This window comes from Mytilus californianus, unplaced genomic scaffold (genome assembly GCF_021869535.1).
Source record: "Mytilus californianus isolate M0D057914Y unplaced genomic scaffold, xbMytCali1.0.p SCAF_8, whole genome shotgun sequence".
Taxonomy (NCBI): Eukaryota; Metazoa; Mollusca; class Bivalvia; order Mytilida; family Mytilidae; genus Mytilus; species Mytilus californianus.
In genome coordinates this window covers 55537179-55609267 of record NW_026262734.1, presented here as the reverse complement: position 1 = coordinate 55609267, position 72089 = coordinate 55537179, and the positions used below count along the sequence as shown (strand labels likewise).

The window sequence follows — 72089 nt, the reverse complement described above, 5'->3', positions numbered from 1 at the left end:
ATTACGTTTGCCTTGGTTTTTGGTTAACTGCCTACAGCGCTTACAGTGCTTTGATTGATTGTTAGCTAGTAACTTCTACATATCTAGTTATGTTTTTGGTTTAAATTTAAAAATTCAATGCTGTATTTGTTGCATGAATTGGGCTGATTTTGAAATGATTTTTTTTGTATGTAGTTTAAATGTTATTTTTTAATGATTGTCAAAAAAAAATACGAGGTTTAATGCAAAAAAAAAAAATGAAATCTTTGACAATTTAAAGAAAGAAAAAAGAAAAAAAATCTTTACCTGCTGCTACATTTGGGTTGTCTTTGGGGACAACGCGGAAAGAAGCTGAAGCAGATTTCTCTGTACGTTGCGGGCCAACTATTGCATATCGACGTCTTCTGCCTGTACTTTGTTGCGATGCAGTCACACAGAGCTGTGACAGAATTGATAAACTTTTGAATACTGAATGTTTTACTTAATCACAATTGTTTTTATTACTAAACGACAAAGGACTTGTTCTTTAAGGCAACAAATCAGTGCACATTGTACATTTAAGCATGTTATCAAATTTGTTTACCAAAGCATAAACGTATACGTAGCTGCTTTGCTTATTTGCATAGTCATCATATTGAATTGTCAGTCCCATTAAATTTTTAGATGGGAAGAAGATCAAAATTACATAATATTTTCATGTTTGAAGATATTAAAACAATATCAGCTGTGCAAGAAAACGTAGATGGTTAGATAAAGGTATAAAATGTCATAAAAATTCAGATACAATAACTTACATGATGTACCTAGTAAACGATTGTTAAATCGAATATTCAACTAGTTGTTTGTTGTGACCTAGATTTACGCATGACATCTTTTAAAATTATGTTGAATTATACATAATGTGAACACAAAAGACAACAACCTTAAAGGTTGCAAATGAACAATTAAATCTTTTGAAAATTGTGTCTCAATATGAACATTACAAAGCTTTAGCATTCTAATAATAACAGACTACCATATGAATAACCCCCTAATGTAGATTTGGAGGATAAATTCATTTTTTTAAAAACGCTTTTACACATTTCAGTCACAAAAAAGGAAGAATATTCCATGGTCACATGACATATAACTCCCGAATAAATTCTTCAATGTTTTTTCTGTTTTGACCTAATGCTAAAATGATAAAGCCACAAAAAGGACTGAGACACGGTCACACGACAAACAACTCACGAAAAAAGTACCAATTTATTTGTTTAATATTACAATTATTGCGTAACTCTCGATGTCCTATTCCCCTTTTCATATTTCTTTTTTTTAAATGATGTAATCTCGTTGATTTTTTCGAGTTCAACTTCTATTGCAAGTGTATATATTGTTTAATAAAAAAATATTTTTAACTGAATTGTTTCATTGAGATGTATATCTTTTTTATTTTTATCTTACCTGAGTACAGTTAGAACTCGGGTCAGAAGAAGGGCATACAAAAGCTCTACATGTTATTGTTACTTCATCAGATGAGTCAAAACGAAAGGCATACATCCCGATTGAAAGCTTGTCAGTTTTATTCATCCACTTCTGGTCGATTAAGTTGCTGTCAAAATCATTACATGACGAACTCCTAAAAATATACATTTCATAGAATATATCATGCTTCCCAACTGACCTAATTTGAAGTATACATTTCGAACATTTCCATCAGAATGAACGGAAAAGACTATCATGGGGAACATGATTTGCCAATAATCATGACAATGAATTATTGACAGTTTTAAGTATCAAACCAAACATAACATTTGCAGTGACGTGGAAATTTCGTACTGAATTAAAATAATGAAATAGTATCTAGTACCATAATATGACTGTTTTGTTTCTATTCCCCTTATTGTCGTCACTTTATCTTTTCTGTATAGATATAGCTCTGATCTATACCTTTGTATCATTCATCTGATAGAACCGTATTTTGTCACTCCAGAAATAATTATAAAATAGAACATTATGCGCCTTTTTGAATTGTCTATCACTCCGTCTGTTTGTTCGTCCGCTCCTTTTTCTGTCCACACATTGTATCTGTAACACACATTCTCATGTCTTAAACTAGTAATGATAGTTTAATGGTGCCTTAAAAATATGTTGAAATTTACAACATGTTAAATTTTCAATTCCTAGACTTGGTTTTTTGGAATTAATTTTTGGTTTCCATGGACTTCTACTTTGACTTGGTTGACCTTCAAACTATTTTGATTCGAAAGCCACTGATGTTTATTTTGTAAACAAAACAAGCATGTGGAGTAATATATTATAAGCATGTTATCTAGTGTGAGTTTTTATCAGATTAATATTTTGGAGTTTTAATTAATGAAACAACATACACAAACATTTCCATTCTCAATTTTTAGTCCTTTATATATACCAATTGGAGTTTCGTGACTCTGCTAACAGTTTTGAAAGGTTGTATGTAATATATGTCCTTAAATTTTTCTATTCTGATTTTTGCGATTATTGGAAATCTTTTGGTTAGTGTCAATCTGGTTGAATCCTACTTATGGATACGTCACCTTGTTCAGTTTAAACACTTACCTTGTCCACAATTTCACTTCCTTTGCGTTTTGTATCATTGAAGGTTTTGCAGTACATTCTTGAGGACTTATGACGTATCCAGCTTAAAGGATATAAAACAAATTATGTCAACAACAAAAACAACAACAACAAAAACCCAGCAAGCAACAATGAATAATTATAATTATTGCAATTCATATAACATGCAAATGAGTATTTATCAGGACCTTTTCTGAATCTTACAACGAAAGCAAGTTGCGCCTTAGTAAATTACGTTAATAAACGTCAGATTCTTCTTCGTTTCTTTTCTCTAAATTTTGTTTGGTGATTCTGCCTGTCAGAATGCTGCTACAAAAAATGTAATGCTGCGTTCACACGTAATTCGAATTCGATTCGCATTAACTAATTCGAATTAGTTTAATTCGCATACGAAACGTTTTACGTCCGAACGTAAATTCTAATTCGAATTGCAATGCGCGTCAAAATCGCTTTAATACTGTCCGAACGACGTTAACTTTTAATTCGTATTAACAAAAACGTATTTGTAATGCGAATTGGCTAATGCGAATTAGCCAATTCGAATCAATTCGAATTAAAAAAGAAGAGTGTGTGAACGCGATTAGCGAATTCGATTCGCATTCGATTCGAATTCAATTCGAATTAAACGATCGTGTGAACGAGGCATTAAACTCACATTGGAAAAAAGTCATTTTCTCTTTTGTCGTTATTGTTTTACTCACCCAACCCTCATTCTCAGAAAACTATTGAAAAGAATAAGACTTTTTTACAAAGTATGATTTATCGATCCCGAAACAAGGTCTTTGTATCTACACTGACCATTCCTACTCATTATATACAATTTGACAAGATATTTTGAAATGCCTTTATGTATACATTGTAAAATAATGAATGCATGCGTTTAGAATATGTTAATTTAATATCCTTTACAATACTTATCTCTTGATATAGAAATTACCGCTGATATCAATGCAGAAATAAAATTTTCTAAATATTTTTTGTGCATTTCATACCTCGATTTTTTTGGGGAAAAATTGCCATTTCGATATATTTTGAATAAAGAATATGGTATTGCTTTTTTTAAATATCGCACCCATATTAACCCGGGATCCCGATATAAACCAGAGAGAGCTCTGCTGTGAGATTGAAAAAGTCGTATAACATTACACGCTTTATCATACATGTATATTCTAAAACTGATGTTTTTCTGCTTGGGTATGATTATGCCTTTACAACCGTGACTCATATCGATATCATATCACGGATGGCTGATACGGAACGATTACCATTGAATATATGACATATACAATTTACTTGTATCAACTGCTATGTATATGATAAAAACTTTAATTTATAAAACGTTTTACCTGGACCTTTCAGGATAAGATATAAGGACTGTCCACTTTTTACATTGAATATCTGTTCTAAGGCATCAGATTTTCCCGATATTGCGAGAGTAAGACTTCCTTTCAGTGTAATATTTTTAATCTGCTCCTTATAAGTATCGTTGTATTTCCTGTAAAACAAATGAGAAGCTTAGAAGATATGACCACATCACCAGAAAAACTGTTATCTTTGATCACGATGCACATACACTATTCATACATGGTATAGTTAAAAAAGAAAGAAGGAAATAGAAGGAACAATATTCTAGTGATCAAAGTCGATGTATTGAATTTTATTATATATAGAGTAGTATTTAAGATAAAAGGTAAAAAAAGAACATTTAAATGATAGAATAACGAAATAAAATTCTTCACCAAATTGAACTGGATTTTAATATCAAATATAACATGCATAACTTTTTAGAAAGAAAGTATACGGTACTATTTCTGTATTTGTTTTGAAAAAAAGATTCATCGTTTTATGAAAATCGAGAATATTATTGATGCATCGACTGATCACATAATAAATCCCCCCCCCCCCCCCCCCCCCCCCCCCAAAAAAAAAAAAAAAAAACATCCGGAAAATCAGTACCAATTCTTTAAAGAAAAAAGCTATGACGCAGATCGTCTGATTTTAAAAATACGATGTTTATGTTAAATATTTGTTGTCTTGCGGTGGTTAGAGTTCGTTTGTATTATGTAAAGAATGTTACCAACATTGCTTTCAAAAGACACGATTAAACTATTAACGAATAATCATAAATCAGGCCGTATGTATCCTCTTTATAACTGTTTCACATTTTATTATGCCATTTATGGATTACTATACGATTTGGTTTTGCACATTGTTGAAAGTCTTACCACAGTCGCTCACTTAGGGAATGCCCACATGTCGAGAAAAGAGTGGCATCATATAACCCCTTTTTATAGTACGTATTTTACTTTTTAAAGAGTATTCCTTTTTATTACTTATTTGATGTGTTTTTGCTTTTACCCATACGATATGACAAAAAAAACAGTAGTTTATATATGATGCTCCTCTTTTCTTTTTTCGACATGTGGGCAGTACAGTGAATTATTGGATAGTTGTTTCATTGGCAATCTTTTGGCATTTATCAAACTGCATTGATTTATTGCATGCGGGTTTGATTCTGTATGATAGCATATCTATGGAAGTGCATTTTACCCTCTTCAATACTGATTTCGTTGAAATAAAATCTGCGTAGTTAGTTATTTTAAGTTTCTCCTGTTTTATTCAATTGTAAATTAATATAATTTCACCTGTCATGTTCAGCAACGTAAAATCATCTCTTTTGTAAAAAATAGTATATAACCGGTTTTATTTAATTGAATTTTCTTGCATTTTGTCAACCATATATTTCAGGAACAATATTTGAACGAAGGCACATGTGCTTGTCCAAAGTCAGAAATCTCATCCGTACCTGTCGAATGTCGTATCTATAAATGTTATTCGCTTTTTGGAGAATTGGGTGCTAATGGCAGATCATTGATTGGTTCTGTTATTTTTTCACAACTTGAAAAAAAAATAGTTTAGGGGTTGACAGATAGTAGCATCTTCAAAAAAGTTGAAGTAAGCAATTATAGGCAACCGTACGGCCTTCTACAAAAAGAAAAACCCATATTGTATAGTCGGCTATAAAAAGCCCCGACATAAAATATGAAACAATTCAATTGAGAAAACTAACGGCCTAATTTATAACAAAACAATTTACGAAAAACAAATATGACAGACATGAACCAACGACAACCACTGAACTACATGCTCCTGACTTGGGACAGGCACATAAAGAATGTGGCGGGATTACACAAATTTTAAAAAGCAGTTGAAAAAGGCTTAAGTAATCAGATCGATACAAAGCAGAAAAAACATCAAACATAAATACAGATCGGAATTGGCAGGGTATCTATCCATCCATCACCCCTAACAACAAAAAGGACACTAAGTTCAAATCTGAGAGTACTAAGTATCTAAGACTTAAATATCAATCAGTACAATCCAACATCCAATGGATTTAGTGTAAAGACGTCATTAACAGTTAGAGAAAAAAATGACCTTGTGCAATGCCAATTTGAAAATAAAAGTGTCGACAGATTGTAGTACCGTTAAAGTGCATATGTGTAAAACAAAACTATTTAGTATGATTTTAATTTACTGATAAAAAAATCAATACTTATACCAATAAAACAATATTCAAAATTTAAAAACTGTTTGCTGCTCTCTAAAAGTCATTTTTATTATTTTTGTTGTTGGATTGATGTTTCATTGACATTTATCCTATAACTCCTTTTATTTATAGGAAGTAGTTGGAGCTTACATTTTGCGATTCTTTGAGATTCAACAAAAATTGTGCTAAATTTTAAATTATCTTCTAAACCCCCTTTTATTTTTACCGTTATTTTTATTTTCAATTAAAAATGAAAGAGAAAAACCGCACACAGAAAGCATGAACAAGCAAGACGTATTACCCTGAACTCATCAAAACAGTAATGTATAGAATTGCAAGACTCATAAAATCAATTACATGAGTCTAAGCATAAAACATCAAGTTTCTCATTGATTATTTGGAGTATAAAAATGTATACTATGAAAATTTGCAACATATCGTAAACTATATCATACGAAGAGTGTATGTGCATTTTCTATTGACGGCGACCATTTATCACTCGACCAAACGTGACTGCGTATTCTTATCAAATAACCAAACGGACGACCGCCAAAAAGATGTTGTAAGGCTACTTCAACGTGTTTTTAACATATGAATAATCTATGTTTCTTGAAACAATATACAAATACCTTTGTGATGTAAAATGTATCTACTTACATGTGGCTGAAAGAAGCTGATGCACTGAGTAATACAGCTTTTTTCGTACATTTTAGAAGAAAATGATAAACTTGTTTTCCACCAATTATATGTGGTTTTGTTTCATCTTCGTATATAACTTTCAGTTCTTGACGTTGTTCCTGAAACAACATTTATAACTCAATTACATGGCATATAATAACTTTATTGACACTATGCTTGTCTGTTGTTGTTTTGTGTTGTGTTTTTCTTAAAATGATCTTTTTTAAATTTTAGTATTTCACGGGATTCAAATCAATCGATGTCTACGCATGTATTCGTATAAGGACAAAATATTGATAATAGATACTCAGATTACTATAAGACATCGATATATATAAGGAAGGTTATTTTAAGAATGTCATTTCGTAAAAGAAAAACATAAGATTAACAATTTACAATGCTTTAATAATGTTAGAATGAACAATTATACACTTCCAGAAACAACCGAAAAACAAAATTAATTGATGTACTCGAGACAAATTTGCAGGCTTTAATAAGGAACAATCTTTTACATGTATCAATGATACATTAGCTGTTATTTTGGTCCGGCCTCTTCACAGCTAATGATAAACAGAATTACACCGATTTCAACTAGTTACACGTGCTTCATTTGTAGACGAAACGCGCGTCTGGCGTACAAAATTTCAATCTTGGTATCTATGATGAGTTTATTCATCAATAAACCTCATCGATACGTCCAAAAACAGAATTTGACAAAGCCATTTAAACAAATTGACAAGTAAATCGTGTCCAATGTCCTTTAGCTGTTCAAATACTAAGAAGGTCAACTTTGCCCTCGGGAGTTTTAACAATTGCATCATTAATGTAATAGTTAATCGTGTAAATACCAAAATACTAAGAAAATGCACTCTTTTTATGATAGAGTCGAGAAAATCAATAATAAAACAATGCCGGTGACGATACTGAAAAAAAGTTATTTCTATGTAACAATTGTCCATTTTTAAGAATTTGTTTTAGTTAAACTGTGTAATTAGAAATATACATGCAAATAAACGATGTTTTATGTTCAGTATTTATCGAGATAATTGCATTAGAAGCTTGTGAAACACCAATTTTTATAGTGTTCCACAAAGTCCTTAGCATGTTACAATTTGCCAAAATATACTTATTTTTCACATTTAAGGCTTCGAGTACACCGGTCTGCTCTTGTACATTCAATATAGAAATATTGTCTTTTCGTGAATATAAAAATTTAAAAGTCTGCGTCTGTGCAAGTAAAAAAAATAAAGACAAATATCTTCATAAAGTAGGTCTTTTTACTATTTTTTATACAATTTTAAGAAAAGGTCGTCTCAATTTGTGTACATTTATTTGCGGTCTTATCAATCTATTCACATCTAATGTTTACATCGGGATAACATGGATAAGGTCCGTTTAAATTTGCTTAGTAACTTAGTTTAAAAAGTGTTAATTTTTGTGGTATATCAATCTATTCCTTTGGATTCCCCCCTGACTTTCTCTTACCAAGCTGCATATATATACACGGATACTAGTAATTAGCATGTTCCAGAGAGTTATACAGCCAGTAGAAAAATAAATTGAAGTTGGTACTCCAGGAAATTATTCGCATAGCAACATTTTAAACCAAATCAAGCTCCTATAGCCTGCTGTACTCTTCTTTTGCTATTTAAGGAAGGAAATGATAACATTAAATGGATTTTTTTTTTAATTTCAATTAATTTCTATTTATACTATTTACCAGAACGTTTTCAATTGAATTTATAATTGATAGCGTCCTTGCTAAAACGGGACAAACGTTGAAAAGATCTAGTTTTCAGTGTTTACAGGGAGGTAATATTTTGTCACTAGATTTCCCACTGAGCTTACAACCCAACAGAACCTAAATAGGCAGTGGTATACCAGTGAACAAAATGCGTTTCGTTTCATACACCTCAATTGAAACGCTCATAAAGTAAAGTCACTTACACTTTTATGAACGTAAACTTTATGTGTACATATAGTCATAAATATCACTTATGATAATGGTAAAAGATTACTGTGTATCAAATCATGACTGAAACTAAATCCTAATCTTACCAGTGGGAAATCTAGTGACAAAATATTATCTCCCCTGTGAACACTAAAAGCTAGATCTTTTCAATGTTTGTCCCATTCGAGCAAGGACGCTATCAATTATACATTCATGGGGAAACGTTCTAGTAAATGATAAAAATGGAAATAAGTTGAAATAAATACAAAACTTCCATTTGATGTTATCATATCCCTCCTTCAATAGAAAACGACGAGTACAGCAGACTAACGAAGCTTGGTGTAAAATTGCTTTAAAATGTTGCTATGCGAATAAATTCCTGGAGTACCAACTTCAATTTATATTTTTACTGGCTGTATACCTCTTTGGAACATGCTAATTACCCGTATATATATGCAGCTAGATCAGAGAAAGTCAGAAAAAAATTCCAAAGGAATCGATTGATATGCAGCAAAGATTGGCACTTTTGAAATTAAGTTACTAAGCAAATTCAAACGGACCTTATTCCAATGTAAACATTGAATGTGAATAGATCGAGAAGACCGCAAATACATGTACAAATATCGAGACGACCTTTTTCTTAAAATTGTATGAAAAATAGTAAAAAGATGCCTACTTTATGAAGATATTTACCTTTATTTTTTTAACCTCCACAGATAGACTTTCATATTGTTATATTCATGAAAAGACAATCTTTCTATATTGAATATTCATGTGACAAGAGCAGACCGGTGTACTCGAAAACCTAGAATGTGAGAAATAAGTATATTTTGGGAAATTATAACATGCTAAGGACTTTGTGGAACATTCCAAAAATTGGAGACCCGAAAGATCTTTAGATTTGGTATGTACATGATTTTTTTCCATTATTTTTTTATCAATATGCAGCAAAGATTGGCATTTTTTAAGATTTCAGTTTCACCAGCTTCTAATGCAATTATTGCGATAAATACTGAACATAAAACATCGTGTATTTGCATGATTATTTCTAATTACACAGTTTAACAAGTAATTTCTTTAAAATGTACAATTGTTATTTAGAAATAACTTTTGATGAGCGTCGTCACCGGCATTGTTTTATTATTGATTTTGTCGACTCTATCATAAGAAGAGGTAATTTTCTTTTGTTCTTTTTCACTAGATTTCCTACTGTTACTAAACAAAATAAATCGAAAGCAAAAGAACAGAGCTCAAAAGCAACAGCTCATATCTCACCACCAATACGGCCCCAAGAAACGGTTGAAGCGAATTATTTGTTATCGATCTTTTTACACAAGTGTATTGCACCATACACAGATGCAGGCAGTGGAAATTTTAATAAAATACAGAATAAGAAATCAAATGAATACTTCATCATGTTCATGCCCTACAATCTGTGTAAGATACTCATGATAAAGCAACTTACTTAAAATTTAGACCAAGGCTATATCACGATATTTATTACATAAATTTGCAAACAATAATGTACGAATAGGACACAGATTTCGGATAGACAGCATTAATACTTACAATAAATACAATAAGAAAAGGTAAAACATTACAAATTAGAGAAGTTACCGCATGAATAAACATGCCATACCTATCAAAATATGAGCGAATATACCTTTAGTACAGGGAAATTTGTTACGGGCCGGCATTTCCACTGCCCAATAAAAAAAACCTGTCTAATTGCCACAAAGAAAAAGAGGTGTACTCCATTAATTGATAACAAACCCCTACACACAATTAACAAAATCATAAGGACATGTTAGCTCATTACTGAAGTTATGACCATTTTTCTGTCATAGCAATTTTCTTCGAGCTGTTTGTGTTAATTTTAATGTTAGAATATTTGCAGTAACTGTTATATTATAAAAAACAATGACATGCAATTGAATTAACGATAAATGAAAACTTACATATATTTAAGACTTGATATGCATTTTTTGTTTAGACCTCTTTACCCCTAAACTTGTTTGGGGTAATTTTATCATGCATGAATAGATAAACTGTCATACAGACTATTACCTTTCCTGGCACATTCGTCTTCGTTGTATTGAAACAGTTCGTCAGATTCGTGTTGGTTGGCTTACAATAAACATATGTTGTTTCATTCAAAAGAATGTAAACCTTTCCCAGCTGATCTGTGTCAATAGACTTAATTCCATTATCGTCACATGCTTTAAAAAGGAATAAAAAATATTATCAGCATGTATAAACACATTTACAAAAAGTTGCAAGTCGTTTAGAAGCTTCAAGGTGTTTTTTCTGGGACTCATTTTAGAACCATTTTGTCATTGAGAGTTTTAAATATATTGTATGCCTTCATATTTTTTTTCTATCACTAAACAGAAAATAAAATGGATCAATGTAATATTTCATTGTAAGCAAAGCTTGGAAACTGTATTGTGTTTTGGTATACTATGCATTTTTAAACTGCAACTTACATCTATTTTGAAAAAGGTTAAAATGATAAACTATGTTCATTTGTTCAAACATCGTTAAAACATCGTATACTCACTAAAGTCATTACAGTCGAGCCAACAATAGTTTTACGATGTCCACATCTCATATAACCATTAACAAGATACAAAACAAGGTTAAAAAAAGCAACATAAAACGAAGGAATCGCATGGATTCATAGAGGGTTGCTGCTCACATAATGCTTTAGCTATTAAATCAAGAGTTCCAAGAAGTGAAGTTGACATCATCCCTTCAAAAAGTTTAGGGACGCCATCACGAGTTGGTTGATCGTTATGGAATATATGTTTCACAGATGACGACGGATATTTTTCAATCGTCGTAACCACAATCCCGTCCTTTCCCCCGAATGGGACCTACCGAATTAGAATTAGACTTATAAGCAGGTTTGTACTTACACGAGCAACACAAAGGATGCCACATGTGGAGCAAGATCTTCTTACCCTTCCGGAGTACCTGAGATCATCCCCTGTTTTTGGTGGGTATCATGTTGCTAAATCTTTAGTTTTCTATGTTGTGTTTTGTACACTGTTGTTTGTTTTTTTTTGTTTTTTTGGTCTTTTTCTATTTTGCCATAGCGTTGTCAGTTTATTTTCGACTTACGAGTTTAAATGTCACTCTATTATTTTCGTCTCTCTTTGCGTCTGGCGCAAATACAAAATTTCAATCATGGTATCTATAATGAGTTTATTTAAGGCAGCAGAACCAGTGTATCGACAGGGTAAGCGCCATCTGCTATGTATGCATCAACCGCCATGCTAAACAACACTCAAATGTCACAATAAGAAAACTAGTCGTCTGATATCTGAAGATTAAAGATCAAGAAACATATCGCACGTGAGCTAAAGTACATTAACATCGTATCGGTCAAACATAGTAAAATAACAAAAATACCGAAATCCGAGGGAAATTCAAAACGAAAAGTCCCTACTCAAATGGCAAAATCAAAAGCTCAAAAACATCAAATGAATGTATAACAACTGTCATATTCCTGACTTGGTACAAATTCTTGATTGTGACGGAGAATATACGAAATGTCAATTTCAGTTGTTCTTCTCGTAACATATGTGTCGTTCTTTCTTTGTAGGATTTCCGTAATTTTATTAGGTATCAAGTAAAAAAGACGGGAGATTTTCACCGTCCTTTTTTATGTTAAAAGAAGAGGAGATTGATGATTTTCCAAAATCTCCCTTTTTATGAATAATGTATGGTATATGTGAGTTTCACAGAGTTGATGTAAATTCCAAACCCTTTACTTCAACCCTTAGATAGTCTATTCTGTTATGTAAAATTAAAATGAGACAAGTATTTGTTTCGATTAAAGAAGTGTCGTTTTCTATTTGATAAAGCTTGTTACCTAAATCGATGTTTAAAGAAAAATAAATTGTTGTAATGAATATTGCTAAATTTTTCCTAGATTACTTACTGAATTTTAAAACCGGTTCTATAGCTTTCGTGTTTTTGAAGTGAAGAATCTGAAAACACAGTAGGAAGTACATAACAGACATAAAAGCAAAAACAGTTCCTGACACATCGTCAATAAATTTAATTTTTTTTTATAATTAAAATTATCAATTAAATATATAAAAAAGAAAAAAAAAAGAAGAAAGGAAAAAATAACAATACAAATACAAGAAGTATAATTTTTCAATAGTAACACTAGCTTTCCCAAGCTATTTTTATGCTTTGAAATAATCAAATGAATTTCCAATATCATTGCGAGGTAGTAAAATCGAACACTTGCACGTAGATAGTGAAAACAGATTCGCCTTTACATATACCAAGAATGCCGTAACTTATTCTAATTTTTGCAACTATCAAGATAATATGTTGCACGATATATGTGAGTATGTGTCAGACACATAGCATAAAAGGAAGTCTTCACTGTCCTTATAAATTGACTGTTTGTACGCTTTTGTCTTCTTGCCTTTTTTTTCTTAAAATGGTTTTTAATAACATCTTGTTTACCTACATCTTTTAAACAGTAGAGCACATGTTGCAGACTATGGTTGGTGTAATAGTAATTCCGTATTTGGGGATCTCAATATCACATAGAAAAATCAATCCTTTATCATTCCCAAAAGTCCTATCAATACCTTTGAATCCATTCCACCCTCTCTATTAATTATGTGAATAAGGTGAGAAGTTAAAGCCAAAAGTTTAACAATCAATGAATTCCATTTTGATAGTTTTGTACGTTCCCAGTAACACGAGATACTGGAATTCCTCAATAATTTCGAATTTAAAAAGTTAGAAGATACCAAGGCAACAATGAAGATTACATATTAAGAAAGACAGAAAATAAAACGAAAGAATTAAAAACAAATAAGAAAGCAAAATAAAAAGTAAAATGTGCCTCACAAAAGAAAATATACAACTGTGAAGTCATGCTGCATATGAAAAGTACAAATCGAATGATTAGTTAAACAATGCACATACAAGGTAGGGTATTATGTTTTTGTGGGATATATGCAATGTAATATATAAATCGTCTTTTTGACAGTGATATATCGTAATGGTCTATTAATTAATTGAAGACGTCTTAAAATATGTAGCGATTGTTGATATCAGATTTATAATTAAGAAGTCTTGGTAAAGTCGTTATTTGCAATCATCTATCTATTCAGGATGTCGTGATAGGAAATGTAAGATCTGTAATCTCGAATCAGAAAAAAACACTACACATACTATCTTTGTTTATATTGCTGACATGTTTGTAAAATACAGAGAAAACTAAGCGAGGTATTGCCTTTAAATTAAGTTCTTAACAGTGAGGCGAAAGATACAAAAGGGACATTCAAACTCATAATTAGAAAAAAAAACTGACACCTTACTGTCATTTTTAGGTGTGATCCAGCTATATGTGGTGTATCCAGTAATTCAGCTTTAACTAGTAAAAACGATTATTATAATACAGAAAAGGGGTCAGAAGATGCATGTTCTAAGGGGACAATATAACTCACAAGTACATTGAAAACACCATTGCACAAACAAAAGACGACGAAAAGACAAACAAATGCACAAAGCAGTACAAAGAAAGCTAAATACTGACCAACACTAAACCCATTAAATACCGGGCGTAAGCGCAGATGCTCCATAAGGATAAGAAGTCCCAGATTCACATACGGCACCCGTCGGGTTGTCGTCTATTACATTGGTTTGATGAACTGATTTTTTTCACACAAATATACCTGTCTACGATACACACTATGACCAACATCGGGTAATCGACAATGTTTCAATAAAGGGAACAACAAGATTTTTGCGGTTTTGTGGTCGCCACTTAGTAAACTTTGGGTGTCACAGAAGATCAATTTTTCGTCAGTTTTCGTAGTCATTCAGTTCTCCTTTCATCCTTCATGTCTAATAGTCAGAATGTGTAAATGACAGCATCAACTTGAAAGGCACATGTACCATTTCCGTGATCTTAAGTTGACTCAGTGTGTTTTAGGGTTCTTTTACTATGCTAAAAATTCTTTAGTTGTTTGTTTTTATTTGATATTTTGCATCGTCTGATTTGCTTTGATTGAATTAGAGGTCCAAAAAATTTGTTCATATTCGAGCATGCATTATGATAACACAATTAACATTTACCGACTGGTTATTAGTTTAGAAATATCGAAGATTAAGACAAAACGAATTTACAAAAGCGCTGATAATGTGATGTATTAGTGGATTCAATATAAAAAGGCCGTCGTGCGAAATTGGAAATATGTATTTTGTGACATTATTTACTGTAAATCTTGTTTAGGTATATATATATAGATTCTTGAAAATAATATATATATACCAGCAAACAATATACCATACAACCAACACCAATGTTGCTACTGCTCAGCATAATGATGAATCAACCTATAATAGAATTAAACCAAAATATCAATAATTGCCATTGTTAACGATATTTCATCAATACAAATAACATATATCTGATTATAAATGCTGAAAAAAGAACAGTTAATCAGATGAAAATAAAATAATAAAAGTATAAAAAACCTGATCATTCTCATCTTAATTTCATATTGTTTATTAATATTTAAACTTCTATCAAATATTTTTTTTGTTTAATTCTGAACATAAAATTATCGTGTGTGGGCTTGATGTCGAAACGGATCTAATTATTTAGATGATGGCTGTGACATTTTTACATTTTTATTTCAGTCATGTAGTTAGTTTTGCGCTATTCAAGGTTGTAATTAGAGGTTAACGTAAACCAAATCAAGTCAAATGGCCAAAATGACAAACGGCTGTCCTCAAAACATTACTTAGAAAACAAAAATTCGTTCAAGAGGAACCCCAAACAAAAACAAGGTGTGAACTTCGGTGCTCCTGAAGGGGAATCATCTCCTTCTCCATTAGTGATTGTCGTTTAAAAAGTCTTACGGTACAGCACGAAAAACTAAAGGAAGCTAAATTGCAAAAGCTTTGGGTAAATCAGAATAATGTTTGTCTCTCTGTAACTTAATGTTTGATTGCTCTATGAAAGCTCACGTTTTAAAGTTTTCTATTGTCGCTTTTGTGTAATTTTAGGGTATAATTAAGACTTGCTTTGTTCTCAATTTGTCAACTGTTTTTTTTCTTATAAAGAAACCCTTTGTAATTTTACTTCTTAACTAAATTCTAAGAAAAAATATTCAATAATATTTCTTCAGACCTCCCTCAGTGCTATAATTAACACCAACAGTTTACATCTAAATCAAGTCTTATGGAAAGAAGAAGAATAAAAACCCAGAAATTTATCTTCAAACTTCCGTCATAGTAATGTGACAAATTGTATTTTAATTCGTGTTCCTTAACAGCATATGCTTTGTAAAGTACAAAATATACATTCTGCCAGAATATTTCTAATCCCTCCTCGCTTTTTGCAGTAGATTTTATTGTTAAATTTTGAATTATTATTTTATCATTGTGGAATGGGATATGCATTTTTTTTAAGTCGCATGTACTATTAACTATATACAGCGCGTGACAACACACAGGCTGAGGTGTAGGTGACGTCATGACTGTAAAATAACTGACTGTACACATATATAATTCAATGCCTTATGGTCTTCCGTTAAAGAAACTTTATATCAATTTCGACTTAATGCCTTAAATTTTTTCTAATGCACCATATTTAACGCTTAGAATTTTTATATCACTCAAAAACTCTTTAAAAATAGGGTGACCCACTGTTTATAAATTGGTTGATCAACACCTCCATAGTATACATTTTCGAATGGTAATTACACGCAGTTTTATCCACGGACAAAGATTTTTCTATCTCGCTGTATTAATAACAAACAATGTGGGCATGGACATAATATTACATTTGTTATACTATGATTGAACTGATTAAACTAAAATTTTTATAAGAGTCAAGTTTTATAAATTTTAATCACATTAATTTTGCCTCTAATATATATAAAAACAAACAGATGAAAACAAAATGTATAACGTTTGATTTTGTCAGTTTTTATTGACCTTCCCTTTTTGAATCTACCTTGTAGTTAGGTATTTTTGTGATACCTTTTTTCAGCACATATATTCATCTCCGATATATACTATGACCATCATTGGGTTTAAAGGAATCTTTCTTTTTAAATGTAGAATGAAAGGCATTTTCTGTGAAATCTTCTTGTCAATTTAAGAAACGGTAAAATTATCGTCAATATCCAGATGTTCAGTGACATACAATAATGCATGTATTTATAAACGAAAATAAAGTATACGGAATAAGATTTTTCCACAACAACATGTGGGTTTTTACTGGTATTTAATTTTTATTTTGTTTGCTGTTTATTGTCCTTTTTCCATTTATAATAGTAATATATTCATAAGCATATTACACAAATTCAATGTTAGTATGTCCTCAATGTAAATAAATAAATAAAATTTTAAGGTTGTACATTTTCTTTGATATCTTGCTTTTGTACGAAGATTTAAATCAACAATTGATTTGATCTTAAGTGTTGTAACATTTTATGTAACTTACCAAGTTAAGTCTGAATTGTTTTTCCAAGTGACACATTCACAGTCAGAAATAGAATATCGTGCTACCGAATCAACAATATCTATTTAAGGTAGCAGATAAGACTTAAGTCATCTGACCAATTTTTATAAAACAATATTGATGCTGTAATCTATCAAAATATTTCAGTTGCTAATTAAATGTGAAAAAAACATCCTTAGTTTTTTCAAATAATGGGTTATGGAATAATCACATTGAATATATAGTTAAACGAGCATACAATAGAATAAATATCCTCAGGAAGATGCGTTTAACTCCAATAGGTTCACTTTCGAAAAAATGTATTGTTCATATATTCGACCAATATTAGAGGAAGGAGATGTCATTTGGGGTAACCAAACACAATATTTGATCAATAAAGTGGAAAATGTTCAAATTGAAGCTATGAGAATTGTAACGGGTGGGAATAAATTGACTTCGATACAGATGCTTTATGAGGAAACAGGTTGGGAAACACTTTCAGAAAGAAGGGAAAAACACAATCTCACTATGTTTTATAAAATGGTGAATAAGGAAACTCCAGATTAATTACAAAACTTGGTACCAAATCAAATAGTAAATTTACATAATTATTTCACTCGTCAGACTCATAATACTTCGGAAATACGTACAAGAACTAACCTCTACTCCGATTATTTCCTTCCTTCGTCTATTGAATTTTGGAATAACTTACCAGATCAGAAGAGAAATTCTACGTCTTTAAGTATTTTTAAAAGTCGTATAAAAAACCCAAATTATAAATGCCCAAATTTTTACTACACTGGTACAAGAATGGGTCAAATATTACATGCCAGCTTAAGGATGAATAGTAGTTCTTTAAATGAATATTTGTTCAGACGAAATCTAGTAGATTCTTCAAACTGCTCGTGTGGTCTAATCGAGTCTACAGCTCATTTTCTGTTGCATTGTAAAAAATTTGACGCATTGCGTAATGACATTATTTTCTCAATTAATGATCCAGTCATACTGAACACAAACCTACTTTTATTTGGATCACAAGCTCTAACTTTAGACAAAAACAAGGATATTTTTGAAAAAGTACAAAAATTCTTACTAAAGTGCAAGAGCTTTACAAGTTAAACTGTTATTCACTATTTTGACAAAGTTGCATTTCATCTGGACATGTGTGTAGTATTTAAGTGTATTTAATTTTTTCTTATTTCTTTTATACTTGTTTTATTTTATTTTTTCTTCTTTTGTTGTACTTTCATTAATTATTTTCAAATTATTTTTCCCCCTTCTTTCTTTGTTATGTAGTTACTCATTTATTCTTGTTTCATATTATTGTAACATTGCATGCTTTATTTATGTAATCGTTTATTCGAGTTGGTATTTCAAGGAAACGGACTAATATAAGTGATATACAGCTTGTTTCCGAATCCTGTTATTATTATGTATTTTTGTATGATGATATATTTGTAATGATGACGAATAAATATGTTTAAACTAAAAGTCGAAAACATATGTCATAAGCATTCGTTAATTTACTCGAAAGTTATGAGATCCCTCAATATAGGATGCTGCTTGGTAACACTTTCTCATTTTTTGAGAAATGGTAATCAAGTAATCAAAACTTCAATTTTTCTTTTAAATATTTTGTGGTATTCCTCAGAAATTTTAAATGTTTAATAGTTTAACCAATTCTGGTGAATAAAATACCATTCTAAAAGTAATACTTTTGGATATGATTAGTTAATATTACTGCTAGTTGCTTTATGCAATTTGCATGTATTCTTATTTTAAAAGAAGCAGTCCATTTTTTTTTGTTAAAATGTTTTTTGGACTGTTGTTTGTCTTTCGTCATTTGTCTTTTACAATGTTTTAGTCATTGTATTGTCTCATTTCTTCGTTTTCTGATGATTGAATGCCCCTTTGTATCTTTTCCCCGATTGCGTCTTTTATTGAAGTCGACCAATTAGTGCAAAAAATCAAAGCATGCTCCTTAAAAAGTAAAATAACAAAAATATCAAACTCCAAGGAAAATTCAAATCGGAAAGTCCCTTATCAAATGGCAAAATCAAAAGCTCAAACACATCAAACGAATGGAAAACAACTGTCATATATCTGACTTGGAACAGGCATTTCATTATTTAGAAAATGGTGGATTAAACCTTGTTTTATAGCTAACTAAACCTCTCACTTGTATGACAGTCACATAAAATTCCATTATATTGACAACAATGTGTGAACAAAACAAACAGACAAAATAGGTAAAAATGTCAAAAATAGGGATACAGCAGTCAACATTGTGTATAATCTTAATCACTATAAAAACAAACAAATATGTCAACAAAGAAAAACACAATGGCATATAGACAAAGCACATCAGCAAAAAAAAGGACAAGAATACAAAACATTACCTTAAGTAAGCGAGGAAAATGCTTCATTCCCCGATGAAATTTTGTATTGAACATTTCTGTAACGTTTGTTGGAAAAATAATGTCTTCCTGTGTCTGTATAGGGCATGCCACTAATTTCCACAATTCATGTTTTGCTTCTTTTTGTTCTTGTGAAAAAGTGGATTAATATTCTTATTTACAGTTGAAGCCTAAGAAGATGTGAGTTACCAGCCCTATTCCAACTAGGATTCATAAATTCATTCTAAGACTTGTGAAAAGATTCGCAACAATCTATTCATCGCGTGTTAATGAAGATTTTTTTTTCTAAATTTCTGATTTTACCAAAAAACAACCTATTGTTATTGTTATTAAAACAGTCTTTTTCAAAGTTTGGTAGCAACTGAATATTTACGGTATGCAGAATTTTTTCAACAAATCTTTTTAAAAGTTACAAGCCTTATATTTTCTGTGCGTTAAACTTCAGTTCTATATTCTGTTTTATACCTCTTTTAATTTTTTGACGCCAATTCAATTTTAGTTTCCACGAATAAATGTTTGCCGTCCGATATGTTACTAAGTTATCATCACACATCGAGAATATATACAAACACACTATCTTAAATGGAAAATATCATTAATTTCCTGTACCAGATTATGGAGAAAAACAATATATCGAGTAAATATGAAACATATTTCATCGGATGAGAATCAATCAAAGTAGAAATGAAGAATAAGTTGTAATATATATACAATCTATTTGAAGAAATGTATCAAGTCATATAATTGATATCGCCAAATACTAATATTCAGGCGACAACTATAACATATAAAAACTGTAAAATGCATTTATTGCGTAATCATTTAAATGGCACTCAGGCAAGTGATTTAAAAAAGTAAAATGTTTACATAAAGAATAGAGAAACATTATGATTGAATGATGCTAGATCTGAAGCGAGTTTAATCATTAGATTTTAACACAAGAAACCGTGGGTATCATTTAAAGTATGCACATGGATGTCGATGTCCAAATTGTCTTCACTTATTAAAACCGACAAAGACATTATAAAGTCTTTATGATACCTCTCCTTTACCTAAATGAAAATCCACAATAACATATTAACAGTCATCTACATTATAACACAGTTACTGTTGTACTCTGCATACCCGGTATTGTAAAACACTGATTTTAGTTGTCTGTGTTTTTGTCTAGTAATACATATTTATACAATGTATAATGGAGATGCAATCTTTTTATTTGAATCATGTAATTTTTATTGTGAATATGTCAGTGTATCTTTCATTTCAAAATATTTCAAAATAAATTCAAGGATAAAAATAATACAGAAACCATTTAATGTTGGTATCATTCCAGTTGACTTGAATCAAAACATATTTTAGAGATTCAGTGTATGAGTTTTGTCAAATAATTCAAAGTCCACAAAATGTCTATTTTGGAGAACCTGTGTTTTTGTGTATACTGTACATCTGTGAATACTTGGATTCAAGTCACACTTGTAAATTTATTGAGTCATACCAACGTTCAAGTACAAGAAATGTGAAACGGAATGTAGCGTCATACCCAAGTCCAAGTACAAGAAACGTGAAACGAAATGTAGTGTCATACCCACGTTCAAGTACAAAAAATGAGAAACTAAATGTAGCGTCTACCCACGTTCAAGTACAAGAAATGTGAAACGGAATGTAGCATGATCAATAAATATTCAATATTTCCTGCTCCTTCAATGACAAATAGTTTGCTTTACAACATGAAGTATTTCCCACCATTTAATGCTTCATGTTTTTATAAAGCTGAACCAGACCGCTCTATACAAATCATTGCAGGTAAATTGATTCATAATTTGTCTTTCGTGGTTGTCATTGGGTATTTTTTCGGTGGCATTTTTCGGTGTTTATTTGTTATATTATCTATACATATTCAAATATCCGAACGTCCTACATACCGAAGGAAGTTTCAGTGGGAAATCTAGTGACAAAATATTACCGCCCCTGAAAACACAGAAATCTTAATCTTTTCAATGTTTGTCTCGTTTTAGTAAGGACGTTATTAATTATAAATTCACATGGAAACGTTCTAGTAAATAGTAACAATAAAATTAGATTGTTATAAAAACAAAATGTTTTCTATAATGTTATCATTTTCCTTCCAAATTAGCAAAACGACGAGTACAGCAGACTTTAGGAGCTTTGTGTAAAATGGGTTTAAAATGTTGCTATGCGAATAAATTCTTGGAGTACCAACTTCAATTTATTTTGTTACTGGCTGTTTACCTCTCTGGAACACTTATCCTTATATTATGCAGCTAGATCAGAGACGTTTAGAGGAAAAAATCAAACAGAATCGATTGATATACAGCAAAGATTAAAACTTTTGAAATTAATTTACTAAACAAATTCAAACGGACCATTCTCAATTTTACTTATCCCTATGTAAACATTGAATGTGAATAGATCGAGAAGACTGCAAAAACTTGTATAGAAATTGAGACGACCTTTTCTTAAAATTGTACAAAAAAATAGTAAAAATCTTTTTACAGAGAACCTACTTTATACAAATATTTATCTTTGATTTTTTAACCCGCACAGACATGACGTTTCAATTGTTATATTCCCGACATGCCCATAAATCCATATTTCAAGGAACCACCTGCATTTTTGCTTTCCATGGGGGCAATACAATCTGTTTCCTGTCTCGCTCTTTGCATTCCTGTTTATTGTTTAATTCTAAATCTTCATTTCGAAGATAGAAGTGAATAGGCTCCTCAAAGATATGTCGACTAATTCAGACCATTATCTTCCAAGAAATCATTATTTGAAAGATGGTAGCGTTACTGGGACCCAGGGAGATCAAACGAAGTTTATTATGTGAACGATTCTATGGTTGAGTTCTAATTTAAGCACTAGGCAAACATCTTTTTAAGCGGCACCTGCATATGGAGTATGTATCTATTAATTGATACCATATTCAAAAGTTCGCAATTCATATAAAAATTTCTCAGATAGAGGATTGTTCCTTTCGATGATGCTGCTTCATCGAGAGTTTTTTTTTATGGTAAATAAACGTCATTTTTTTTCATTTATGACGTCGCCAAATTCGACTTATCATCAAATTCTGACTTTCAATAATGTATTGAATGTTATTTTTTTGAAAAATGTACATGAAAGCAGAGGAGAGGTGGACGATACCAAAGTAAGTATCTTTCACAGTTTGCAAGAAGCTCAGAAACGTTTCTTGTTAAAATGCGATGACATTTATTTTGTATACATTTTCAAAAACAAAGCATTCAATTCATATATTTACAGATTTTCGGAATAAAAAATATATGTTACGATATTTTTTTTAATTTTATAGTAAAACTTTAAAATCAAAACTTCAGCAGAAATTTTCAAGGACGATGAAAGTATTATCATTCCATGTGCAATCCATTATACGTCCGACGGATGAAATTGGTACAATGAAGATGTTTAAATATATAGCTCGTAAAATATTTCGTATAAAATTTTGAAATGATCATTATCATACATGTTTTCATATGTTTATAATTTATTGTTATGTATTGATATCAATTCTCCATATTTACAAGATATATTTATCAAAAGCATAATCGTTTCCACGAACTACACGAAAAATGCGAAAAAATAGTGTTGATTAATAAATTGGGGGGAGCTAATAATTCTATAATCTTTGATTGCTTTCATGTAACATACGGCATGTGTTCTTTTCATATAAAATGAAATCATATGACGGAATGAAATAATTTGTGTAGATCAACCTTTGTAGGAATTGAACACCTACTGTAAATATTGAGCAATACGAATGTTACACTATTTAAAAATAACTTATTTCTTTTCAGGAATAGCAGAGTTCCCGAACACTTTTTACAATTTCGGTTCGTTTTTTTTAATAACGTAACTGTAGAAGGTAACCATTACTTTGGACCGAATTTGTAATTTCGTAATGTATTTGCATCCAAGCATTCAATTTTGCTCATATAAATATTTATATATCTGTTTAAATTAACGAACAACATCATCTTTAATATTAAGAAAAAGGAATGCCCATAAATCCACATTTCGTGGATCCACCTGCATTTTTGCTTTCCATGGGCGCAATACCATCTGTTTCCTGTCGCACTCTTTGCATTCCTGTTTATCGTTTAATTCTAAATCTTCATTTCGAAGATAGAAGTGAATAGGCTCCTCAAAGATATGTCGACTAATTCAGACCATTATCTTCCAAGAAGTCATTATTTGAAAGATAGTAGCGTTGCTGGGACCCAGGGAGATCAAACGAAGTTTATTATGTGAACGATTCTATGGTTGAGTTCTAATTTAAGCACTAGGCTAACATCTTTTTAAAACGGCACCTGCATATGGAGTATGTATCTATTAATTGATACCATATTCAAAAGTTTGCAATTCATATAAAAATTTCTCAGATAGAGGATAGTTCCTTTCGATGATGCTGCTTCATCGAGAGTTTTTTTATGGTAAATAAACGTCATCTTTAAAATTCAGAAAAAGGAAGTATCTGTTTAATCTTTTTGTCTATTTAGGAATCCAGGTGTTCGATGAAATACGATAGTAATGCATATCATTTATAAACGAAAGTTACTTAAAAAAACTTATAAGCCGAAGTTTTCCCCATTTGTTAAAAGATAGAAATGCCGCAAAATTGCTGTTTATTTTGAAAATTTTAGTATTTGCTGGTATTGAATTGTCATTTTATTTCGTGTATATTGTCCTCCCCTCCCCCCCCCCAAAAAAAAAAAACGTAAAAAATTATTCACAAGCGTTTTATCAATATGTATTAAACTATTGTTTTTACATACCGTATATTTAACTTAAAGTTCTTGTTGTTTTTCCACCGCCAAATATATTAGGAAACAATTAATAAAATCCGATTTCAAGGTTGCATATTTTAACCGTTACAAATGTTTTTATGTCAATATTTTAATATTTTAGCTAATATACCTATTTTGGTCTGAATTGTTCTTCCAAGTTACTCCTTCACAAGCACATACAGAATATTGCGATACATAAAATAATTTAATTTATTTATAGTGGTAGATAAGACAAAAGTCTTCTGACCAAATTTGATAAAACATTATTTTTGTCTTTATCTATCAAAATACCTCGGTTGCTGATTTAATGGGAAAAATATCGCATGCATCGAATTAAAAAAAAAATAAACAAATATGTCTCAAGCATTAGTTGATATACCTGACAGTTACAAGATGTCTCTGGATAGATTCTACTTTGTAACACTTTATTTGGTTCAGCGATCGTTGTCGTCATGAAGTCTTCGGCGTGGGATTTTCACGCCGTGTTGAAGACCCATTGGTGGCCTTTGCCTGTTTTCTGCTCTTTGGTCGGGTTGTTGTCTCTTTGACACATTATTCGTTTCCATTCTTATTTTATTCTATAGTTCTGTATTTTTTTGTTTTTTCCAAAACCTTGCTTCGGAAGTTGGTATTGAAATATACCCATTTGTGAAAAAAAACCAAAGCATACTACTTAAGAAGGAGAAAAAAAGGGATCATTTTCCGAAGCAATTTTGTATTTGAACATTATATTTTGTTCAGTTGGTTTGAAAAATATTGTCTTCCAGCGTCACTGTAGGGAATGTCACAAATTTACTCAAATAATGATATTCTTCATGTTGTTCTTCTCCAAAAAGTGGATCATATTGAAAAATATATAATGACGCGACAACAATATTACCACGCCCGTTCCTTTTAAATCAGTTGCACACTTAAATATCGTGTATATAACGTGTACAATTATACATTGAAAGCATGGATATAGCTAAACGGACTAAAAAAACGAAAGATGAAACAGCCTACCATGCATTTTATGCATAACACTGAATCGGTAATAAAAATAATAAATCGTATCAACTGGAATAACCTTTACTTATTAAAGAATTTCAAACGGAACATTCAGGACAAAACTACGCTTTGTGCGAGCGAACACGAAATAAAAACTAACGAGTATGGTTAATGTTCTTATTTACAGTGGAAGACAATGTATATATGAGTTACCAAACCGATTCCAACTAGGATCCAAATATTTATTCTAAGATTTCTGTAAAGATTCGCAACAATCTATTCACTGCGTGTTTGAGAATTTTGTTTTTCTAAATTTCTGATTTTACCCAAAAACTATTGTTATTAAAACAGTCAAATCTTCAAAGTTTGGTAGCAACTGAATGCAATATGTAGCGTCTTTGGTTGAGTTTTTAACAAATCTTTTTACAAATTATAAGCCTCATATTTCATGTACTTTCAACTTCAGTTCTATATTTTGTTTTAATACGTTATTTGCTTTTGACCATTATTCAATTTTTAAAGTTCACGAATAAATGTTTTTCCTTCAGATGTGTTACTAAGTTATCATCACAAATCTAGAATAGTTATAAATACGCTATCTTAAATGGAAAACATTATTAATTTCCTGTTCCAGATTATGGAGAAAAAACATTATACCGAGTAAATATGAAACATAAAGTATATTATCGGATGAGATTACTATCAATCAAAGTAGAAATGAAGTTTAAGTTGTTATATATATACAATCTATTTGAAGAAATGTATCAAGCCCTTTAATTGATATCGCCACATACCAATTTTCGGTAGACAATTAACATAAAAACTCTAAAATGCATTAATTACCTAATCATTTAAAACACTGATTTTAGTTGTCTGTGTTTTGGTCTAGTAATAAATATTTATACAATGTATAATGGAGATGCAATCTTTTTATCTATTTGATTCGTGTAATTTTCATTGTGAATATGTCAATGTATCTTTCATTTCAAAATATTTAAAAAAAAAAGAATGTGTCCATAGTACACGGATGCCCCACTCGCACTATCATTTTCTATTTTCAGTGGACCGTGAAATTGGGGGTCAAAACTCTAATTTGGCATTAACATTAGAAAGATCATATCATAGGGAACATGTGTACTAAGTTTCAAGTTGATTGGACTTCAATTCATCAAAAACTACTTTGACCAAAAACTTTACCCAAAAACTTTAACCCGAAGCGGGGCAGACGGACAGACGAACGAACGGACGCACAGACCGAAAAACATAATGCCACTAGGTGGGGCATAAAAATTCAAGGATAGAAATAATGTTCATGCGATTGTCTTTTCGTGTTTATACTTTTATACAGAAACTATTTAATCGTTGTATCATTCCAGTTGAATTGAATCAAAACATATTTTTGAGATTGTCAAATAACTCAAGGTTAGAGAACCTGTGTTATTTGCGTGTACTTGAACTTGGGTACGACTCAATATATTTACAAGAGTGACTAGAATCCCAGTATGTACATCTGGTTTATGTGAATACCGAGATTCAAATCACTCTTGTAAATATATTGAGTCGTACCCATGTTCAAGTACTAGATATGTGAAACGGAATGTAGTGTCATACCCACGTTCAAGTACAAAAAATGAGATAAGAAATGTAGCGTCTACGAAAGTTCAAATACAAGAAATGAAAAACGAAATGTAGCATCGACCGAAGTTCAAGTACAAGAATGAGAAACGGATTGTAGCATCTACCCAAGTTCAAGTACAAGAAATGAGAAACCAAATGTAGCATGATCAATAAAAACAATAGCATATCAACTACCCCGTCGATGATAAATAGTTTTACAACATGAAATATATTTCCCACCAGTAATTGCTCCATGTTTTTATAATGCTGAACTAAAGTGCTGTATACAAATCCTTGCAGGTATGTTGACGCATCATTTGTCTTTCCTGGTTGTGTATAAGGTTTTGTTTTCGGTGGTATTTTTTCGGTGAATATTTGTTATGTTATCTATACAATTTAAACGTTTAACTTCCTACATACCGAAGGAAGTTTAATGAAGTGAACCATAAAAGAAGTCATTGAATAAACAAACAGATGTTTAAAAGGAAGAAAATCAAATTCCAAATTTATTATGTCCTGCATCTGATTAGATAGCTACCTAAATGGGAAATACCTTAACCTTTTAGAATTAGTTAAATGACAGATTTGAAATAGTCGGTCAAGTAAAATTGTATCTTAATGTCCTTTCAGAATTTACATTTCATACTAACTGCCTCAGGCAAAGCTGACTTTACAAGAATTTGGCTATTTTTAGGTACCATTTGGTAATAAAGCCCTTACCGTTTCCACGTATCTATACATCCCTAGCTTTTAACTTTTGGGTTTGAGTGTTCCTAATGAAGGTCAATCCACAAAAAAGCTCTTCGGACAAACGACATGTATGAAGTATTGTTTCATTTTACTAGCATTTAATCGATATTACTGCAGGTGGACTTTTAGTCACCGAGGTTATCATCAGCTCAGTAGTTCGTGCTACGGTATTGGAATGTTTCATAGCACAATGTAACATATTTTTCTTAATTTCCTTGTTGATGAAACAATTAAGATACTAAGGTTCCATCTACTTCAGAAAAAAAAAATTGACCATAGATGAATTTATCTATTCTTTTTATGTCCCTTTTGTCATATAGATTCTTATGTTTCTACGTATTTATACATTTATGGTTTCTATAATATCTTTTTTTTTTTGCTTTTAACGGTTTGAATTAGACTCAAGGGAAGTAACCTTAATTTTAAATAAATAACTAAAAATTGAAAGACCGGTAAAGAATAATCAAAACATTAATTATTTCCTTTTGAAACCCATTTTTCGAAAAGAAGCTGCTGACTTGTTTCAGTGCCGATAACTGTCTTCGGTTGTACTGTTTAAAAAAGAGAGACAAAAGATAAGTTGAATGACAGACTTAAAATAGTCAGTCAAGTAAAACTGTATCTTAATGTCCTTTCAGAATTTACATTTCATACTAAATAACTGCCTCAAGCAAAGCTGACTTTACAAGAATTTTGCTATTTTCATGTCCCTCTCGGTAATATAGCCCTTAACGTTTCCACGTATCTATACATCCCTAGCTTTTAACTATGGGGTTTGAGTGTTCCTAATGAAGGTCAATCCACAAAAAAAAACTCTTCGGACAAACGACATTGATGAAGTATTGTTTCATTTTACTAGCATTTAATCGATATTACTGGAGGTTGACTGTTAGTCACCGAGGGTATCATCCGCTCAGAAGTCTGTGCTACGGTATTGAAATGATGCATAGCACAATGTAAAATACTTTTTTTTTAAATTTCCTTGTAAATGAATTAAGAAATAATTAAGATACTAAGGTTCCATGTACATCAGTAAAAAATTTGACCTTATATGAATTAAGCTATCATTTTCATGTCCCTTTTGATCATATAGATTATAATGTTTCTACGTATTTATACGTTCATGGTTTTCTATATTTTTTGCGTTTAACCGTTTGTGAAGAAGGAAAATCCAAAAAGAAATTCTTTGAATTGCGTTCAAGGGATGTAACCTTAACGTTTAAATAAAGGACTAAAAATTGAAGGACCGATAAAGCATAATCCATACATTATTCCATTTTGAAACCCATTTTTCAAAAAGAAGCTGCTTACTTACTTATTTGATGGTGATAACTGTTTTGGATTGTACTGTTTAATTGATTGGTTGCTTCTTAAGATGTCGTCATTTTAAATTTAGGATTAATATGAACATTAACAATATTCAACAGAACCGTCAATAAATCCTGTTATTCAAGCAAAAGCTATATCTGGTCGTTATATTTCTTTCGTTGTGGTTGTCATATTTTGGATGCAGGTAGGCACAAACAATCAAAAACAATCATTTTATCAACATGAGTAAATCAAACTTTCTTAATACACTAAATTAATTCCTCGACCACGGTCTAGGTCGATAGAATGATAAATTGGCATAATATTTACAAATACATATTAAGGTAACGAAATACACTTTGTTTTTTTCATATCATCCATCTTGAAATTGAGATTAATGAAAATTCACACACGAGGAACAATGACAGCATTATTAATGTATTGTTTACAGTTTTATTAGAAAAATGTTGCTGAATGTTATTTCTGTAGGTTTAATGTCAAACTATGTTCCGTGTTGGCGCCTTCATGTATCTTGGCCATATTTCTATGTACTAGGAGCATTTGCCATTTCGGGGCCTGTTATAACTGACTATGCGGTATGGGCTTTGCTCATTATTGAAGGTCGTACGGTGACCGATAGTTGTTAATTTCTGTGTCATTTGGTCTCTTTTGGAGAGTTGTCTCATTAGCAATCAAACCACATTTTATTATTTTTATATTAAGGTAAAATTTTTAGAACTCTGAGAAAGTTGCTAAACTTGATAGAATAGATATGGATTTTGAATTGGTGGTCTGACACCTACAGAACGGCGATTCATACCCGTAGAAAGAAGGAATGTGTATCCCACATTTTCCTACAAAATACTGGATCCAAAATTAAATGTAGACATGATATATAAATATATGCTTTACATGTCGTTCATACATTCAATAAAAACAAAAATTAATATAAAACAAAATTATTTCATTTGCTGATAAAATATACATTTTGTTCCTTGAAGAGGTGAATATTTCCTATGAACCCATGATCGTTTCTTTTTTTCAGTCTCTTGTATTTTCGCAAAAATCCCGGTGAAGTCTCTCCCTTCTGGTATCGAATGTCTCGAAACTTTACGTAAAATGTAAGGAGGGGGCATCGTATTATTTCCCGCAAATTTGTTGTATCTGATTACCAAAACTTGGCAAAAGAATATACTCGTAAAACATTGAAAATAAATTTTGTATCATTCTAAATGTTATTAAACATACATTTTTATAGCAAACACAATGTGTTCTTTATTATTTCTCTTAAATTGTAAGCTCACCTGGCCCACAGGACCAAGTGAGCTTTTCTCACCACTTGGCGACCGTCGTCCGTCGTCGTCTGTTAACTTTTACAAAAATCTTCTCCTCTGGAATTACTGGGACAAATTTAATCAAATTTGGCCACAATCATCATTGGGGTATCTTGTTTAAAAATATGTCTGATGACCCCGCCTGCCAACCTAGATGGCTGACATGGCTAAAAATAGAACATAAGGGTAAAATGCAAGTTTTTTCTACTATTATTATTATAAATAGAGAAAATCTGACAGGGGCAAAAATGTTCAAAATGTTGAGCTCTACCAATTGTCTTTAAACGACAAAACTGTCAGACGACTTCTAATAGGAGTTATTGCCCTTAAATGACAAATTTTACCAATTTCTTTCAGTTTGCCTATTATGATGAAAATTATAATAGATAGAGAGAAACTTTAAATTGCAATAATGATCAATAAATTGCAAATAAATCTGAATGATCAAAATCGTCAGTCGACTCCTTATTGGAGTTATGGTCCTTTGATGACGGTTTTTACTATTTTTTGTGTTTTTACCTTATATCTTAAAAATCAAAATAGATAGATAGAAACTTAAATAAGCAAAAATGATCAGCAAGATATGGTCTACAATTAGGACTTCATCAAGTAAATCGTCCGACGGCTCCGTATTGGAGTTATTGCTCTTTAATGACAATTTTTACCACATTTGTTTGCGTTTTGTCTTATAGGATAAGAAATATAATAGATACATAGACACTTTAAATCACAAAAATTATCGGCAAGGCAAGATCAACTAACAAGTCAAATTTTGCTGATATAGTTAGCAGACTGTCACTCTTTATAGGAGTGATTGCTTAAATGAGGATTTTCTTGCCCTCTTTTGTGTTTCGAGCAGAAACTAAAAAAAAGATATAGAGAAACTAAACAGACTAAATGATCAGCAAAGCAAGATCAACGAAACAGCAGAGATTTTTGTCATGAACTCTATTCTCGTCTACAATGTCATAGACCAAGGTGAGCGACACATGTACTTTAGAGCCTCTAGTTTTTATTTACGTCTTTTATAGATATAGATTACTTCATGTTTAGTGCTTCTTTAATTGAATATGAATAAAAACGCCATCCGAAGATAGCGTTTCTTTGTATAACTAAAATCCCTAACAACAGGACCAACACCGTAAAACTTTTCCGATTTTCCGTTATTTTTTCAACGGAAATTAAGAACATGCTTGGAATTCAGAGAAATATTTGAAACGGAATTCGTCCTCTCTCACAGATAACACCGAATCATATCATTAAATGAACAATTTTTTGTCATTTTGAAAAAAAAGATAGGTGGTTGGTTCGTGATGTTGTCTTGTACTGTAAATGTTTTTTTGTTATCCCTATTGTGTTTATATATACGTAATGACGCAATGGTCATTTCTAATATTTTCAGATTAAAGAAGGGTCTTGAATTCGTAAATAGCATATAGATCTATCTTGCTGTCAAAACATGTTTCTTGCATGTAATTGAACACCATTTCGAATTTGTCTAGCGGATAAGACTGGTCATACATGTTTGGATTCATAATTACCAGTCAAAGCAAAACAAAATGTAGAGCTATGTCATCTGAATAGTTGGTGAATGTTTTTGTTTATATTGATCGACATTAAAATCTTAAAAACAAAACCACAAGTTTATCTAATGAACCATATGCAATTTGCTCCATATTATAAATTGGAATATTGGTTACTTCATCCATTTATGTTTTCGTTATTGGTCTAGGAAATTACATTTCCGTTTTAGAACCACGGCAATAAAAAAGTATAAAAAATGAAAAAAAAAAAAATTAAAGAAAATAAAATAATATAACACGTTGACATTTTGTTGAATGAAGTAACAGTTAAAATGTGAAATTGTCAAACATGTTTTAGTTTAACATGTTTAATGTATACAGTTTCTAATTGACAATGTTTCGGTGGATACTGATTTAAAACTATGTTCAAATGATGAACGACTTCTGCTTATCCTCACATTATGGTACTGTATTAGGCAATGCATCTTACTTGACAAAACGAAGGAAAAAAACATCAAGGAAATATATATACAGAATGTCAAATTGGAAATCTTCAAAAGTTGTGAATGATTTAACAGTTATCATCCACACAGCATATTTCAATACACGCAATAAAATCAGTTCCGGATACACAGAGAAATTTCACTCATATGAATTTCACGTGAATTCAGATTCACTTGAATCTCACGTGAATTTCACTTCAAACGGGATTATACGTGAAACTCACGTAAACTTACTTCATTTCTCTTGAAAACTTATATGACTCTTATGTGAAACTCACGTGAAAATCAAATGATTTTTTTTTACAAAATATTCAAATAACATCTAAATTATAAAATTTAGTTCAAATCGTGCAAAAAATACTATTTTTTTTGTGAAGTTCAAGTAAAATTCAAGTGAAAATTTTCTCATGAGATTCAAGTGCAATTCATAAAAATCTCAATTCACGTGAAATGCACGTGACAATTTTCTTGTGAGCAATTTTCCCTGTGTTTATCAATTACCTTGCCCTTATTTGTATTTCTTTCTGTGTCGTTGAGTTGATTGGCTCCAGATATAAATCAATTTCCAAGGTGAACATATATGAAAAAAATATTATTTTATAAAATGATTTCCCGATTGGATATTTTAATTACCTGCACAAAAGTCTAAACAATAAAATTAAAATATTTCCACAGATTATCTCCCAATCTCATTTTCCTTTCAATAAAGCAGCCTTGAAAAACACATTATTAAGCTATCTCACGAGATACCTGGGTAGAAAATAGTTCGTAAAATTAACAAGTTTATCAACCTCAGAGAAATGATAACCAGTACAATTTTATACTTTTAAAATGACATTGACAAAGAAGAAAGTCTTCTAGGGAATATAAAAGGTGCATTATAAAAAGTTTATAATATCAACGTACAGAACATTTTAACAACAAATATTCTTTTCTAAATAAATCAACAACAAAGTCAATTAGGGAATATAAAAGGTGCATTGACAAATTTTCAACGTACAGAACGTTTTACCAACACATATTCCTTGTTAAACAAAACAGCTTATTGGAGTGGGCAAGAATTTTGATTTATTTGTCTTAATGTATTCGGTTAAAACTAGTTCAAAGGCAAGTACACATGTTAAACAAGCCGTTGAAACAACCAAGGGTCTTCAATCAGTACAAACTAAATATAAACAGACATTAAGATTGTAGTGTCATTAGTGCAATATTGCTCATATTTGTAATCCATGTTAAATATGAAAAGTAAATGAAATCTAACGGGAGAATTGAATGAACACCTACATAGCGAGATCGGGTTTGTTTACTCTGTAAGCGTCTGCTGATATGCATGGGTCACCTACCATGCGAGTCTAGATTATAGGGTTCTGTATATTGTAAGAAGCTATACGTACAAATGACCGATAATTGCTTTTAATTATTGATTTAATATGTAATTTGGTTTTTGATGCATAGTTTTTACAGCATTGTTTGAGAATTATCTCATCATTTGTACTTACATGACACACAGGACTAGTGCCACATGTATGTAGAACAGCATCTGGCCACCCTTCCGGAACTTATATGATATTGTTTTATGGTGGCGTTCGAGTTGCTCAGTCCGTAGCGTTCTTTGCAGTTGGAGTTGTCATTTGAATGTCAATTTGGTGTCCTTCGCCTCTTTTCCTCTGATAAATAACAATTCCATCAATGTCCCTCGCTGGTTTTCAAATGCCTTTAGGAAAAACATTTAATCATAATTTGAGTTTTAATATGTTTGATGAGAGAATAAGGCAAAGCTGTGTATTGATCTTTGTGAACATGAATATGTATATTTAAGTACATTTAAATTTCCAGTCGAGTCATTTTGTTTTTCTCATTTCAAATATATGGTCAAATCAATCATTTACAAAATTCGTTAGATTTGAGCACCATCTTTGTATAATAATAAATAAGTTTAGAAGAACGAGGAAAGGGGTTTAATGGCAAACGAAATACGCATTATTTTTTTACTGTTGACAATCAGCAATGGGTTTTGTCAAACTACAAATGATGCCAAGAATCTGTTTACAGAATTATTCATCAATAAAAGTTACAATAAACAAATGAGACCTATAAACGACCAAGATGATGCCATTCTAGTGACTGTCGATTTCGAGATGTCCAGCATTCATGAACTTGATGAGGTGGCAGAAAAAATAGCTGTTGCAGGTTTCTTGGATCTTATATGGTGGGATGAACAGCTAGTTTGGGATAGAGCGGCTAACAATGATATTTACTACATGTTAGTTCTTCAGGTTTGTGACAATAAATTTACTGTTTTATCAACCACAGGTTTTAGTTTTTTTTCCAAAACGTTATTCTGTTGAACTGAAGAATTTATCGCATGTGATTTCTTCTTTGAACTTGATTAAATAATTTATAAAAGACATTCCACATCTTTTTGCAACTAACTATCATATGTTCAGAAAGGAACTATTTCGTTTAATTAAAAGTGTTTTGCATCTTAATTTTAATTTTTATTAACAATTAATGTATTATAAACTATGGAATATTGCTGTTGCGTCCAAACAAAGTTAAATAACAGGCGCGAATCTTATAAAGGAGTACATCGTGTCTTTTTGAAATATTAGAGGTTCAATTAATAGACATAGTAGAGTTAGTTTTAGAGATACAAAGTTCAAAATAAGTAACCTTTTCCAAAACAAAATTTTGTATTTGGTATCTAATTTCGAAAGACGAGACTGCGTTCACCAACCGTAACATTTAATCTGGTCTCGTTTATAGCCAGGAAGATCTCAGCAACTTCAAAGATAACACATATATTTTCAGTACACCAAAGACGTATTTCGTCAACTTAAGACGCACAAGTGGTCAATATTTGAAGAGATCATTCATCATGTTCATGCTATGAACATTTTAAAAAAACATTTTATGCAATTATTGTACAATAGGAAAAAAATATCCGCATAGGATTGATCTAAACTGTAATCAGGCAAAAATCACTAAAACTGTAAAAAAGTTTAAAGTAGATTAAATTTAACTGGTATGAACTCTTAAAGTTAAATATGTGTTTGACATGTTTTATACGATACGATATTATTTCTTAAGTTCGACGGACTAAGGTCCTAAGATGACCATTTGCAATGTTATTGTCAAAAAATGTAACATGAACATTAATAAATTAAAAAAATCCCAAAAGAACAACAATGAAAGATAAAGGAGGATTATGCTAAATAAAGGGGTTATAAAAGTTGATTTAGATGGGTAAACACATACTGTTCATCAATGTTAAAAACTTGTTGTCTTGAATATTATGCTCTTTTTAGGCTGAACATTGGATAATAAATTATTTTGGTTGTCAATAAAAAAGCGAGCATATTTAATTCAATTTCCACTGAATAGCCATTACGTGTCAATCAGTAATGATGGTTGTAATATTCTTATATGCTTAATGTATTTCAGGATACGATTTGGAAACCGGACATTGTATTAAAAAATGGTTTTCACAAGTTTGAAGAACTAGGCGGAAGTTTTTATTATGTCCGTGTTAAACACGACGGTCGAATATCTTGGTATCCGTATCACGTCTTTGAAAGTAAATGTTACATAGATGTTACTTTTTATCCATTTGATGAGCAGACCTGCCATATTATATTTACAATTTGGACGTATCGGTATTATGAAGTTGAAATTCATCCTGATTCCAAATTTGAACTTGACGAATATATAGAGAATAGTTTATGGGGAATTACTTCAACTTCGGTGCAGATAAACAGGATATTAGGTAGCAGTGAGATAATTTTCACAATTAATCTACGCCGGAAACCTACGTATTACATAGTCAATATTATAATACCTTTAATATTCCTAGGCATTCTTAATTCCATAGTATTTATTATCCCTGCCGATGCTGGTGAGAAAATGTCATATTCAGTTACTGTGTTTTTATCGTTCGCGGTATTTTTAACAATGATAACAGCCCAACTACCTGTCAATTCAGAAAGCACACCCATCCTTAGTATTTACATCGTAGTTCAACTGAGTTACTGTATTTTAGTTCGTGTCGTTAATTCGTTCCAGTTAAGAATACATCACAGACATGAAGGCAATGAAAAATCTAAAATATTTGTAATTGCTGTTAAACTTCAAAGAAGAATGTGTTGCTGGAGAAATAAGATACAATCTGATACACACGAAAAAGGACCCATCAAAGTTGAAGATGGAATTGCGATTGAAAATGCATCCCCTCAAAGGAATCACACCGAAGACGCAATGAAATGGCGTGATGTATCGTCTGCTATTGATTTCTTTGCTTTTTGGATTTTGATGGGAACAGACTTGATTACAACATTGTTAATTTTCCTACATATAGGTGTAAATAAATCAATCATATGATTTAAATGAAATGTACCGACGCTATACATGGCTCTACGATGTATCGGTTCAAAGCATTTTTTTATGAATTGATTTCTGCGGGTCTGTAATACCTGCAATGTTTCATTATGATAAGTCAAATGCCCTGTTTTCCAACAGCTACTTATAATCATAATACCATTAAAAAATTCAAATAATAAAAAAATATATGAAACCATATTTTAAACTCTGATTGTCTAACAACATTAACAATATGTCTACATCAATATGTTTATATTGCACAAAGTCATGCTTTGCTTAGACGCTAATTGGCGTTTTCCTACTTATTCTGTCAAATGTCTAATGGTTGATGTTTTAGTCTGAGTACAGATGTTTTATATATCATTTGATTGGCATTGAACTACAAGTATCTGTCAGTTACTGCAAGAAGTCTTAAAATGGAACATCACGTCTTTTGTTATTGTTTTCGAGCAAAATTGAGCATTCAAACCCTATACAACTGATTATTAAAGTAGTACTTGGATTCCGAACGGTAGTTCTTCGTTCCAGGACTTTAAAAATGGGTTGAAATTTAGAAAGTAGAAATGTGATACATGTATGATTAAGGATTTCAATGAAGTTGTTTCGTCCTTTATTCCAAAATGGGTAGTTTAATTGATAGAGCTGTTACTAGATTGCTTGTCCCCGATAGTGTCACCAACGTGTGAAATACTTTTACCTTTTATCATTGTTTAAATGAAAGATTGAAAGACAGGCTTTGTCGCAGTCACAATTAGCCACAGGCTTACCAGCCCAGGCTTGAAATATCACTATTATGTTAATGTTTTTGTAATTGTTATAAAATACATCAAATAACATAATTACAAATAATCTCGATTTATATTCAATTTTTAGAAATTTGCCTACGACGTCACTTTTTGTGGCGTTGATACATTCGTGTGACAGACACACAGTTCTTAATTCTATTATGCTGTTTTTGTGTACTGTACTAAATTAATTTTATTTATTCTTGTTATTCTGTGGTTAACATGTCGAAATGTACTATTATATTATTTATTTAATATGTATTTCTCTGTCCAGAGTGTTCTTGCATTTATTTGTACTATATTTCCGTCATGTAATGTTGTCATTTTAGCGGTATATTTAACATTGCCATAAAGTGCAAGGTTGGCTAACCACAAAACCAGGTTCAACCCACCATTTTTTGTTAAAATGTCCTGTACCAAGTCAGGAATATGGCAGTTGTTATTTAATAGTTCATTTCTATGTTTGTTGCATTGTCGTTTGTTTTTTGTTGCACTTCAGTGGTCTGTTGTTTCGTTGTTTTCCTCTTATAGTTGATGTGTTTTCCTCGGTTTTAGTTTGTAACCCGGATTTGTTTTCTCTCAATCGACTTTTGAACAGTGGTATACTACTGCTTCTTTTATTTGGGCCTGAAAAAATTTCTACCATCAGCCAACAAATTTACTTGTCCATGAGTTTGCATTAAAAATTGATGAGTAATGTGCTCCATAGTATACAAATTTAAGATTTACAGAAAACCAGGGGTTATTTTTAGTAGTACTTGGCTTCCGAACGGTAGTTCTTCGTTACAAGACTTTAAACATTGGTTGAAAATTGGAATGTAGAAAAGCGATACATTATGGTTCAGGACTTGCCTGGTTTCAGTGAAGTTAAACTTAAGGTAAAATATTTAGAAAGCTGAAAATTGCAACACCTGGTTAAATAGATAGGGATATTGAATTGGCGGTCTGACACCTTTAACGCGAAAAGCAGTGAAACCAAAAAATCAGAAAACAATGGATGTTTTTTTTAAGGATGTACTTACTAGGTAAAATTAAAAAAATCTAGATTTTTAAATTGATACTTTAAGTCAGAAGAGCATTAGTAATAGTAAAAGTTCAATGATAAGTTAATATTGACATTAAAAGACCTTCGAACAAAAGAGGATGTTGAGGAATTTGAACAGTTCTTTTTGTGAGAAGATCTTTTAATGTCAATATTAACTTAATCATTGAACTTTTTCTTACTTACAAACCAACAATAACATATGAAAAGTTACATAAAAACACTTGTGGAAGCCCAATTCCCCTACATTGGACGAGTTTGAATATATTCAACTTTAATAATAGTTAAACAGTACTCAGACTAATACAAACCAAATTGCGTTGGAAACGGACCGAATCAATAGCTGAACATCATTTAGTTTATTTAATATAAAACACCAATAGATTACCGATATCAAGGCACATACTCACGTGTGTTTGTTTACACGAACAGAAACACGCGTATGCGCAACTTAATATTCTAATTCGTTACCTCCGTTACCTCAAACGAATATAAAGTATTTATAAAAAAAATTAGGAATAGCTCGCCAGCTGTGCAGCAATTTTGACAAAGAAAGGCGCAAACGTGTGTTTTTTAAATTCCTAAATTTTTAGTTACTGTCAGACGTTCAGTGATACTCTTTTTGATATATCCATCCTTACAAAAAGATAAAGGACGAAAAATTCAATCATTACTATCCGACTTGATATTTGCTAAATTTAAATATCTCATAAACATTTCAACAGGACATGTAATTTGTCAGTTTTCGAAATGAGAACAACTCTACCCCCACGGTAAATATCATTTTTACTAGTATCTAGCAGTAAAACAATGTACGAATCATTAAAACAATATGGTTTCTTTTGATCTGCTAATTCGGAATACCTTAAGAATCCAGCAAAACTTATAAGGCACATACATGCTATTTTTCGTTAACATATATAGAATAACCATTTAATGCAAAATTTCTGGTGTAATGGGTTCTTTCTGAACAGTGTGTCCAGCAGACCTCAAAGTTCCTTCTTTCACAGAAATAACCAAATCCGATTTACACGGATTCTCAACTCTAGCTCATCTAGGAGCCTGACTTGTAGCATAAAAAGCTTCATTTATAATGCTAGTAGATTTACCAATATTTGTCAAATAAACTGAATATGATGCAACAGAAATATCTGAAGCAGGTAATGTGCTTGAAATAATAATAGATAAACACCACCTACAGAAAGCGTTGGGAACATATATTGTCGTTGAGTTTTGTCCGTTCTAGATGACAAACAGAAGGATGGTATCTGGTCCACGAGGATCTGCATGGATGGGGATTGTGTCTGACGAAAAGTACCAATATCAATCCATCTACTGGTTTTGAAGACATCTGAAAAATGTGCTACCCAATAGAGAAAAATAAAAACAAGTATTCATATAATAACATGCATATGCCATAAAAAGAACAATCGACCGTGTCTACTACAATATCATACTTCAACAAATGATACTAGGGCCATGTCGCTAAAAAAACCTTTATCTTCTACATTCCCAACTGAGTAACATGTACAATCAAAAAACTCATTTACCGTGTCTCTTCAATACCAAAATTGATATCAGGACCATGTGAAAGATCACAGACTAGCGTCTGGTCTAACTGCTAAAACGGTCGATAAATAAAATTCAGAATGGAAATGGGGAATATGTCAAAGAGAAAACAACCCGACCAAACAGCAGAAAACAACCGAAGGCCACCAACGGGTCTTCAACGCAGCGAGAAAATCCCGCACCCAGAGATACACTTTGGACTACTTCCTTTTGAACAGATTCTATTCGTTTCTTTTAAATTATAGCGCATCCTTCACAAATGCTTTATTAGGCCAACTTTTTTTTATAAAAAATATCTGACCAAAAGGGCGCAGACATCCATCGTGGGACAATCAAAAACCCTTTTGCTTTACAGTAAATCAGATGTTTAATTGTGCGTATAACTGATTTGTGTAAAAGCATATAACCGCTTCTGCGATCGGATTCCAGAAAAGTGAGTTGAACCTTTTTGTCTTGTTATTCATCACGCTAGCAAACCTACCAATTATAAAAAGTCCCCATAAACATTCCAAAAATTAAAAAAAATCATCTGAAATTTGCCAATCCTCATTATCACTCATTCTGGTAATATTATCTGCTTTTGAGTTCATTGTGCGAGGAATTCATTGTAATTCAATGAATATATTATGCTCTTTACAAATACATATTATAGAATAGACAAGATTTTTGTATATCTTCCTTCCTGTTTTATACTATACGTACACAGTTTTGGTTATCAGTAAACCATTGCAACCTTTTGCCCATAAATAAAGTACGACAATAAGGCATGTTTGATCACTCTTTCTTTCTAATTCATTGCACATTTTGTGAAAAATCTTATTTTCTAATTCTACAGTATAAGCCCTAAAACACAATTAATAGCTCCAATCTTAACCTAAATATCGTAATGCTTAGCAATCCTGCCTTCAACTCCTTTAAAATTATGACTAGCAGAAAAATCTTTTTTTTCTCAAGAAAATGAACTTGTGACATAAATTCGTCAAGTTCGTCTTTATTGCTATCACAGCAAGAAGATAAACACATACATACTTATAATTAAATAAACAGTAACTGGATCTTTGCTGTTTGGCTAGCTAGTTACTGGGTGCTGAAACTGTGGCTGACCTGAAGTTGAGGGGGCAGTTTCTTCTCAAGTGACCATACTGCTTACAGAAGGGACACATGTCAATGGTGCACGGCTCACGCCGTGTGGTGCTGGCACGAGAGGGTTGTTGATAACGACTGAAATCGTAAGCTGGAGTAGGAGCAGGGGCAGTAGCGATATTTTCAACTGCTGGAGTTGGCCTAGTTGTATACGGCTGAGAGCGGGTCTTTTTCTCCTTAAAAGATTTAAGGGCGCTTGTCTTTTTCTCGTCTTCATCATTATCGGCGATATCATTGCTGTCGTATTCTTTAACAGTAGCCCCCCCCCCGGAGGAGTTATCAGGAATCCTGATGAGTTTATTTCTTTCTTTACATTTACCCAGCAAATCACTAGCAATAGAAGAAAGGTACAGATACAAGGTATGTGTGCATTTTGTTAAGACCATCCATAATACTGTTGTTAAAACGAAACTGAAACCGATTCCCTTCTGATTTAAACTTAATATTAGCCTCATCTCTGTATTTCTTTGACAAATTGTCTTGTTCTGAAAGAATGTCGGACTTTAAATCAACGAGTTTCTTATCTAAGTAATTTTTTAAAAGGCTAAAAGTGTCTACTAAGTCACGGTTTTGTTGACTTGCTTGTGAATTGGAAGCGTTATGACGCTCAGACTGACTGCGTAAAGGGTCTCTTAACAATTCGTCTTCATTCAAATCTAGTGGGACTGGCTCGGTCATGTTTTCACTAACCTTAACTGCACTGTACTATATACGACCTTCGAATGACAATATTCTTTAACTTACTTTAACAAGAAAACTATTCGCGCTTAAAATATCACGTGCTATTTACATATTAATATATCGTACTCTATATATTTACGCACTGCGACAAATATTGACCAATCCGAAATATCATATATTTAAAACAGAAATCTGTTTATTTAATATAAAACACCAATAGATGACCACTATAAAGACACACATTCACGTGTGTTTGTTTACATAAATAGAAACACGTGTATGCTCAACTTTAATAAATACATTTCTGTTTAAGTTTTTTTTCAATAAAAAAACTATGCCTGTAAACTTCAATGAAACAAAATCGTATTTAATAGCCTAAATGTAACATCAGGTTATGTAGGCTTGAGAGGCTTGTTCAAAATGTGTTTTGATGAGATATTTTCGCAAGGTTGATCATCATTCTTAAATCGAAATACAATGTATTATATGAAAACAAATATGTTTTCTTTAGTCGTCTATCAATCCCTTATCCCGTCTAAATTAAGCATAAACACTTCGAAAAAAAAACTTTTACTTTGCTTAGTTTTTTAATCGCCTGACATACTCATATATTATAATTATCAATTATTGGCTTTTGATGAGCTCGAATATATATGGACTTGGTCAGATTCTTTTGACCGTGGACGAAGTCTGAGTTTCCATATACTCCAACAGGTCCATATAATTTATAATGTATTGACTGAGTGAAAGTTCTTAATCTATATATTACATATGTAAATAGTGTAAGTTTGAAAATTATATTGACTCGATGTTCCTATTTTTTGGAAATTATATTAACTCGATGTTACTTTTCTTAGTAACATGGAGTCAATATCATTTAAAAAAGTAAATTCGAGTCAATATGTCAAAATAGTGAAAAAATACAAAAGATATATTGGGAAACAAGTGACCAAATATACCTATGAGAAACAAGAAACACCAGACCATATCTAATATTTTGTAATAAAACAGAAGATAAGAGCCATTATAGTAAAGAAATATTAAAAAAAAAATTATAAGTGTTCTAGTTTAGTTTAAAAATATTTTATTTAATCAAAGTAAAATGGATTGGGCACAAGTAAACCATACTTATGAAGTCCGCTCCGAATAACAATACATAAAAACACAATATTAACATGAGCATGCTATAATTCAGAATATACAATACTTTACAAGTCTATCTATTGAAAAAAAAGATGAAACAATAATAAAGAAAAAATTGGTAATGATGATGATGATGTTGTGAATGTACAGCAAATACACTATTCAGTATCATATAACAAGAAATCTCTCAGACCTTTTAATAATCTCGAATACATGTTTAAATATATGGACGTTTTATTCATACGAGAAGTTCGGATTACCAGATGTTAGTAACTTAACATTCAATATAAGGTCATCAGGCAGCCATCTTAGATTGTTCGTTAGAATTTCTCTCTGGTCTGTATATAAAAAACACTCGAAAAGGAAATGATGTGCATCCACAAAGACAAGATGGGTCAGCAATTATATTAACTCTGAACTAGTCATAATTCAAGAAAGATGAGTAGCATCTTAATTGTGTTAGAATTATACTCACCTTCTTCGGTCCATATAGATAGTGATGAGGTACATCTTTATTTATAGTATTTAGCCTTTTTAATTGGATTTTAAATTTTTAGATAGCGTCTGATTTTCGAAGGGACAAATCGGTATGATTCCATAGTCTAATAGTTGATGGTATAAATATTCTTTAGAAAGGGATAATCATTGCCATTTCTCAAGGGATAAACAGTTGTGATTGAGATTTATGAGTTTGAATGTTCCTCTGGTATCTTTCGCCCCTCATGTGCTCTGTACACTGGGTCGAACAAAATTGCATAGATAATCCGGAACTTGTTTATATTGTATGTTAGAAAACACTTGTAATTTTCGTCTTTCCCTCCTGTCAGCTAAAGTTTTCCACCCAACTTCCACATACAGACTTTCAGTTTTTGTAATTATAGGCAAACCAGTAACTATTCTAACAACTTCGAATCGAGACTTTCAATTTTATTAGCATATCCTATCCCACAATTATCCCAAACCTCAGTTGCATATTCAAAAATTGGTCTTATAAATACTTTATAGAGTTTTTCTAAATTTGTTCTACAAAGTTGGTACTTGAGTTTTCTCAGTATAGTTAAATGTTTCGTAACACTAATAATCAGATTGTCTATATATAGATATAAGAAAATGTGGTATGAGTGCCAATGAGACAACTCTCCATCCAAGTCAAAATTTATAAAAGTAAACCATTATAGGTCACAGTACGGTCTTCAACACGGAGCCTTGGCTCACACCGAACAGTAAGCTATAAAGGGCCCCAAAAATTACTAGTGTCAAACCATTCAAACGGGAAAACCAACGGTCTAATCTATATAAAAAACGAGAAACGAAAACACTTGATGAACCACATCAACAAACGACAACTACTGAACATCAAATTCCTGACTTAGGACAGGTGCAAACAAATGCAGCGGGTTTAAACGTTTTAATGGTACCAAACCTTCACCCTTTTTCTGAAACAATAGTGTAACATCACAACATAGAAAGACACACTATAAAATATCAACTGAAATAGCTTAACTCAATCAAAGGACATATTAACACCATTGAACATACACTGAACAAATAAATTTGACCTATGATACAATGTAAATACAAAATAAATAAACGAAGGAAAGAATAATAAAAGTAACATGCTATATCGGTATGAAATGTTAAACAAATAAAGAAAAACAATATGCTCGAACAAAAATATCAGCCATTTGCAATAACTTTAAACACAGGTAAATGAAAATAATTTTGTTGTTAGGTATACGTGTACAGTTCCAATAGAGAAAGGAAATATTTTTACAAAATAAATAATTTTGATGTTCATAGTACGAAGTGAAAATTTATAGTAATACCAAACACTTATCAAAGCTGGTATATAGACCAGACATAACCCTGAATAACATTAGATAACAAAAAAGCAATACAATAAGTATCAACAGGTCAAATAAACAAGAAAGTACGATTTGAGAGTACTCGCAGTTACTGACAGCTAGTTAAAAGCCAAAACAATTAATAATAAAAAATCATATATGGCTATTCAAACGAGCATCAGAAAAAACGTTACCCACGGTGTTTGTGGCATTTTGTAATAGGGATTTCTTTATCATTTCAGCAGAATTTTAGATCTGGTGCGTCATTATTTGAAAAAAAAATCATTATTTCTGTTTTGTCTGGATTAAAAGACATGACAATTCGTTCAGCTCCTCGAGATCACGATCAATAACAGTTTTTATATGTTCTTCGTCGTGCCCCGAGTAATTAAACGAAGTATCATCCGCATATAGTCTGGTCAGAGATGTGTTTTCTCTGCAATGTCAGTGTTCAGTTATGTAGTAACTCGCAAAAATTGGCAAAAAAAACCCAAAACAATAACAAATTTGGCAGTATTATTGCAATTGATACAGTATAATTTTTGAGTGATTTAAATGGAAATTTTACATTATAGCATATTACAAGATCTTGTCTTCGTGTACTATGTACATGGAATAATTTATGAAGTTGATTGATTATTGTTTGCTTTACGTCCAGTGGCAAATATTTCATGCATGTTAATGATAAGAACACATAAATTTTAAATACAATAAGTAGGTCTTGCAATAGGAGGTCTACAGTGAGGTTGGACGTAAAACTTGGAAAAACACTGGAAAATGAGAATATATTCAAAAAGGACAGAAATTAGCTTTGCAACAGCTGGCTACATGCAAACCCCTCAAATAATTGGTACAAGAGTTAATAAATTGCAGAGAGCGTTGATCAATGAAATCTACTATGAAGTCTGCCATCGGTATAACGTGTATTTTCCAATATCATTCAAGGCATATGATATAGGTTAGATACTTTTAGCTCGCTTTAGTAACTGTGATAGTTCTGTAAAACTGTATTGATTATTGTACTTGAGTTTTTGGTATGATAATCTATACTACCGTCTCGTGGGAGTGTGATCGCCTCAAGAGCGGGAGGTTGTTAGTTCGAATCCACACCCGGTCAAACAAAAACGTTAAAATTGGTATTTGTTGTTTCAACGCTAAACACGCGGCATTTAAGGATAAGATCACAGACTGGTCGGCTCGGAGGTAGAAATGGTGTCCTAGTAGGGTGACGTTTCTTTCTGTGAACTGTTAGCTTGTTAACCTACACGTTAAAAGTCCAGAATTTGGTGTTTCGAGCACAAATTTTGTACTCAGATTACCGAGTAAAGTAAACGTGAATGTAAAGCTATGTCATCTCAATGTATTTGTTTATATTGACATTAAAATCTTGCAACAAAACCACCAGTTTATCTAATGAACCGTATGCAATTTCTCCATATAAAATAATTGGAATATTAGTTTCGTCATCCCTTTAAGTTTTCGTAATTGATCTAGAAAATTATAATTCCGTTAAAAACCACGGAAATAAAAAAGAATGAAAAAAAAAAAATAATAATATAAAACGTTTGACATTACGTTAAAATACGTAATAGTTAAAAAATGAAATTCTCAAAACATTGTTAAGTTTAAAATGCTTAATGTATACAATTTCTTATTGACAATAAATTTTTTGGTGGATACAGATTTAAAATTGTGCCTGAATGATGAACGAGTTCTTCTTATCCTCACATTATGGTACTGTATTAAGCAACGCATCTTATTTGACAAAACGAAGAAAAAAAAACATTAGCGAAATATATATATATATATATATATAGTATGTCAAATTGGAAATCTTCAAAAATTGTGAATGGTTTAACAGTTATCTTCTACACTTTATATGTTAGTCAAGGAAATAAAATCAGTTCAAAATACACAGAGAAATTCCACTCACACGAATTTCATGTGAATTAAGATTCATGTGAATCTCACGTGAATTTCACCTCAAACGGAATTATTCGTGTAACTCACGTAAACTTACTTCATCTCCGTTGAAACTTATATGACTCTCATGTGAAACACATGTGAATTTCAAGTGAAAATCAAATGATTTTTTTTTTTAAATAAACTTATTCAAATAACATCGAAATTTAAAAATTTAGTTCAAATCGTAAACAATACAATTTTTTTTGGTAAAGTTCACGTGTTGTTCATATGAATCTCAATTCACGTGAAATGCACGTGACAATTTTCTTGTGAGCAAATTTCCCTGTGTTTATATCAATAACCTTGCTCTTATTTGTATTTCTTTCTGTGTCGTTTATTAATTTTTGTTCAGTAAGATTGCTTCCAGATATATATCAATTTGCAAAGTGAACATATATGAAAAAAATATTTTTTTATAAAATGATTTCCCGCTTGGAAATTGTAATTAGCTGCACAAAAGTCTAAACAATTAATTATCACAGATTACATCCCAATCTCATTTTCCTTTTAATAAAGCAGCCTTGAAAAAACACATGATAAAGCTATTTCACGAGATACCTGGATAGAAAATAGTTTGTAAAATTAACAAGTTTATCAACCTCATAGAAATGATAACCGCTACAATTTTACACTTCTGCATAGACATTGACAAACAAGAAAGTCTTTTAAGGATGTAAAAGGCGCATTATAAAATTTCAACTTAAAGAACTGTTTAACAAAAGATATTCGTTTCTAAATAAAACAGCAATAAAGTCATTTAGGGAACATAAAAGGCGCGTTAACAAATTTTCAACTTACAGAACTTTTTAACAACAAATATTCCTTGTTAAATCAAACAGCTTATTGGAGTAGGCAAGAATTTTGATTTATTTTTCTAAATGTATTTTTCGGTTAAAGCTAGTTCAAAGGCAAGTACACATGTTCAACAAGCAGTTGAAACAACCAAGGGTCTTCAATTAGAACACACTAAAGATAAACAGACCTATAGTTTGTAGTGTCATCAGTGCAATACTGTTCATATTTGTAATCCATGTTAAATATGAAAAGTAAATGAAACCCATCGGTAGAATTGAATGAACACCTACATAGCGAATTCGGGTTTGTTTACCCCGAAAAAGGCTGCTGATTTCCATGGGTCACCTACCTTACGAATTTAGATTATAGGGTTTTGTATATTGTTAGAGGCAATACATACAGTGACCTATAATTGCTTTTAATTATTTATTTATGTAATTTGTTTTTGATGTATAGTTTTTAAACATTATCTCATCATTTGTCCTTACATGACAAAGAGGAACAGTGTCACATGTATGTAGAGCAGCATCTGTTCACGCTCAAAGAGCACCTGATATCACCTTGTTTTATGGTGGTGTTCGAGTTGCTCAGTCCTTAGCGTTCTTTGTAGTTGGCGTTGTCATTTAAATATCAATTTGGTGTTCTTCACCTATTTTCCTCTGATAATCAACAATGCCACCAATGTCCCTCGCGCGTTTTCAAATGTCTTAAGGAAAAACATGTAATCATAATTTGAGTTTTAATATGTTTGATGAGCAAATAAGACAAAGCTGTGTATTGATCTTTGTAAACATGGATATGTATATTTACGTACATTTAAATTTCCAGTAAAGTAATTTTTTCTCATTTCGAATAAATCACGCTGACATAAAATACGATAGAATTGAGCACCATCATTGCATAATAATATATAAGTTTAGAAGAACGAGGAAAGAGGTTTAATGGCAAACGAAATACGCATTATTTGTTTACTGTTGACTATAAGCAATAGTTTTTGTCAAACTTCAGATGATGCTAAGAATCTGTTCACCGAATTATTCATTAATAAAAGTTACAATAAACAAGTTAGACCGATAAACGATTAAGATGATGCTATTCTAGTGACTGTAGATTTCGAGCTGTACAGCATTCATGATTTTGATGAGGTGGCAGAAAAGATTGCTGTTTCAGGTTACTTGGATATTATATGGTGGGATGACCAGCTAGTTTGGGATAGAGAGGCTTACAATGATATTTACGACATGTTAGTTCTTCAGGTAAGTAACAATCAAAATACTGTTTTATCAACCACAGGTTTAACTTTTGTTTTAAACATTTGTTCTGTCGAACTGATGAATTTGTCGCATGCGATTTCTTCTTTCAACTTGATTAAATCATTTATAAAAGACATTCCACCTCTACATGCTCCATATGCAACCACATATTATATGTTCAAAAGTAACTATTTCGTTTAATTAAGTCTCCCAAACGGACTCATTGTTTTTGCTCAGTTCTTATTATGTCACCCTGACGGAGGTCAGGTGACATATTGTTATTGTACTATTCTGTTTTTTATTTTTATTATTATTCCACACATTTTGTCCACACTATTTCTCGGAATCGTATGGACCAATTGTAATGGAACTATACAATAACGTTAACCACCATTGCCAGAAGTGCAGTGAGAATTGGCACTTCCAAGATGGCCACTGTTACCATGGTAACAGTAAAAAAGAGGAAAAATAAGATTTTAGTTTTGAGTGAATAATTTGAGTATGCCTGAACATTGGATTATCAAATTTTTACACATTGTAGCTGTCCTCCATATAGATGTTTTGGATGATTTTGGGAATCCTCAGATCTACAATATTGCCATGGAAACTGATCAAAAAATTCTTTAAAAATGTATGAGACTTTGCAGAACGGTTGACTGGCAAATCTAGATGTGGCATTTCACTTTGGAATTTCCAAAATGGCTGCTGTTACCATGGAAACAAGGCAAAAATATCAAAATGCTCAAAACTTTACAAAAATGTTAAACACCTTACATAAATGTAGCTTTTGACTTTTGAATTTTCAAAATGGCCGTCGTTGCCATGGAAACAGCACAATTGTTGAAAATTGAAAAACGTTATGAAAACCGGCAGAAAGATCTGTTGTAATGCATATATCTGCATTCACTGATGGAAAATTTCTAGTTATTATTATGGCACCCTCAACGGAGTTGGGGTGACATATTGTTATTCTACGTTTCTTTTTATTTTTTTATTATTTTTATTATCATTTTTCTTCCACACTTTTTTGTCCAGTCTGGAACTCCGATTTGAATAGACCCAAGGTAATGGAACTTTACAATAATGTAAACCACCATGTGAAGATTTGAAATTGGGGGTTTGCACTTTCAAGATGGCCGCTGTTACCATGGAAACAGCAAAAATGTCCAAAATTTCAAAATGCTCCAAACTTAATGAAACTTTACAACAATGTTAATTGGCATGTGTAGATGCGGTCTTTGACTTTGGAATTTTCAAAATGGCTGGCGTTACCCTGGCAATAGGAGGACGAGGGTGCCATCCGTTATTGCTCGCAATTACAAATCTAGTTATTATTCTTGCTCTTCCGCCACTTTTTTGAATGAACTTGTCCGCACCATTTCTCCTAAACCGCTAGTCAGATTTACTTAAGGTTTCACAATATGTTAGATTAACATGTCTAGTGGTGCAATCAGGGTTTCGTTTGTGCATTGGGGTCTAAAAAGGGGTACTTTGAGGGACCAAAAGAAGGGAGGGGTTTACTATAGAACCCTATGGGATTTTTTTTTCAAATGATAGTAACTTGAAAATCGTTAGTGATAGACGCAATCTTTATAATTGAAAATGTTCTACATGATAAATCACATTAAATGAAATAAAGGGTTCGTCCCTAGGGGTCACCCCCACCCCCTGCCATTTGAGAAAGTTCAAATATCTTGTAATTGGTCAAGATCCCCACCCCTAAACCATATATATTCTGGTTTGTCACGATAAAGCACATCAAATGAAATAAAGGGTAAATGCCCAGGGGTCACCCCCACCCCCTGCCATTTGAGAAAGTTCTAATATCTTGTAAATTGTCGAGATCCCCACCCCTAAACCATATATATTCTTGTTTGTCATGATACAGTTCATCAAATGAAAAAAAAAGGATTAGTCCCCAAGGGTCACCCAACCCCCTGCCATTTGAGAAAGTTATAATATCTTTTAAATGGTCGAAATCCCCACCACTAAACCATATATATTCCGGTTAGTCATGGTACTGCACATTAAATGAAGTAATGCATTAGTCCCCAGGGGTCACCCCCACCCCTTGCCATTTGAGAAAGTTCTAATATCTTGTAAATGGTTGAGATCTCCTCCCCTAAACTATATATATTCCTGTTCGTCATGTCACAAAGATTCGAATGATATGTTGGACAGTCCCCAGGGGTCCCCCACCCCCAATGATCTAATATCTTGTAAATGGTCGAGATCCCCACCCCTAAATCATATATATTCTTATTCGTCATGTCAAGAAGATTTGAATGATATATAGGTTCAGTCCCTAGCGATCACCCTCACCCCCTGCCATTTGATAAAGTTCTAATATCTTGCAAATGGTTGAGATCCCCACCCCTAAACCATATATATTCCGGTTAGTCATGATACAGCACATTAAATGAAGTAAAGTATTAGTCCCCAGGGGTCACTCCCACCCCCTGCCAATAGAGAAAGTTCTAATATCTTATAAATGGTTGTGATCCCCTCCCCTAAACCATATATATTCCTGCTCTTCATGTCACAAAGATTCGAATGATATATAGGGTCAGTCCCCAGGGGTCCCCCTACCCCCAATGATCTAATATCTTTTAAATGATCGAGATCCCCACCCCTAAACCATATATATTCTTATTCGTCAAGTCAAGAAGATTTGAATGATTTATAGGGTCAGTTCCTAGGGATCACCCCACCCCCTGCCATTTGATAAAGTTCTAATATCTTGCAAATGGTTGAGATCCCCACCCTTAAACCATATATATTCCTGTTTGTCATGTCACAAAGATTCGAAAGATAAATAGGGTCAGTCCCCAGGAGTCCCCCCACCCCTAATGATCTAATATCTTGCAAATGCTCGCGATCCCCACCCGTAAACCATATATATTCTGGTTTGTCATGCCAAGATGATTTGAATGATATACAGGGTCAGTCCCTAGGCATTACTAATGCATATATCTTTACTGGACTTTGCCCAATGTCAGGCGAACCTGGGTATGACGAATTATGGGAGCTTCGTTTGGGAGACTTCGTAACAGCATCCTGTTACAATCATTTCTTGTTAAAAATGTTCTTCATATCAAATTTAATATTAATTAACAATGTGTATATTATAAATGACGGGATATTGCTGTTGCGTCCTAACATAGTGGCAAATTTTATATAAGACTGAAATTGTGTCTTTTCTAAATATTAGAGGGTCATTTAATAGACGTTGTAGATTTAATTTTAGAGATGTATAGTTCAAAATAAGTATATTTTTATCTATAAATAATTGCTTCGATATAATTTCGTAAGTTTGACGGAATAAGGTTCTAAAGTGACGATTCGCAATGTTATTTAAAAGAAATATAGCATAAACACTAACTTTTAAAAGAGCACAAAGAACAACAATGAGCTAAAGCGGGAGTAACGCAAACCCCTTTTAAACAAACAAAGGGGTAATAAAAGTTGATATAGAAGGATAAGCAGATAATGACCTAAATATGAATATATATCTTGGGAAAAAGGATAGGATTGTTGTTACGACAAATTGAAAAATCCATTATCATCTGTGCAACTTATTTTCAACAACCAACTCGTAATAAATTTGTAAATTTTTGAAGGGTTGACTTCAAATTCAACACTTAACCCTAGGTTTAATAGTTTCATTGTAAGCATAATCCTTTTAACGATGATATTATAATAGAAAAACGAAATATAGTATCAAATAGGATGTAAATACACCACAAGCAGAAACTGCACGAATGCTGCTTTATAGAAATGTGCACAATTGGGAGGCGAATAACATTTTTTTAACGTTAAGTTGTGCTCTAAAATGACTCTCATTTTCAGTTCATACATGTAAGATATGAGAGGGACCCGAGCATGTTATTAGAGTATGTGATAAAACATATTAAAGAATAAACATACATGTAGCTTGTGATAAGAAATTGTTCTCATATGACATGTATGAATAAAGAAAAAAATCTATAAGAAGAGAAACATCTCGATCATATCATTTTCTGATTTTTTTTTCAATCTGGGTTGTGTTTTAGAAAGTACGATTTGTTTCTCTCTAAATCAAACACAATATTTGAAATATATATAGAGGTAGATGTGGTATTGCCAATGAGACAACTCTCTACAAGAGACTAAATGACATAGAAATTAACAACTATTGGTCACCGTACGGCCTTCAACAATGTGCAAAGCACATACTGTACCGGAATGACAAATGTAGAACAATTCAAACGAGAAAACTAACGGCCAAATTTACGTACAAAATAATGAAATAACAACCACCGAATTACAGGTTCCTTACTTTACTTGTCTAGGAAGGCATTTCTTTTCTTACGAAATAAAGTTGGACCACCAATTTCAATTTGTCTTTAAGATTGTAATTTGAAAAACTATTTCAAATGGTAGACAAACATATGTGTTTATGGTATTGAATAATACAGTCGAGTTACATGATCCTTGTGTCCAGCTTTGAACATCAGTTACATTTACAATTAACTTTAGATAAAACGTCCGTTTCCTTCTTATTGTGAAAATGAATTGATACAAAAACTTGGTGTCTTGAATATCGTGTTCTTCTATCATGTCTAAGGCTTAACATTTGATGATAAATTGTTTTGAATTGTCAATGAAAAACGAGCAAATTTACTTCCGATTGGAATTACATTTCAACTTAATTAAGTGATGGTTTTAACATTCTTATATGCTTAATGTATTTCAGGATACGATTTGGAAACCGGACATTGTATTAAAAAATGGTTTTCACAAGTTTGAAGTACTAGGTGGAAGTTTTTATTATGTCCTGGTAAAACACGACGGCCGAATATCTTGGTATCCGTATCACATGTTTGAAAGTCAATGTTCTATGGATGTTACTTTTTATCCATTTGATGACCAGACCTGTCATGTTATATTTACCATATGGACGTATCGGTATTACGAAGTTGGATTTTATTCTGCTTCAAAATTAGGAGTGGGAGGATACGTAGAAAATAGTTTGTGGGCAATAACTTCAACTTCGGTGCAGATAAACAGGATATTAGGTAGCCATGAGATTGTTTTCACAATTAATCTACGCCGTAAACCTACGTATTACATAGTCAATATTATTATACCTTTAATATTCCTGAGCATTCTTAATTCCATAGTATTCATTAATCCTGCCGATGCTGTCGAGAAAATGTCTTATTCAGTTACTGTCTTTTTGTCGTTCGCGGTATATTGTACAATAATAAAAGCCCAACTACCCGTCAATTCATAAATCACATCCATCCTGAGTATTTACATCGTAGTTCAACTGAGTTACTGTATTTTAGTTCTTGTCGTTAATTCGTTCCAGTTAAGAATACATCACAGACATGAATGTGACGAAAAATCTAAAATATTTATAATTGCTGTCAAACTTCAAAGAAGAATGTGTTGCTGGAGAAATAAGTTGCAATTTGATACACACGAAGAAGGACTCATCAACGTCGAAGATGGATGTGCGATTGAAAATGAATCCCCTAAATTGAATCACACCGAAGACGCAATAACATGGCGTGATGTATCGTCTGCTATTGATTTCTTTGCTTTTTGGATTTTGATGGGAACAGACTTGATTATAACATTGGTAATTTTCATACATATAGGTGTAAATAAATCAATCATATGATTTAAATGAAATGCACCCACGCTATACATGGCTTTAGGATATATCGGTTCGAAGCATTTTTCTTATAAATTAATTTCTTCCGGTCTATAATACCTGCAATGCTTCATTATGATAAGTCAAATGCCCTGTTTTGCAACAGGTACTAATAATCATGATACTTTTAAAAAATTCAAATCATAAAAGATATATGAAACCACATTTTTACTGATTGTCTAACAATATGTCTACATTAATATATTTATATTACACAAAGCCATGCTTTGTGTAGACGCTATTTGACGTTTTCCTACTTATTCCGTCAAATGTTTACTGGTTGATGTCTTAGTCAGAATACAGATATTTTATTTATCAGTTGATTGGCTTTGAATTATCTTTCAGTAGCTGCAAGTACTCTTCAAATGGAATATCGTACCTTTTGTCATTTTTTTCGAGCCAAATTGATTATTCAAACCCTTTAAAACTGATTATTACAGTTTTTTTAGCGTTGCGTTTACACAACTGACCAACACCAGGTAAAGGATTGGTTTCGAAACATTCTTGACACCTCGACATTCTTTCTATGCCTGTCAAAAGTCTTAACGCTGTGTTAGTAAATTAAAAGTTGTTGTTAGTTATTGTCTGTCATATTTATTTTTCACGCATTGGTTACGCATAAAACAAGAAGTTGGCTTTTTGTCGTTAGAGTAGTTTTGAATTTGGTCATTTCAGGGCTCTTTGTGGCTAACTATATGGTATACTAGTTGTTGAAGGCCGTACAGTGACCTACAGTATAACATCGACGTCCTTTTGTCCCTGTTGGGTAGTTGTTTAATTTATACCGCTGTTATTAGATTGCTTGTCCCCGAAAGTGGCACCAACGTGGCGTGAGAACTCGTTTTAAGGAACATTCCTTGCGTTCTTGCATCGATAGGAATAGTTTACACCAGGAATGAGATGTATGCTTATTTTCGCTGTATCATTATCTTTTTTTATTTTATGTTTACCTTAAGTTTAGACATATCGTTTTTGTGAGTCAGAAACATCTCCCTGATGATGGAAGTAAGTAAAAAGTTAAATTGTTTATAAAACGAAGAGGCTAATGATATACAGTGTGTAAGCATTATTTATATAAATATGTTAAATGAGGTTACATTTTCTAACATATTGTTACAAATAAAAAAAAGACAGCACTTCTATCTTCGGTTTATTGATATGATTATGCAATGGATGTCCGGGCACTAGTAGCAAAATAATCTAAATTCACTTTTATTTTGTAAATTATCTACATTTAGAGTGAAGTAACCACGGCTTTGTATATTTTATTACAAAATTATCAAATGTGAAAACTGCATTTTGGTATTGTGAAGTGAGTTTGACGGTACACAAATGGATGGGCAACTAGCATAAGTCCAAGACCCAATGATATTTGTTCTTGTAAATTCATTATAAAAATCATAGTTAACTACTGCAAAAAAATGCCTGTTTGCCAGTTTTCAAATTAAGACAATAGCGAAATGCAAACCTTTTAAGTTGTTTGATTCAAAGCTATTTTAAACTCGTTAAACCTCTGATCGTTAGTTATCTATGTAATCAGCCAAACGCAGAAATCACGAAAGGAAACAAACATTTTGAAATAAACAAGGATCCTTAAATTATAAAAATACAAGTTGCTTTTTTCAGCCTGAAGTCAAATTAGAATACCTGTTAATTTCTTGTCAAATGATAATACAAATTACTTTTATGTCAATTGAGAATACATTTATTTCTATTCCGTTATATTTGAATTTTCCCTTTTCTATTTCTATCTTTAGTAACTGTGGAACTAGTTTGTAAAACTAGTTTTTAGAACTAGTTTGATTAGTATCTAATTATAAGTCTTTGGTTAGTACTGTACGGGCATTTCTTAGGCGGTATTACGGGTGGGGTTCTATAGTCATATATAAGTCCGATACTTGTATAGTATGTATCGAGGTGATCACAGTAACTTCTAAGTACAACACGTTCTGCATAGTATGTCCGACGCAGGTTCTGACCAAGACCATAATGCTACTGGTGAAGATCATCATGATACAGATTTGACTACCGATGGGGCTATTTCACTTTTCACTTCAGCTTTTAACAAAACTTTAGAGAAACAGAAAGAGTCGTTGATTAACCATTTTGAAGCTTGGTTAGGCAAAAGTACGAAGGCAACCGTGTCGACCAAATAGAATTTACATTCAAGAGCGAAGGAATCAAGATTCAACATTCGTTTAATCCCGAACGCTTGGATAAACTTTCCGCAATTGAAAGGTATTTAAAGTTGGGCTATGTTACAGAAGTTGGTAATATAATTTCCGAGGAGAAAGGAATGATTCGTAAGCGGAATAAGATCCTGAAAGTAGATGATAAACACGGTTGGGACACGGTAGAGGGATATTTGGATAGTCCGTTGGCAGAAAATAAAGAAGATGCTAGCAATTTACGTGCTGCTATTTCTATGGCTGCTTGAAAAAGAAATTCTAAGCCGTACAACAAACGCGATACTGCAAATAGTGGTTCCAGTTCAGGAAAATTTAATTCCAGAAGCTTTTTTCGTGGCCTTAGCCAAGTCAGTGGTACAGACGGAGTCAAAGAAATATACAAGTGCTTTTATTGCAATCAACCCGGACACTTCACACGGATCTGTCCTCAAAGAAGTATCCCTACAGCCACTTTTAGTGCACCAAAGTCCGAGCAGGATCAACACACAGAAAAGGCACAGTAACAGCACAGAAACAGGCACAGATGAAGTTGAGTGTTTATTTGAATTTGGTAACAATTATGAGAAAAAATCTGGCAAACATCTTGTAAACGTTAAAGGAAATTTGATATAACATTCATCATTTTGGAAAAATATACTTTATTCTAATAATTTTATTATGAACGTTATTGGTTTTGGTTATAGGATTCCATTTTTTAGTGATCCACCTTCTGTTTTTCTCAAAAATAATAGATCAGCCTTACACCACTCCGAGTTTGTTGAAAATTCTATTTAGGAACTTTTATCAAAACATTGTATAACAGAATTAAATTGTCCATTTGTGGTTAATCCATTAACTGTATCGGTTAATAGTTCAGGCAAAGAAAGGCTGGTTTTAAATTTAAGTCATATTAATAAATTGGTTGAAAAACAGAAAGTCAAATTTGAAGGGATGAAAGCATTAATTCTAACGGTTTTGCGTTTAAATTTGACATGAAGTCTGGTTATCACCATATAGACATTCACCCTGATCATCAAATGCATTTGGGATTTTCTTGGAAATATGGCGAGACGTTAAGATATTTTACTTTTACAGTTTTACCTTTTGGACTTCATCAGCCGGTCATATATTTACAAAGACAGTACGTGTTTTAGTTAAATATCGAAGATCATTAGGATTTCCTATGATTGTTTATTTAGACGACGGTAGCGGAATTGCAGTGGAATTTTAGAGATTGTACTTTAGAAATATCGACTAAAAAATTAATAACATTAAAAGAGGATATTTCAAATTTAGTTGAAGGTAAAACGTATTTTACTTGTAGAAACATAGCAAAAATCTGCGGAAAATTATTTCCATGATTCATGCACTTGGTAATGTTTGTCCGATAATGACGAAGCACATGCATGTGTTAGTATGTTGTAGAAATTCATGGGATGATATTATTCTAGTAAATGAATATATTTTAGAAGAGTTAAAATTTTGGTATTTTGAGTGCGAGTCATTATCATTTAAACGAATCGTACCTATGAATAGAATGCCACAACGTGTAATATTTACTGATGCTAGTCAGTATACTGGTGCAGGGTTTATTTTAAATGATAACAAAATTGTACATTTTATGTTTGATGGTCTTGATCGAGACAAAAGTTCTACATGGAGAGAATTAAAAACTGTAGAAAATAACATTTCATGTTTCAATAGATATTAAGAAAATGTGGTATGATTGCCAATGAGACAATTCTCCATCCAAGTCACAATTTGTAAAAGTAAACCATTAAAGGTCAAAGTACGGCCTTCAACACGGAGCCGTGGCTCACACCGAACAGCAAGCTATAAAGGGCCCCAAAATTGACTAGTGTTAAACCATTCAAACAGGAAAACCAACGGTCTAATCTATATAAAATACGAGAAATACTTATGAACCATATCAACAAACGACAACCACTGAACATCAGGTTCCTGACTTAGGACAGGTGCAAACAAATGCAGCGGGTTTAAACGTTATAATAGGCGCCAACCTTCACCCTAACCTGAAACAATAGTGTAACATCATAACATAGAAAGACACACTATAAAATATTCAAGTCTGAATTAGCAGGACAATTTGTCAAGTTGTATACAGATAACCAAAATGTCGTACCAATTGTTAAAAAAGGTAGCATGAAAATGGAGTTACAGGACATTGGTTTAAGTATATTCCACATTTGTTTATCTTGTGATATTTTCTTAGACGTTGAATGGATTCCTAGAGATAAGAATTATTACGCAGTAAAATCTTTTATTATTATGATTGGGGCGTTTCAAAGCATACATTTACATATTTCAGTTCATTGTGGGGACCATTTACATGTGACCGTATTTCGGATTCTAAATACAGGAAAGTAGATTTTTTTAATTCTTAATATTTTACACCGGATACCTCGGGGGTTGACGCTTTCGCATATGATTGGTCTGGTCATAATAACTGGTTAGTTCCTCCAGTTTATTTATTTAGTAAATGTTTAAATCATATGCAGTTATGTAGAGCTAGACGTACATTAGTTGTACCAAAATGGAAATCAGCATTGTTTTGGCCATTTTTAGTCAATAGATTTACAGACATATTTTAAGAGTTTGTTATAGAATTTAGAGAGTATGTAAAACCTATGAACTTTTTTTACAAAAGGTTCACAAGAAAATAGCATATTCGCACACAGAAACCTTTTAACAGCAATGTGTATGTTTTGTTACTAGCTTTCTCTCGATATTAACATTTGTTATGTACATTGGACAGTTGAAGCTGTGAAAAACGTTTCAGTTTGTAGTATAGTGCTTTCTGCGATGAGTGAATGCCGCATATATATATATATATATATGTATATACATTTTTTTTATGAAATTGACTTTTCAATACTGCGATGGTTGAATGCCGGAGTTGTGATGTATAACATCACTGAATTTTGAATTTTGAATACTGTGAGGGTTGAATGCCACAGTTTATAAACATTAATTGCGAGGTAAAATGCCGCAATGTATGTTTTGTTAAATGTGTATATATGTGATCTTATATTAAATCAATTTTGCTTGGTATTCATTTTTCATTTTTTTTTGCAAGTCAATCGAAACAATTTGAAGGCTATGCCAATGATTCGAGATTTGCCAGTGTTATTCGCGATTTACCTTCCTTCGTTGAATCAGCAAGATCCAGTTCTACAAATACATGTGCTATTTTAAGAAGTTTGAAAAGTGGTGTAATTCATGTTCGCTTCAGTATTTACCTGCGACGATCACAACAGTTTCGCTCTACTTAGGTGGACTAATTCAACAGGGACCTAGTGTCGCAATGTTAGATTCCAGCTATTATTCAATTCAATGTTTTCATGATTTTCATTTCAACATAATCCTTGTTCAGATAAATGTCAAGGTCTTATTTATGAAGGCGGTAGGAGATTGTTAAGCAAACCTATAATTAAAAAAGAACCTATTACGCTTGATATATTGAAGAGAATTGTTTGGAAATTTGGAGATTATAATAATCTTAAGAAATTGAGAGTAGTAGTTTTATTTCTGTTTTTCTTTAGGTATAGCGAATTAGCCAATATCAAGATGAACAGTGTTGAATTCAATGACGGTCATATACAAAATTTTATTGAGAAAAGTAAAACTGATTTGTATAGAAGGGGTAATTCTGTTGTTATAGCTTCTAAAGGTACAGATTTATTTCCAGTTCTTTGATTAAAAAGGTATATCGGTTTAGCTTAGCTGAATTTGAATTCAGATAATTATATTTTGAGGGCGCTTTCTTTCTTTAAATCTAAAGCTGTTTATAAATAATGCTGTATTAATAATCCATTATCATATACTAGAGCTAGGTAGATTTTGTTAGAGAGTTTGGCAGACATTGGTTTAGATAAGTCTAAGTTTGGGCTTCATAGTTTAAGAAGCGGTGACGCTTCTACTGGTGCAAATCGAGGTGTATCTGATAGGTTACTTAAAGCTCATGGTAGATGGGCTTCTGATAAAGCCATAGATGGGTATATTAAAAACACATTAAAATCTCAGATGGCTGTCTCTTTGAATCATGGCATATACTTCTCACAAAACATTTTTTTCCTTTGTCACATCAAAGTTACTGCGAACAAACCAAACCTACATTTTACTTGCTCTTTATTTAGCCATGTAGATAGATTAGAAATGTTTTAAATTCGGACGAATTTATGAGGGAGAATTTAAAATATAATTCTATTCCGTTATATTTATATTTTTCTTTGTCTATTTCTATCTTTAGTAACTGTGGAACTAGTTTGTAGAACTTGTTTGATAAGTATCTAATTATACGTCTTTGGTTAGTACTGCACGAGCATTTCTTAGGCGGTATTACGGATGGGGTTCTTTAGTCATATATAAGTCCGATACTTGTATAGTATGTATCAAGGTGCTCACAGTAACTTCTAAGTACAACACGTTCTGCATAGTATATAAAATATAGTGTAGAATAGCTAGATGTGTGTTTGTTTAGAGATGTTTGTAATGTTTTTTGTTATCTTCATTAAATGTTGCAGCGCACAGAAAATAATACGTTACTGCAAGCAAACCAAGCCTACATTTTGACTTGCCTCTTATTTAGCCATGTAGATAAATTAGAAATGTTTTAAATTCGGACGAATTTATGAGGGAGAATTGTAAAGTTACTTTCATGTCAAACAAGGATACAAGTTAATGTCATGTCAGTTGACAATACAAGTAAATTGCATGTCAAATGAGAATAAATGTCAAATGACAATGTAAGTTACTTTCTTGTCAAATGAGAATACAAGATACTCTCGTTTCAAAATAGAATACAATTTCATGTCATATTAGAATTCAAATTACTTTTGTGTCAAATTAGAATATAAGTTAATTTCATGTCAAATAAGACTACAAGGAACTTTCATGTTAAATAAGAATGTACATGTTACTTGCACGTCAAATTTGAAAACAAGATACTCTCTTGTCTTTCATGTCGGATGAACATACTTGTTACTTTCGTATAAAATGAAAATACAAGTAACTATCGTGTCAAATGAGAATACACGTTTCTTTCATGTCGGATGAACATACTTTTAACTTTCGTGTAAAATTGGAATACATGTTATTATCTTGTCAAATGATAATACACGCGTCCTACAAATTAACAATGATCCAATTTCTATTGTTTAAGCTATATTATGTTTTTATTCGGATCCTGAAATTACTGAACCTACATATTCAGCTAGGTCTGGCATATACCTTGACTTTTCTTTAAAATATAGACACACAAAATTTACAAATATTTAAAGAAAAATCTTACCATTTAAATTTGTTTCCCATTCTTCTAATTCCTGCCTTTGAGTTTGCATGTTAGTAGTACTTTTCATGAATTCCTCTTTGAACTCTTGTGACAAATTAGTAAATTGAGATTCAAGGTCACTCGCAAGATCGTTAAATTTTTGGTTGTTAGCATCTTTTGATTGTTGAAGTTTCGAAAGATATTGTGATAACATTACAAAATATTTTATTGTGATAATATTACTAGTTTCAAACTTTCTTGTCTTTGTTCAAACCCACTCAAAAAATTTGTAGATTCAGTATTAAAGGTTGATTCACTTTCACTTAAATTTTTGTTAACAGCAGATATTTCAAGCTGTAACTCCACTTCTTTTGCTTGAAGATTTTTCGAAATGTGTTTGTCGTATTCTTTCTTTGTCGCTTTCAGTTTGGACGAGTAATCCTGTACCATTGAGACCTTTAAATCATCTTGCTCCTTTTTCACCATCCCACAAATATTCTCAGAAAAAGTGGATTCAATATCATCACGGATGTATGTTTTCAACTGTTTGTTCATTGAAGTGATACCTAGTTTGGCGACCAATGGGACATTTAGTTTGTTTGAAACCAGTAGCATCCTTACTTGCTGACATTCCAAACTGGAGTTTAAACAGGGTTTACCATCAACATGAACAGTCGTCAATAAAAAATCTTGCAAAACAAATATCATATTTCCCAAAGCATTCATTGTGAGTCCGTTTTCTTCTACTTCAAATTCCGTTTATTTCATCTTATATCTTTATATTTTCATTATATAGCCAGCTGCAGTAATTTGTTTTGAACAAAAGAGGTAGTTAAAACAATAAATAAAGCTGGAATATTTTACATGCTCTTAACTTAAAAAAAAACAAAACAAAACAGACGATGTAACGGGCAAGATTATTTTGAAATACCGAGTAAGCTTTATACATTTTTATATTTCTAATATTTTATAATTCTATGCGACCGTCATACAAGTGAGAGGTTTAGATAGCTAAGAAACAGCTTTAATCCACCATTTTCTACATAAGGAAATGCCTGTGCCAAGTCAGGAATATGACAGTTATTTTCCATTCGTTTGATGTGTTTGAGCTTTTGATTTTGCCATGTAATGAAGGACTTACCGTTTTGAATTTCCCTTTGAGTTCGGTACTTTTGTTATTTTACTTTTTAACCGTTGCATACCACAATCAGAATCAATATATTTCGTTAGGTAACTTATTCCTTATCATGCTATTTAAATTGTTGACCGAAATGATACCTTAGGAAAAAATGAAGAAATTAATTTCATGAAGATTATTGGCCTTGTAATTCAACTTTATAAAAAAAAAAATAAAAATGGCCATAATTTGGTTCTTAAATATATCTTAATCAAAAGCCTTACTACTAGGTTTAATCAAATCTCTTCATTAGAGTACATTCTAGGCGTCAAAGTCAGCACATTTTGGACATATTGACAAAAAATATCATTTTGTGCATTTTTCTAACCTAAAAGCTTGAGGAAACCCTTGGCTGCAACCTAGAATAAATAATGATATGTAGCCAAAAGTTGCCAATGATGATATCGAATCCCTAGACACACAAACATTTGGGATAAGGGGTGGCGGCCAAAGTAAATTGTGTTAAAAAGTGTTAAGAATTATAGAAAATATGATCAAAACTGACGTTACAACACAAACAATGCATACTTGAGGGGTCATTTCTTCATCATTTTTAATGTGATGTGCCAAAAAGACGTTAGTTTGTATCAATAGTTATATCACAACTATATCTATAAAATTTGTAGAATTTTGGCCTGATTAAAAAAAAACATCAAATTTTTAGGGCCAATTTTAACCCTTCGTGAACTTAGTCCTTTGAAACATTTCAAATCGTCAATTATCTGGGATAGCTTCCTATATAATATAACAATCAGTAAACAAGCATAATAAAAATATATGATTGATATGACTCAACACATTGTTTTATGACTTTGTCGATATATTACATTTAATATTCATATAATCAGTAGTCGTTGATTAGGTACCGACATGATTTATAAACAGATATTTTTTTTTAATTCGGATTTGAAAGTTTTCTTCCAAATCCCTATGGCAAAGTTGACAAAAAATAGATTTAAATATTACTAGGTCCCTGTTGATCATAAAGCTCCTACAGTATTCAAGTATACTTATACATCTTTCGCATCCGAATATGTGGGATCGTAGCGATCCTGGTGAGGGTAAATACAGTAAAGCACTTCTGTATCTCCAAATTTTTAATTTTAAATTCATCGTAAAGACAGTTCATTGAATCTGCCTCCTTCGTAATTTCTGACAGTAATGATTAACGGATAGATGCACAATGAGGGTTAATATTTTATGTAATAAATACAAGGGACATAGCTCAAAAGCTATGTACCTTATCTTCAATTCATGAGTGAACATTTTTTGGCTATTGTTTATATTTTCGTCTTTTATCATGTAGGACGGAATCGGTAAAATAATAGATCAGACGACTATACTGGTATCTGACACCTAATACCGCGAAAACGTGTCGCTAGACAATTGACAGACCGACACATCGTATCGGTCTGCCAATGTGTGGTGATGACCGCAAAACGTATACAACTTTACAAGATGAACATGCACGAGCGTAACGTATTAATTGAGATATGTAAAAGTAAAACGATTGTTCTGCTATGTATGTTACTGTTGAGAAATGTGTTGAGAGAAGTTGATAATTGTAAATTAAAATCATCTTGTTTGTGATAGATTCTATTTTAAAGTCATCATCTGTGTCAATATCGAGGAAAAGATCAATATTTGAAGCAGACCTTCTACTTTCGGTAGTATCCATAATCTCAAGTTACTGGGATATATGAGATATAAGCACTCATTAAACAATAAACAATTACCTAACAGGAGGAACGACCTTCTCTTGTACAATATCATACATTTAGATAGTTGTCCAGTAAAGCTATATTGTTTAAAAATAAAACCCAATTGTTCAAATTTATAAATGTTTTCATTTTTATGACGAAATTTGGGAAACAGATTTTTTCTTATATTATTGAAGTAGCTACATGACATAACATAGTGGACTTAGCCACCGAATTCCATTGAATCTCAAAAGTGTCACAATAATTTTTTACCGATTATAGATCTCACAAATCGATTTCGAGACAAATAAAGGTAACACAAACAATATCTGAAGGAATTGGATGAACCATAAATTGTTTTTTTTATTAATTAGACCGTTAGTTTCCTCAATTGAATTGTTTCATATTTTTCATGTCGGGGCCTTTTATAGCCTACTATACGGTATGGGGTTTTCTCATTGTTGAAGGCCGTGCGGTTGCCTATAATTGCTTACATTCACTTCATTTGAACTTTGGTGGATAGTTGTCTCATTGGCAATCATACCACATCTCCTTATTTTTATATTCAAAATGAGCTAGACCGGGTGCGGCGACAAAGTAAGCGTCGCCTGATGTGCATGGATCAACCACCATGCAGATCCACACTCAGAAATAGGATGAAATCGGTAAAGTTGCAGATTAGACGAACTTTTTGGTACCTTAAGGCGAAAACATATCGCTAGTGAGTTGAGGCACAGATATAACCTATCGGTCAACCAATTAATGATGGTGACCGTAACAATTATGTAGCATTGAATGTTTTAAATATTTCTTCCTGATTTCTCTGTGTTAGGAGTTTCTATGTAAGGAGCACAGAATGTTCAGGATGCGAAACCCAAAGTCCACGGATTCCTTCCTCATCTTCACACAATTACTGTCATTTTTGTTTATATACAAAATACATGGTTCATGTACGGAACCATATTGAACATATTAGTTTAACTAATGTCCTACAATTATTTTATCACATGATCTATAATTATGTTTATAAAGAGATAGATTCCTTCTGATAAAGAAATATCATATTATATCAGTAATATATGCTATCTATAAATTATATGTTTGCATCATCATTTTCCTCTCCATATCGCATTTGAATTTCTAGCTAGTTCTATTCTGCAAAAAATGAATCAATTAAGTTATTTATTAAAAAAATGACGTGAAGTATAAATCCATTTAGGATAGAGAAATAATTATATAGTATTATATAGTATATTTGATGTGTAATGTTAGTGAGATCATTTTATAATGTTTAAAAAAAGCTTTCAATAGGTATGCAAAATGAACAGGATGTTCAAATCTTTAACATGAATTTATCGGATTTCTTAAGAAAGCTTTTTGATTGTTTGATATCTGACTACAACGTATCACTCTGTATGCTCATAGCTTCATACAAAACGTTATGTTAGGTTAGGAACAATGGAGAAATACATGGGGATCTAAATAATCTAGATGAATATAAAAGTCATATCCTTAAAAAAACAATAACTTTTACATTCTAATTTTTGAAAATATACAAAACTAAATATTCCATTAAAAACACAACACTTATACCTTATTTTTTTCTTTAATACAGCGATTTTGCAAGAGGTTCTTAAATGCTTGAGTACATCAATTTGATTAAACAAATCTTACTTTACTAGAAGCTATGATGATCTGAGTTGTAAATCAACAAATCTCGTCTACGGATTATAGTGTAAACTTTGCTTCCATAATTTCCATAGCAAGCGACATTGTTTACCAGCATTTTATTCAACCTGATCATTCAATATTTTCTATGCAAGTTCACATCATCGAAAAACTTTACATCAGGACTAACAATCCTCATCTTGCAACACCTCTCCGTACACATAAGGAAGACTAATGGATTCGACAATTGGGAACTGTGACACCATATGGTTGACAAAATTGATGATATATGTTTTCTATCTAGTCCTTCCTATAGCTCGGTGAATGTGATGAACATTTTCAACTCTACTCCTCGACGTAGACGAAGTCATGATCATCGTCATTAAACATTACCTACGCTTTATGATGTCTCTATTAATTAATTGCTACCCTTATTACAAAAGCTGTTGAGTATTTGCACGAAGTTTTATTCAGTACCCCTTTCAAAACTTCAATCTCTGTACGACTTATATTATGTTTGGAAAACACTGTTACATATCCCCATTCAAACCAATACAAAGTCACAGGACTTTTTTTCAAACCAGTTCGCATTAGAAAAGGTAACAAGGAGAAAAGATCATTATTTAAAACTTTCATTTGCCAACAAAAGGTCTCGATGCCATCAACTTAGGCAATATCCTTCACCACAAATCAATTCACTCGAAAATACCTCCCTATTTCAAACATCAGTCTGTTCCTTTCATTTCTTATACCTATACCAAACTATTGGCAACTAAAATTTTCATTTAAGCACGTGTTGTAGGATCTCAATATTGACGACTTCAATTCTTAACCCCTGATTGCTCCTGTGCTAGATCCCCATTCATATATAATCCGGCTATTACACTTGCGAAATGTGTTATCCAAAGGACCGAAATTTGTTGATCCTAAATCCATCTATTGGAAACACAACTTCAAAATACTGATGAATTCAGTCGCACATTATGCCACTGACAATGTGTTAAACGCGAGAAAGAAGCCATAGATACTTTTCAGAATGGATTGCTGTGAGGTTGTTGATACAAATCAGAATTAAATAAGCTGAATGGGCCTATGAATACACATGCTACATCTTTAAATATTAAAATATTGCACAACATCATTCCTACCTCCATGACAAATATATTTTTGTTCCTAAAGATAAAACCCTTAAACAACATCGTTTTTTGGTGTTAATAACATTACGTAAACGGATTGATACATTAATTAAGTATTGACAATTCACTTGGAAACTTAATATATACCCTCACGACACTTACAATTTAGTTTTCTATGTTGTGTTTTGTGTACTATTGTTTGTCTATTTGTCTTTTTCTTTTTTAGCCATGTCGTTGTCTGTTTATTTTCGACATATGAGTTTGAATGTCCCTCTGGTATCTTTCGCCCCTCTTTTACAAAGAAGGAACGTCCGGATAATCATATATATAAATAGGAAGATGTGGTATGAGTGCCAATGAGACAACTCTCCATCCAAGTCACAATGTGTAAAAAGTAAACAATTATAGGTCAAAGCACGGCCTTCAACACGAAGCCTTGGCTCACACCGAACAGCATGCTATAAAGGGCCCCAAATTGACCGGTGTTTAACAATTCAAACAGGAAAACCAACTGTCTGATTTATATAAAAAACGAGAAACTAGAAACTCTTATGAACCACATCTACAAACGACTACCACTGAACAACAGACTCCTGTCTGTTCATCTTTCCTTAGGAATTTCAACCAAAGATGAGTAACTGGATATTCCTTCACTGTATTGGATACATAATGACATAAGTGTCGTTACAAACAACGTTATATTGCTGGGTCTTCCACGAAACCTCTTTTTAAATTATTAACATCAATTGTATTAGCAATCAAAGCCGGGCTTCAAATTTATTGTGAAACTACCTTTTCTAGAGGTGGCGTTATTCAAATGTTGACACCAAAAAATTCCAAAGATCTCTTAAAGTACACACACTGTAAGACTCTTTCTTGCAGTAGTATTAAAACGTTTGACTTTTCTTCTTTATAACTTTAGCTGTATTTGACCATACTTTTATTTAGCCTTTAAACTTTTTTTATTCGAGCATCACTGATGAAACGCGCTTCTGGCGTATACAATTTTCATCCGGATACTATGATGAGTTAATCAACACAAGTATTCCCCATTGCAAACTATAAGACAAATTGAACGAGTTGGTCCTGCTTTGTTTTGTAAAAAAAGAATGGCCAACGTAGATACCATTATCTTGTCTTATGGAGAGATAAATCGACAACATATTTGTTACGTTTGGAGGACGTGTTTTTCAACATATGCATTCCCTTGTGGCTGACTTCATACCGGAGCTTCTTAGGAATTAAGATAAGAAGTTAGCATTTTCATTTAACTTCACTTTTCGCTATTTAGATTATGTTCTCGCACACTAATTAATTCAAAGTTTGTTTACTATGTTGAACGCATCGATCCAACCGAACCTGAGATAAAGGATACAACAGATACAGTTAAGTCTGCCTCATATCTTGACTTACATCTAGAAATTGACCATGAGAGTTGGTTAAAAACGAAACGTTATGACAGAAGAGAAGATTTCAGCTTCCCAATAGTAAACTCTCATTTTTAAGTAGCAACATTCAAGCAGTGCCTGCATACGAAGTGTAAACCTCCCAGTTGAGACGACATTCCATTGCTTGTATTTCCTATATTATTTCCTTGATATAGGGTTGCTGCTCACAAGGAAGCTATTAAACAAAGAGTTCCAAGTGGTGAAGATGAAAACATCTCTTCATAAATTGTACGGACGCCATCACGAGTTGGTTGACCAGTATAACATATTTTTTCACAGATGACGACGATATGTTCGAATTGTCGCAACCACAATCCAATCCTTTTTACCCCAAATGTGACCTACCAAATAAGACTAGTTGCCGGATTTGTACTTACACGAGCAACGCGACGGGTGCCAAATGTGGAGCAGGAGCTGCTTACCCTTTCCGGAGAACCTGAGATCACCCACGGTTTTTGGTGGACTTCATATTGCTAAGTATTTAGTTTTGCATGTTGTGTTTTGTGTACGGTTATTTGGTTATTTTTGGTCTTTTTTCTTTTTTGCCTGTCGTTGTCAGTTTATTTTCGACTTATGAATTTGAATGTCCCGTTGTATCTTTGGCCTCTTTTTTACACCTTTGAAATAAAGTCAGGATCTGGAATTACCACTTCTACAAATTATAATGGACGTCAAATAAGAAACACAACTTTTGTTTAATGATTTCTGAATATAATAGTTTAACAAAAATGCACATATGCTTAATAAGCGCATAAACAGTATAATCTCAAATTCTACATTCAAATTTAAATAAAACGAAATAGACCTGTTTACTAAAAAAGCAGAAACTAAATCAGTATGTTTATTATGTAATAAAATCTGATGGAAAATCAATATGTGAAAATTTAAAACTTTTTTTTGTATCAAGGACAACTGATTTAATCAAAATAATGTGCCAACCTTGTTCCAAATAGTTATGTATAGTAATTGTAACAGTGTACATAAGCTATGACATAAAAAGCACGATGACAACTTATGTTTTAGGTTTAGAAATGTATGAAGGAATCGAGGAGAATGCACTTTCTGTATCTTTTGTAAAAGGTGAAAATTGATACTCTTCTTTAGACCTCATTGTTAAAGTTTCTAATGCGGTCTGCATTTTATGCATCTGTTTATTTAGAATCTGGAATTGAGTGAAGCTGCTTTCTCCTTCTTGTTCCATTTCACAAAATCCAGATGACTGATCAGAATCAGTGTGAATTATTCCAGACGTGCCAGGACCGCTATTGAATCTACGGCGTTTTCTTCTTCCAAGACTCTTATGAAGTCCAGAAGATCTTGAAGAACTGGACGACATCTTGGGTTTTTTGTCTTCACTGGGTCCCTGAATCATGGTTGATTGAACCATCTCAAGGAATGGATTGTTTAAATCTTGTCTGTTGATATCTTTCATAATAGCATGAAACCATATATCTTCATACAAAATACAATAATAAAGAATGTTTAAAATCAGAAAAAAGAAAATAAAAACATTTTAGGGAAAATTATCACAATGTAATGAATACATACTCACATTTACCATAAGCTTTATTTTAAACACGACAAATATTTCTATCACAAAAATTGGGCACAATTGTTCTTTGCAATATTGAGTTTAAATGATTGCTTATCGGGATATATTACTAAAATATATTTGAAGTGATTTTTTTTAATTTCCAAACAGCTAATCCGAAGACAGTATAGCAATAATATTTTACAAATAAATTGATTAATAAATGAGGTTCAACCAATTTCAAAAGTGTTAACCATAAACAAAGTTATATTTGAAAAAAATAGTAAGACTCTTGGTTTGCTAAAAATATCACTAAGCCTCTATCAAAACTTTAAACATTCGTCTTTATAGCAATACATCAAGATCGTGAGAGAATTGATGAATGAATAAACTCGGGATTCTTAAAACATCAAAAGACGTATTGAAGTTGAAATTTCTCAAGTTGTATTTAAAAAATTTCAGAATGTAAAATATTGAATTATTGTTTTGATACAAAAATTACTGACCAAACAAAACAATTTGCAGGGAGAAGATATCCGATTGCTTGACTTTCGCGATCGTAAACGATATTTTTCATACGAAAAACCAGTAGGGACATTCTGTTGTGAACATTTTTCTTTTCAAACTTGACATATCTCATTTCCAAGTTGTCATTTCTCACTTTACTTATTTCCATGTTGGAACTGAGAAATGCCAAGTTGTGAGTGAGAAATGTCAATTTGGAAGTAAGAAATGTCAACTTCGAACTGGAATATGTTAACTTGTGAATAAAACTGTCAACTTGGAACGGAGAAATGTTTAAGATATTATATCCATACCAGTCTTTCGTGTGTTTACCAAAGTTTGATATTTTGTCCGTCATCAATATCACATCGCTGTCAGAAAAGTTATTTACATAGTCGAAAGTGAATTCAACCAGCCCTTTTTACCAACAAATCAAATGTGCGTCCTCTATTATATTAAACTCCGATATGTAAACGAGAGACTTAAAATCATAATACATTTCATGGAAATGCACCTTTCATATATTCCATTCAGGTAGATATTTAGAACAGTTCTGAAACAATAAATGTTCTATCATACTCGTTATGTTATATATTATCTATACAAAGATATTCTGATTCGGGACAGTTGTAACATATTCGTTTGTAAGAAGAAAGATAACCC

At 32.0% G+C, this 72089-nt stretch overlaps 3 protein-coding genes across 3 annotated transcripts in view; 2 read left to right on the top strand and 1 right to left on the bottom strand.

Moving 5' to 3' along the window:
- The first annotated feature begins 22792 nt into the window (after positions 1 to 22792).
- Positions 22793 to 36866, top strand: LOC127712809 (neuronal acetylcholine receptor subunit alpha-6-like). Its single transcript, XM_052219419.1, has 4 exons — positions 22793 to 22830; positions 34512 to 34773; positions 35951 to 36616; positions 36861 to 36866. The coding sequence occupies exons 1-4, from the start codon at positions 22793 to 22795 to the stop codon at positions 36864 to 36866; spliced, it is 972 nt and encodes a 323-aa protein (XP_052075379.1).
- Positions 36867 to 48791: 11925 nt separating this feature from the next.
- Positions 48792 to 54378, top strand: LOC127712808 (acetylcholine receptor subunit delta-like). The gene is made up of 2 exons (XM_052219418.1): positions 48792 to 48918; positions 54089 to 54378. Exons 1-2 carry the CDS (start codon positions 48792 to 48794, stop codon positions 54376 to 54378), a joined length of 417 nt encoding a protein of 138 aa, XP_052075378.1.
- Positions 54379 to 70258: 15880 nt separating this feature from the next.
- The window catches only part of LOC127712300 (uncharacterized), a 10725-nt gene continuing 8894 nt past the window's right edge, over positions 70259 to 72089 (bottom strand). The window contains exon 7 of the mRNA XM_052218673.1: positions 70259 to 70843. Within this exon, the coding sequence (XP_052074633.1) occupies positions 70404 to 70843 (440 nt within the window). The 3' untranslated portion in view covers positions 70259 to 70403. The remainder of the gene's footprint in view (positions 70844 to 72089) is intronic.

Excerpts from the sequence above, each read along its gene's own strand:
- LOC127712809 (XM_052219419.1), top strand. The coding sequence starts at position 22,793 with ATGTACATGAAAGCAGAGGAGAGGTGGACGATACCAAA. Across the intron at positions 22,831-34,511 it reads GAGAGGTGGACGATACCAAA|CAATGGGTTTTGTCAAACTA; the intron begins GTAAGTATCTTT and ends GTTGACAATCAG. Across the intron at positions 34,774-35,950 it reads ATGATATTTACTACATGTTA|GATACGATTTGGAAACCGGA; the intron begins GTTCTTCAGGTT and ends AATGTATTTCAG.
- LOC127712808 (XM_052219418.1), top strand. The coding sequence starts at position 48,792 with ATGGCAAACGAAATACGCATTATTTGTTTACTGTTGACTATAAGCAAT. Across the intron at positions 48,919-54,088 it reads AAGTTACAATAAACAAGTTA|GAGTGGGAGGATACGTAGAA; the intron begins GACCGATAAACG and ends CTTCAAAATTAG.